At 44.7% G+C, this 72089-nt stretch overlaps 2 protein-coding genes across 3 annotated transcripts in view; one reads left to right on the top strand and one right to left on the bottom strand.

Moving 5' to 3' along the window:
* Positions 1 to 7593, bottom strand: part of LOC121556597 (5-aminolevulinate synthase, nonspecific, mitochondrial) — an 11810-nt gene extending 4217 nt beyond the window's left edge. Inside the window, exons 1-6 of the mRNA XM_041870478.2 lie at positions 7414 to 7593; positions 3583 to 3782; positions 3047 to 3238; positions 1353 to 1475; positions 516 to 735; positions 1 to 98 (exon numbers count right to left, since the gene is read on the bottom strand). The exon at positions 1 to 98 is cut by the window's left edge and continues 87 nt beyond it. Coding sequence (XP_041726412.1) covers positions 1 to 98; positions 516 to 735; positions 1353 to 1475; positions 3047 to 3238; positions 3583 to 3781 — 832 coding nt within the window. The 5' untranslated portion in view covers position 3782; positions 7414 to 7593. The remainder of the gene's footprint in view (positions 99 to 515; positions 736 to 1352; positions 1476 to 3046; positions 3239 to 3582; positions 3783 to 7413) is intronic.
* Positions 7594 to 26499: 18906 nt separating this feature from the next.
* LOC121556598 (protein shisa-4) lies at positions 26500 to 61126 on the top strand. Of its 2 annotated transcripts, none has more exons than XM_041870480.2 (5): positions 26500 to 26582; positions 36778 to 36937; positions 44679 to 44803; positions 56879 to 57130; positions 60787 to 61126. In XM_041870480.2, exons 1-5 carry the CDS (start codon positions 26564 to 26566, stop codon positions 61008 to 61010), a joined length of 780 nt encoding a protein of 259 aa, XP_041726414.1. In that variant the 5' UTR covers positions 26500 to 26563; the 3' UTR covers positions 61011 to 61126. The 2 variants fall into 2 exon arrangements, with proteins under 2 accessions (XP_041726414.1, XP_041726413.1); XM_041870479.2 differs by lacking the exon at positions 26500 to 26582 and adding an exon at positions 30295 to 30634.
* Positions 61127 to 72089: the final 10963 nt, after the last annotated feature.

Raw genomic sequence — 72089 nt, 5'->3', positions numbered from 1 at the left:
GGTCTGCCAGTTCCTGCTCCAGTTCCACGTGGAACTTACTGGTCCCAGAGATGTTCCTGGTTCCTCCAGCCCCGCTGCCGTGCTTACGCAGCGTCTCCCTGGAAACAACACCAGGTAAACAGGCCAATTAACACGCCCACACCTTCACTGGGTCATCACCGGACAGGCCTTTGTGGGGGATCTACATATAGCTCAAGGGATAGATAAATTGGTCCTTCGGGGGAGCAGTGAAACCAACATGGTTTGTTTGGTCACCTCTCCACAGGGATCAATTAAGCCTATTGATCTTTCCTTGGTTGTGTTCAGTAGGCAACAAGAAAATATTTTATGTTTTGAAATGGAATGAAATTTGGAGGTAGCCTACTACTATCTGGGGGGGGAAAAAATGCAAATTTTGGGTTTCAAATGGGTTTTTCTACAGTGTGCCCTACTAAACACAACCCACCTGTCTGTTCAGCTCTTCATTTACCCATCCATCCATCAATCCAACTATCCACTCGTCACTGGTTACTTACGTGATGGAGTTGACGACCCGTGGGTGTCTGCTCATGCCCAGGTAGTCATTGGAGCACCACACAGACACGTCTCTCCTGTCGCTAAGGGAATCGGTGTAGTCGTCACCCATGGGGAAGTCGGTGGCCCGTCGGTTTACCGTCTTAAAGACACGGTACGTGTGGTCGCTCTTCTTCTCCTCAATCTTCCTCTCAAAGAACTCATCGTAGTGGAAGTTAGAGACTGCAGTGAGACCGAGAGAGGAAGGAAACATGATTACAAGACAAGGAGGTAAAGATGACATTTAGTTGTCCTGTTTCAATAAAATACAAAAAGACAAGACAAGGGAACATCCCCTTAAGTAACGACTTCAGCCAACTTTTTGCAGACTTTTCTTTATATCTGCAAGGATTGCCGACGACAAAGCCTGTACTTTAATTTCCGCCAACCGACCTAGCCGTGATTGCGGTAACGTATTTAAAAGTCCTGCCAACCCCCCAGTATAAACATCACCTTTCACCTTACCGGCTTTGGCACTAATTAAAATAATTAACATTCCATTGTTGTTGTCCGACATTAAACTTGTCATCATGAAAAAGTATAACCACAAAAACTGCAGTCTGCATGACATCTCATCAGCCTGGTCTAAATACCAACATTACATGCTCTATTTTTTTCTAGAGACAAAGATGTGGTTTGTTAGCTAACATTAGCTTGTTAGCTAACGTTCGCTAACTAGCCGGCTCATAATTACCATAATTTCCCTACAGCGACAATCAAGTTTGGTTTGAATGGAACACTAATTAAAAAAAATCAGGGACAATAAAGTTTGGTTTGAACAGTCTGGTCATGTGACTCACAGCTGGGCATGTTCTCCTGCAGTAGGTGGGACACCCTGATTGGACGTTGCTTCAGCAGCCTCTTCATCAGATTGGTCCGGTCAACACCTCCAGACTTAGAGGAGGAGGAGGCCAGGACCTGGGCTGAGGGGTCACATCTGGTGATTAGTGACAGCTGGATAATAGACATATGCTGTATTATTTCTATCTGGACACACAGACAGGTCATGGCTGGACCAGAGATGTAACCTACATGACCAAAAGTATGTGGACATCTGCTCGTCAAACATCTCATTCCTAAATCATGGGCATTAATATGAAGTTGGTCCCCCTTTGCTGCTATAACAGCCTCCACTCTTCTGGGAAGGCTTTCCACTAGATGTTGGAACATTGCTGCGGGGACTTGCTTCCATTCAGCCGCAAGAGCATTAGTGAGGTCGAGCACTGATGTTGGGCGATTAGGCCTGGCTCGCAGTCGGCATTCCAATTAATCCCAAAGGTGTTCGATGGGGTTGAGGTCAGGGCTCTGTGCAGGCCAGTCAAGTTCTTCCACACCGATCGACAAACCATTTCTGTATGGACCTCGCTTTGTGCACGGGGGCATTGTCATGCTGAAACAGGAAAGGGCCTTCCCCAAACTTTTGACAAAGTTGGAAGCACAGAATCGTCTAGAATGTCAATATATGCTGTAGCGTTAAGATTTCCCTTCACTGGAACTAAGGGGCCTAGCCCGAACCATGAAAAACAGCCCCAGACCATTATTCCTCCTCCGCTGAACTTTACATTTGGCACTATGCAGTCGGGTGCAGTCGGGCAGGAAGCGTTCTCCTGGCACCCGCCAAACCCAGACGCATCCATCGGACTGCCAGATGGCGAAACGTGATTCAACACGCCAGAGACGCTTGGCATTGCGCATGGTGATCTTAGGCTTGTGTGTGGCTGCTCGGCCATGGAAACCCATTTAATGAAGCTCCCGATGAACAGTTATTGTGCTGACGTGGCTTCCAGAGGCAGTTTGGAACTCGGTAGTGAGTGTTGCAACCGAGGACAGACGATTCTTACTCACTACGTGCTTCAGCGGTCCCGTTCTGTGAGCTTGTGTGTCCTACCACTTTGTGGCAGAGCCGTTGTTGCTCCTAGACGTTTCCACTTCACAATAACAGCACTTAGACCGAGGCAGCTCTAGCAGGGCAGAAATTTGACAAACTGCCTTGTTGGAAAGGTGGCATCCTATGACGGTGCCACGTTGAAAGTCACTGAGCTCTTCAGTACGGGCCATTCTACTGCCAATGATTGTCTATGGAGATTGCATGGCTGTGTGCTCGATTTTATACACCTGTCAGAAACGTGTGACAGAAATAGCCGAATCCACTAATTTGAAGGGGTGTCCACATACTTTTGTGTATATATATATATAAATTAACTCCATATTTTAACTATTGCTATGGGCTGAACAGTAATGTCAGTCTCTAACAGGCAGATGATCCCCGATGAGGAAGAACATTCTGGAAAACATGTACAGTATTTATATAGTATGGCTTACATCTGTATTAGTCAAATCATAACAGCCTTCAGGTTATTAATACTATTGTTATGTACCTCTGAATAATAAAGCAGATGTTTAACTGAACCTTAACCTGTAATTAAGCCCACGATACCTCTGTATTAGTAGCAAAAAAGGAATACAACTCCAGGTGGTTTAACCCCTTGTGTACCTTTCTGGACGGTGCGAACCTCCTGCACGTCCTCCTGCAGCTGGATGCTGGCCTGGCGCACCACACCGCTGTTCTTCTGGCCCATCTCAGCCGCCAGGAAGGGGCACTTGGAGGCCCCCGAGGCCTGGCCAGAGGGGGGCATGGGGTGGGGGTGGACCTGAGGCAGCTTGGTGGTGGTGCCCCCATTGGCGCCTTAAAAAGGACAGAAGATACTCGGGTTAGTAGACTAAGAGCAACACACACACATAGCTTTAAAACTACACCATACACTAGCACAGGGTTTAACGTACTCTGTCCTGGGCCCCCCCCCCCCGCCTGGGAGCACGTTGTGGTTTCCACCCTAGCACTACACAGCTGATTCAAATAATCAACGCTTGATGGAGTTGGTAATTTGAGTCGAGAGTTTTCCTTGCCCCTGAGACGTGGCTGTACGCCACAGACTGTTGCAATGCCATAGAAGTAAAAAACAGCCATGTCTCAGGGCAAGAGTTTTTCCTGATCATGTGATCAGTATAAAATGATATCCCTCCACTCACCAGGTGTCTGGGCTGAAGTCCCGGTGTCCTTCTGGAAGCTAGCAGAGGAGGAGCAGAGGGAACGGGCCAGCGGCTTGGAGGCCAGGTCCATCATCACAGGACATTTCTGGGCGTAGACCACCAGAGATTTCCGGGCCTGCTGGAGGAAGGACTGTGGCACGCGGGACAGGAACGGGCAGCGGCGAATTAAAGTCTCCATCCTTACGGTGATCGTCAAAGCAAAAAGGTGAAGATTAGGATAGACAGCATTTCTCCTTTAGAGCCCAACCGTTATATCCATCCACCCATGTTGTCGGAGGATATTGGCCTTTTAAAAACGCTATACATCGTATCGGCCAATAACTCCACCGATACTCAAATAGGATGAAAATAAGCTCATCTCATGCTGAACACTTGCAGCTATTCTCAAAAATCAACATTTGAAGCATAGTTATCAGACAGTTACTCTTTTGGATGGCAATTTATGAGAATTCAGTGTGGAAACTCATTTCCCCGCTGTAAAACAGTCCATCAGCAGATATCGGTGTCAGACCCAAATAAAGACATCGGTGGGGCTTTACATTTCCTTTGAATCAGACCTTTTATGAGTGCCACAGTGCTTTATCATGTCTTTGACACACGTATTGTACTTGTAATTTATTGATGGGAAATCATTTTATACATCTCATCATGTTGGGATCAATAAAAGTCATACCATACTCTGTGAGAAGTAGAACATTGTAATGCGTTGCATTCCTTTACTTATCTAAAGCACATGGGGCCTAGTTATGCCAGTGCAGTACCGTCAGTGGAATAGGACTGATCCTTTAGTAAAACTAATCACACAAAAGTATAACATCAGGATGCCATTTTGCTCTTGCATGATAAATGCATTGCTTCTCACAGCCTTTACTACAACAACGAACACAACCACAATGACTAAATCAGTGCATATTCTACCAGCAGTGTGAAGTCGGTAAATGAACCAAAGCTAACAGACTGGAGTCCATATTAGTTGGTTCATACTGGTCCACAGCACCAAATGTAGCCAAGACTACTCCCCTTCTGAAAGGTCGTATTCAGCAGGTACAAGGTGTTGAGAAGGGGGGGAAGAATGGGTTCAGGAAGCACCCGTTTCAAAACGTTTTGCCCTGCTACGTGCCTGGCTACTGAATGGAGAACAAGTTTTTTTTTCTAGACAGCCTCCCTCATTCCAGGAACAAGCCCCACTTTCTTGGAAACACTGTTGCCAGTGACATGGTTGGAAGAAAGCAGAAAGAAACCTCCAAAAAGCATGACTCGTCTAGGACCTTATTCTTCCGGTAGGGACGGTACGCGTTCAGGCAGCTCACAGACACTAACGAAGCTCCAGTCTGCATCCTCCAGTTAAATTGTGTTTGAGATCATTTTTAAACTAACTGGTTAAATTAGTAAGAAAGATATAATTGTTGCTATAGTTTGGGAATGACCAACATATGCCATCATCCAAAATTGACATGCTGAATTATTTTTTGCCATATTACATTTTAGAATGCGCTAATTTCGCAGTACTAGCAGGGCCAATTGTGCGCCGCCCCATGGGTCTCCCGGGTCACGGCCGGCTACGCCGCCCCACGGGTCTCCCGGGTCACGGCCGGCTACGACAGAGTCTGGATTCGAACCAGGATCTCTAGTGGCACAGCTAGTACTGCGATGCAGTGCCTTAGACCACTGCGCACACATTTCCCTAAATGTAATGTGGACAGTTTGCGTTACTACCTTAGACAAGCTCCCATTTTTCACCCCACACAATGAAGTGAAATTACACAATTTGTACCTCAGATTGTCAATATCAAAAGTTAGTCATCAAAATTACACTAAATTGATTGCTTTAAAAAAAACTGATTAATATCTTTGGTTTGGTACTGTTGATTTTATTTACACACGCCTGTCCGTCACAGGACTTAGAACAAAGCTGTCCTTTTCAGACTCAAATGGAAAGATCGACAAATCATTTATGTATGGACCTCGCTCGGTGCACGGGGGCATTGTCATGCTGAAACAGGAAAGGGCCTTCCCCAAATTGCTGCCAAAGTAGGAAGCACAAAATCATCTAGAAAGTCATTGTATGCTGTAGCGTTAAGATTTCCCTTCATGGGAACTAAGTTTCATGAAGCTCCCGACGAACAGTTCTTGTACTGACGTTGCTTCCAGAGGCATTTTGGAACTTGGGTAGCGAGTGTTGCAACCGAGGACAGACGATTTTTACGTGCCACGGCGGTCCTGTTCTGTGAGCTTGTGTGGCCGACCACGTCGCGGCTGAGCCGTTGTTGCTCCTAGACGTTTCCACTTCACAATAACAGCATTTACAGTTGACCAGGGCAGCTCTAGCAGGGCAGAAATTTGACGAACTGACTTGTTGGAAAGGTGGCATCCTATGATGGTGACATGTTGAAAGTCACTGAGCTCTTCAGTACGGGCCATTCTACTGCCAATGTTGGTCTATGGAGATTGCATGGCTGTGTGCTCGATTTTATACACCTGTCAGCAACGGGTGTGGCTGAAATAGCCGAATCCACTAATTTGAAGGGGTGTCCACATATATACACACACAAAAAAAAGTGATATATATATATATATATATATACACACACCTAGTTGATGATCCCTATTTTAAGGTACTAATTTTGCAAAATACAAGTAATCTGAACACAAGTATGACATTGTGTATAGGGAGTAATTAACATATTGATTATGAATTGACATTTAAAACCGACGTTTTGATACCCTGCTATAATTATTATTATTTTTAAACACAGGACAACAGGAAGCACCAACAGTATAATTTTCAACTTATGTTTTAGGAATATAAAATGGTACTAAGAAAAATGTTCAACATGATTCTACTTAAAGGCGCAATATGCACCTGGTTGCTAAAGTTGTAATAGTTCACCTAATTTCAGTTTGTGACAAAACAAGCACTGCATCAGAATGTAAACGGCTGTGAAATATATTTTCCATAAACAAAAATATTGTCTTTTCAGCTGGTGTAGAAAACGTAAGAGGCAAAAACGAAATTTAACGAAAAGCATAGAATTAGCGCTCATAGAACATACTTACCGACTTTAAATGAGAATGTTATATCTATAACTCACATCTCTATGTGAATTTGGTCTGGCCGCCTAAAAAGTTACATATTGCAGCTTTAAAATCATGTAAAAACTACCGAATGAGCCCCAAAACGTGCTGATTGATTTATTAACTTTAATGATAGTGAAATCGTGAAAATGAGTTTGTCCTGGCTACTTTCAGTCCATACAGGATTTTTAGTCAAGGCAAAAAAAACTTTTTACATTTAAAAGGTCTTTTACAAACTAGTTACATTACTGTTTAATCTGACAGGCCAAATTAAGTCACAAGAGCTGAAAATACCGTTAGTCATAAATCAATTCAAGACAACGTTCAATATATCGACGTTTTAGTAACTACGCTTACATGACCAATGTCATATCTTCCCTAATGACACATGTTAGCTAAGTTAACTAGCGAGCTAAGTATGGTCCGTGCTAATCGGGATCCTTGGGACCCCACCCCCCCGAAGGATCCCAGATAGCACTGACCAGCTAGTCATTAGCCCCGGTTAGCCCTCGCCTGACGACTGAACTGAATTCTTCCGCTGCTCTATACAGTAGTTCACTAAATACTTCATTGCGGTTAAGAAACGAACGTCCGTGGGCGTAGCGTAACGTTAACATTTGGCCGGAGCAAAGATTCTGGGTAGCCATACAAGGTTAGTCCCAGTACTGGCATACTGGGCTCGCTAGATAACCAAACCTGATAAATTAAGGACGAATGGCGATCTCGTTTGCTTACCTCGCTCCGTGTGCTTCGGGTCACCCTCTCACGAATAGATAAGTTAAAAGATAGCTTGGCTTGGAAAGAGCTCAGCGCTGTTAGAGTGTAAATATAACGCTAATAGCTCTACTTTTGCAAGACGATGTTTCGTTATCCTGCACTGAGGACGAACGAAAGGACGAGGATATGCAACCGGCTTATAAAATCGAATGAGAATCTCAAGTCTCGCGAGAGGGTGAGTGTGTACGTCATAGCACCCAACCCAGACGGGTCCACCCCAGTCCTGACTACCTACCTACTAGTTACCATAGCCACAAAGTCATAAACCCTGCCCATTTGATCAATTTCGCTTCTTAAAATGTGATTTTAAACCCAACCTCAACCACATTGCTAACCTTAAATTATGACCAAAAAGCTAATTTTAGTTTATGATTTTTTTTACGATATAGCCAATTTAGATTTTGTGGCTGTGGTGACTAGTGGAAACCGCAGTCCCCTCTTTGCCCCCAGAGAATGTTCCATTATTTCAAAGTCAACATGTATTACTCACTCATATCCTCTTATTTACATTTAAGTCATTTAGCAGACGCTCTTATACAGAGCGACTTACAGTTAACGAGTGCATACATTTTCATACTGGCCCCCCGTGGGAATCAAACCCACAGCTCTGGCGTTGCAAGCGCCACGCTCTACCAACTGAGCTACAGGGGGCCCAATCCTTAGAGGGTAATTGTGCTTGCTAATTCTCCGCTATGAGAACGAGACTATAAACCATTAGCCTACGGTGTAGCTAAACATGTACAATAATTTATGAAGTCTGCATTTAGAGTTAGTGGTCGATTATATGTGTTTTTGTAATTGTTGTCTTGGGAAATATGTTGTATTGGTAATACAGTTCAAATTGAATTGACTACACACCATTTTGACCTTCCATTATGGGTCAAATTCAGAGACCGGTCAAATGTGTTACTGAAGATGTTGAAGTGCTGAAGGCTGACGCAAAGGCTGGACTATGATTTGTTGTCTGAGTGCTCCCTTTAGTGTCAGTGCTGCAATATAGCAACACTGCATCGTGTCCTTATTTTTACTTTACCAAATAAATTAGGTGAATGATATTCTGGATATGTGAGGCATCTTTCCATTCAACAATTTTCTGTAAATGATATCTGTAAATTGAAGCTTGCAGAGAATTTGTGTGTTGACCGTTAAGAATGTTTAAGTGCCCATTAAACAAGGGACAACACCGCAGTCAGCAGAACTGTCTTTGTTTTCAACCATTACATTTTTGTGAAATATTCAACAGCTATGCGCTCAGATCTACTACTGACAGATCGAATTAATGACAAGACCGCCGCTTACAGCTGCCACTTCTTCTGTGGATTTTGTTTATGGCGGCTGGCAACCAACTTTAAGGTGCATTACCGCCACCTACTGGACTGGAGTGTGAACCAGCGACAGGGAAGGTCTAAATCCTACCCAATATTCTTGTCTACTTAAGGAAACTAAATACATAATGAAATACTACATCCCCTGAAGATTTCCCCATCAGTTCACTTAATCTTGGCTCTTCAACCCCATCACTCCTCAAATCTAATAACAATCTCTCCCTTTCCCTCCCATATTTCTGGCACTGAAATAGAACATGTTCCACTGTCTCCATCTCCTCCTGACAGTGATCACACCTCCCAGTCGGATGTTTCCCACCACTATCAATCTACTATTGAGCCTTGTGTGTCCCAGTCTCAGCCATGACTACACTTTCCTCCCTTCTCTCTCGGCCTGATGACCTCCCCGTCTCCACCTTTTCCTTGGTTTTATACAGGCGTCTTCCCTTTCCCTGCCTGTTCCACAACTCTTGCTATTTGTTTTTAACCACTGTTCTTATCAACCCCTTGGCTTCTGCTTTACTGATTGACAGTTCCATCTCAACATTAGGATTAGGGTTGAATGGCGGGAACCCATTTACTGAGATTTACCGGGATTTACCGCCCAAAACCACTCCCTTTTCCCGGGATAAATAACTGCAAGAAACCGGTATTTTATAATACATTATTTATAAGAACAGCATGGCGTGAAATGGAACTGTTAAATTATATGTGATGTCTAAATCTGCCTTCTGTACGGCCTCTGCATGATGAATCAACGCTCAGGGTGGGGACAGACCCATCTCAGTATGGAGCGCAGTTCACAATGCATGTAGACCTATCATCTCACCATGGTAACAATGCATGTAGACCTATCATCTCACCATGGTAACAATGCATGTAGACCTATCATCTCACCATGGTAACAATGCATGTAGACCTATCATCTCACCATGGTAACAATGCATGTAGACCTATCATCTCACCATGGTAACGTTGTTTCTTGTGACAGGTAGGTCTACATTGTCTGCAGTGTAGTCTATGCTGCAGTATTATAAAGACCGAATGTGTGTCTAATTTACCCCTCTCCATCTGGCTTTCCATCTAATTTACCCCTCTCCATCTGGCTTTCCATCTAATTTACCCCTCTCCATCTGGCTTTCCATCTAATTTACCCCTCTCCATCTGGCTTTCCATCTAATTTACCCCTCTCCATCTGGCTTTCCATCTAATTTACCCCTCTCCATCTGGCTTTCCATCTAATTTACCCCTCTCCATCTGGCTTTCCATCTAATTTACCCCTCTCCATCTGGCTTTCGGGGTTCACCTTGTTTTATAATTGTAAAGATTTGTTTTTTGTTTTATTGCAGCTGCAGAGTTTTAAAACAGCCTGTCACTCGAATATCGTTGCTTTAAATCAGTGCACGCGCGAGCACTCTCTCTCTGTCTTTCTCTCTCCATCAACTCCATTCAAATTGCATCCAAAATAGATAGTCCTGTTCTAGATTGATATATAGTCCTATATATAGATCTCCTAGCCGTCCTCTTCCAGGTAATACATTCAATGCATTATTAGCCTTATATTGAGCTAATTCATGATGGGTTATGCACAGTGGCGACCCGTCATTCAGGGCAGGTGGGGCAGAGCCTGTTTTGAGCCCCACCTGTTTAGCTAAAAAAATCTCTCTCTATATATATATATGATATAATGACAATGTGGCAGGACCTGAAGCGGGCGGTTCATGAGCCAGACACCCCCTCACTCAATTGGCCAAGTTCTGTAAGGAGGAGTGGTCTCTTTTCCAAGCTTAAAAGGATAAACATTAACACGCAACACACCATGGGCCAGAAAAGGTTGAATACATTGGCCATGCTGTCAATCCAGCATGACTTCTGCCGCGTTCAAAACAACTGGAAACTCGGAACTGGGAAATCTCAGACTTCAGTGAGTTCAAGGCAACTGGGAACTCGGAAGAAAACGGTCATCCAACTCGGAATTCCAAGTCTGGAACTCAGGCCTGTTTCTAGAGCTCCAACCTAAAGATCACTGACGTCATGTTTCAACCTTGTTTTTTTCTGAGTTCCCAGTTGTCTTGAAAGCACCATAAATCCAGAGAATGCCAGACTTTGATGACAAAGTTTGATGACAAACGTTTCCCACAAGAAGGACTGCTGCGCCACCTTCCTGTTCAAGTGAGAACAGCACAACAAGGTGAGTCCAAAAATGTATTGTATGCTGCGGCATAAATGATATAATATGCCAGGGAGATATGTATACTGAAGCTAAGAAAGTAAAACTAAGTGTATGTTGTGTAGTAAGCTGTTAGTAGCCCATGTGTCTCACCCTAATAATTTGGTCCTTTTCCCCCTCATAACGTTGCCAATTGTTCTGACTTGGTGGTGCACATGTAGCCTATAGCCTGTTTTAGAGAAATGCAATCATCGAATATTGTAAGAGATTTCATTGTCTGCTTATATGCCCCCTTAATTTATCCTACGGTTCTGACTTGGTGTTCAGGGAGAACACTGTAAGAACGGCCCATGTTCTGAATTCTGTCGCTGTACATTTCAAAAGTTCTGAACAAATAGTTATATTGACTACGTCCGTCCTAGCTCGCTCATTAATGTCTTAATGGAAATTACGGATTGCCTCTTATCCGCTCGTCGTCCCCTTATGCCATAGTTTGTACATCTCAATTGTCAGTAGAAACCACATTTGTTTAAGCAAGTCAGCCATATCAGCTATGTTTTTTTTAAAGGCAGTAAATGAGGCTGAATTAACTGTTTCGCTGCCAGACAAGGCTCCGCTGATAGCCAGGTGGAGCAGTGGTAAGGTGTTGGGACTCTGCTGTTGGGACAGCTTTATGGAGGCCCTAACAGTTTGTGGGCACCGTTTGTCACCGTTATAGAGCAATTCATGTATTGTTTAGTGTTGTGTTGTGGCTTTGCTGACATGCATCTAAAAAAATAAAAAATATGTGTTTGCCCCACCAAGATTTACATGCTATTATCGCCACTGGTTATGCATAATATATATGCTTCTAACTTATAGCCTCTGTCTCTTGCGCAATACGCAAGCACCTGTGCTCCCCTGTCCTCTCCTTAAAAAACGCTCCTTAGCTCTTGGAGTCCCATGCTAGCTGGAATGTATTTTTATTTTTATTTCTTATAGCAACAGACCAATGGACTATTCGAATAGGGACGCAAGCTCCTTTTTGCTGAATGTTAAACACAGCAGCCAATAGAACTCGCAGGTAGTTTGAAAGAAGAGTGAACGCCCAATGGCAGTATGCTATAGCAGTTATTTATTCAGACCCATAACCAACCAGTCAACCTTTGTGAATAGAAGTGAAAGCCTTCTGCATCTAATTCTAGTCCTGTATTATTCAAGGATGTCATTAGAATGATGAAGATCGGGACAACAAAACTTATTTCATGTAACTGTTGAAAGTGAGAATGAAGCAACAATAGAGAGATAAAGAGGAGAGAGGCTAATAACATTAGGGGAAATATTCAGACCGCTTGACTTTTTCCACTTTGTTACGTTACAGCCTTATTCTAAAATTGATTGATAAAAAAAATGTCCTCATCAATCTACACAAATACCCCATAATGACAAAGCGAAAACAGGATTTTAGATTTTTTTGCAAATGTATAAAACAACTGAAATACCTTATTTACATAAGTATTCAGACCTTTTGCTATGAGACTCGAAATTGAGCTCAGGTGCATCCTGTTTTCATTGATCATCCTTGAGATGTTTCTACAACTTGATTGGAGTCCACCTGTGGTAGATTCAATTGATTGGACATGATTTGGAAAGGCACACACCTGTCTATATAAGGTCCCACAGTTGACAGTGCATGTCAGAGCAAAAACCAAGACATGAGGTTGAAGGAATTGTCCGTAGAGCTCTGAGACAGGATTTTGTCGAGGCACAGATCTGGGGAAGGGTACCAAAATATTTCTGCAGCATTGAAGGTCCCCAAGAGCACAGTGGCCTCCATCATTCTTAAATGGAAGAAGTTTGGAACCACCAAGACTCTTCCTAGAGCTGGCCGCCCAGCCAAACTGAGCAATCGGGGGAGAAGGGCCTTGGTCAGGGAGGTGACCAAGAACCTGATGGTCACTCTGACAGAGCTCCAGAGTTCCTCTGTGGAGATAGGATAACCTTCCAGAAGGACAACCATCTCTGCAGCACTCCACCAATCAGGCCTTTATGGTAGAGTGGCCAGACGGAAGCCACTCCTCAGACGGAAGTGGACAGACGGAAGCCACTCCACAGTAAAAGGTTCATTACAGCCAGCTTGGAGTTTGCCAAAAGGCACCTAAAGGACTCTCAGACCATAAGAAACATTCTCTGGTCTGATGAAACCAAGATTGAACTCTTTGGCCTGAATGCCAAGCGTCACGTCTGGAGGAAACCTGGCACCATCCCTATGGTGAAGCATGGTGGTGGCAGCATCATGCTGTGAGGATGTTTTTCAGCGGCAGGGACTGGGAGACTAGTCAGGATCGAGGGAAAGATGAACGGAGCAAAGTACAGCGAGATCCTTGATGAAAACCTGCTCCAGAGCGCTCAGGACCTCAGACTGGGGCGAAGGTTCACCTTCCAACAGGACAACGCAGGAGTGGCTGCAGGACAAGTTTCTGAATGTCCTTGAGTGGCCCAGCCAGAGCCCGGACTTGAACCTGATGGAACATCTCTGGAGAGACCTGAAAATAGCTTTGCAGTGACACTCCCCATCCAACCTGACAGAGCTTGAGAGGATCTGCAGAGAAGAATGGGAGAAACTCTCCAAAAACAGGTGTGCCAAGCTTGTAGCATCATACCCAAGAAGAGGCTGTAATCGCTGCCAAAGGTGCTTCAACAAAGTACTGAGTAAAGGGTCTGAATACTTATGTAAGTGTAATATTTCTGTTTTTTTATTTGTATAAACTTGGAATATTTTCTAAAAACATGTTTTTGCTTTGTCATTATGGGGTATTGTGTGTAGATTGATGAGGTGGGGGGGAATAATTTAATCAATTTTAGAATAAGGCTGTAATGTAACAAAATGTGGAAAAGGTCTGAATACTTTCCGAATGCAGTAGTAGTGCACTACTACTAATTATACAAATAGGCCCTATGATTTTTCTAAATTAAAATCTAATTCGCCTAGCCTATACTTGTAACTTTGTAGGCCACATGTGCTGCACCAGAATCACATGTTCTCTTCTGCTTTATCATGGTTTGAACGAGGTGCGTAATTCCAGTCCATATAATACAGTATAATACAGTACAGTACAGTAATACAGTTCACACTCAAAAAGATTAGCCTACTGGGGCTAGTTTCATTTATTTACCCAAGAGAGCCCATAGCTAGCTACATCTATGGGCTTTATATAGCTAGCTACATCTATGGGCTTTATATAGCTAGCTACATCTATGGGCTTTATATAGCTAGCTACATCTATGGGCTTTATATAGCTAGCTACCTCTATGAGCTTTTATATAGCTAGCTACATCTATGGGCTTTTATATAGCTAGCTACATCTATGGGCTTTATATAGCTAGCTACATCTTTGGGCTTTATGTAGCTAGCTACATCTATGGGCTTTATATAGCTAGCTACATCTATGGGCTTTATATAGCTAGCTACATCTATGGGTTTTTATATAGCTAGCTACATCTATGGGCTTTATATAGCTAGCTACATCTATGGGCTTTATATAGCTAGCTACATCTATGGGTTTTTATATAGCTAGCTACATCTATGGACTTTATATAGCTAGCTACATCTATGGGCTTTTATATAGCTAGCTACATCTATGGGCTTTATATAGCTAGCTACATCTATGGGCTTTATATAGCTAGCTACATCTATGGGTTTTTATATAGCTAGCTACATCTATGGGCTTTATATAGCTAGCTACATCTATGGGCTTTATATAGCTAGCTACATCTATGGGCTTTATATAGCTAGCTACATCTTTGGGCTTTATATAGCTAGCTACATCTATGGGCTTTATATAGCTAGCTACATCTATGGGCTTTTATATAGCTAGCTACGTCTATGGGCTTTATATAGCTAGCTACCTCTATGGGCTTTTATATAGCTAGCTACATCTATGGGCTTTATATAGCTAGCTACATCTATGGGCTTTTATATAGCTAGCTACATCTATGGGCTTTATATAGCTAGCTACATCTATGGGCTTTTATATAGCTAGCTACATTTATGGGCTTTATATAGCTAGCTACATCTATGGGCTTTTATATAGCTAGCTACATCTATGGGCTTTATATAGCTAGCTACATCTATGGGCTTTTATATAGCTAGCTACATCTATGGGCTTTTATATAGCTAGCTACATATATGGGCTTTATATAGCTAGCTACCTCTATGGGCTTTTATATAGCTAGCTACATCTATGGGCTTTATATAGCTAGCTACATCTTTGGGCTTTATATAGCTAGCTACATCTATGGGCTTTATATAGCTAGCTACATCTGTGGGTTTTTATATAGCTAGCTACATCTATGGGCTTTATATAGCTAGCTACATATATGGGCTTTATATAGCTAGCTACATCTATGGGCTTTATATAGCTAGCTACATCTATGGGTTTTTATATAGCTAGCTACATCTATGGGCTTTATATAGCTAGCTACATATATGGGCTTTATATAGCTAGCTACATCTATGGGCTTTATATAGCTAGCTACATCTATGGCCTTTATATAGCTAGCTACATCTATGGGTTTTTATATAGCTAGCTACATCTATGGGCTTTATATAGCTAGCTACATCTATGGGCTTTATATAGCTAGCTACATCTATGGGTTTTTATATAGCTAGCTACATCTATGGACTTTATATAGCTAGCTACATCTATGGGCTTTTATATAGCTAGCTACATCTATGGGCTTTATATAGCTAGCTACATCTTTGGGCTTTATATAGCTAGCTACATCTATGGGCTTTATATAGCTAGCTACATCTATGGGCTTTTATATAGCTAGCTACATCTATGGGCTTTATATAGCTAGCTACCTCTATGGGCTTTTATATAGCTAGCTACATCTATGGGCTTTATATAGCTAGCTACATATATGGGCTTTTATATAGCTAGCTACATCTATGGGCTTTATATAGCTAGCTACATCTATGGGCTTTTATATAGCTAGCTACATCTATGGGCTTTATATAGCTAGCTACATCTATGGGCTTTTATATAGCTAGCTACATCTATGGGCTTTATATAGCTAGCTACATCTATGGGCTTTTATATAGCTAGCTACATCTATGGGCTTTTATATAGCTAGCTACATATATGGGCTTTATATAGCCAGCTACCTCTATGGGCTTTTATATAGCTAGCTACATCTATGGGCTTTATATAGCTAGCTACATCTTTGGGCTTTATATAGCTAGCTACATCTATGGGCTTTATATAGCTAGCTACATCTGTGGGTTTTTATATAGCTAGCAACATCTATGGGCTTTATATAGCTAGCTACATCTATGGGTTTTTATATAGCTAGCTACATCTATGGGCTTTTATATAGCTAGCTACATCTATGGGCTTTATATAGCTAGCTACATCTATGGGCTTTATATAGCTAGCTACATCTATGGGCTTTTATATAGCTACCTACATCTATGGGCTTTATATATCTAGCTACATCTATGGGCTTTTATATAGCTACCTACATCTATGGGCTTTATATAGCTAGCTACATCTATGGGCTTTATATAGCTAGCTACATCTATGGGCTTTATATAGCTAGCTAAATCTATGGGCTTTATATAGCTAGCTACATCTATGGGTTTTTATATAGCTAGCTACATCTATGGGCTTTATATAGCTAGCTACATCTATGGGCTTTATATAGCTAGCTACATCTATGGGTTTTTATATAGCTAGCTACATCTATGGGCTTTATATAGCTAGCTACATCTATGGGATTTTATATAGCTAGCTACATCTATGGGCTTTATATAGCTAGCTACATCTATGGGCTTTATATATCTAGCTACATCTATGGGCTTTATATAGCTAGCTACATCTATGGGCTTTATATAGCTAGCTACATCTATGGGCTTTATATAGCTAGCTACATCTATGGGCTTTATATAGCTAGCTACATCTATGGGCTTTTATATAGCTAGCTACATCTATGGGCTTTATATAGCTAGCTACATCTATGGGCTTTTATATAGCTAGCTACATCTATGGGCTTTATATAGCTAGCTACATCTATGGGCTTTTATATAGCTAGCTACATCTATGGGCTTTTATATAGCTAGCTACATCTATGGGCTTTATATAGCTAGCTACATCTATGGGCTTTTATATAGCTAGCTACATCTATGGGCTTTATATAGCTAGCTACATCTATGGGCTTTTATATAGCTAGCTACATCTATGGGCTTTATATAGCTAGCTACATCTATGGGCTTTATATAGCTAGCTACATCTATGGGCTTTTATATAGCTAGCTACATCTATGGGCTTTATATAGCTAGCTACATCTATGGGCTTTATATAGCTAGCTACATCTATGGGCTTTATATAGCTAGCTACATCTATGGGCTTTATATAGCTAGCTACATCTATGGGCTTTTATATAGCTAGCTACATCTATGGGCTTTATATAGCTAGCTACATCTATGGGCTTTATATAGCTAGCTACATCTATGGGCTTTATATAGCTAGCTACATCTATGGGTTTTTATATAGCTAGCTACATCTATGGGCTTTATATAGCTAGCTACATCTATGGGCTTTATATAGCTAGCTACATCTATGGGCTTTATATAGCTAGCTACATCTATGGACTTTTATTATTTTCTGTCGTGCATAATGTGCCTATATCATATATACTCAGCAAACCAAGAAACGTCCCTTTTCAGGACCCTGTCTTTCAAAGATAATTTGTAAAAATCCAAATAACTTCACAGATTTTCATTGTAAAGGGTTTAAACACTGTTTCCAATGCTTGTTCAATGAACCATAAACAATTAATGAACATGCACCTGTGGAACGGTCGTTAAGACACAAACAGCTTACAGACGGTAGACAATTAATGTCACAGTTATGAAAACTTAGGACACTAAAGAGGCCTTTCTACTGACTCTGAAAAACACCAAAAGAAAGATGCCCAGGGTCCCTGCTCATCTGCGTGAACATGCCTTAGGCATGCTGCAAGGAGGCATGAGGATTGCAGATGTGGCCAGGGCAATAAATTGCAATGTCCGTACTGTGAGACGCCTAAGACAGCCTTACAGGGAGACAGGACGGACAGCTGATCGTCCTCGCAGTGGCAGACCATGTGTAACAACACCTGCACAGGATCGGTACATCCGAACATCACACCTGCGGGACAGGTACAGGATGGCAACAACAACTGCCCGAGTTACACCAGGAATGCACAATCCCTCCATCAGTGCTCTGACTGTCCGCAATAGGCTGAGAGAGGCTGGACTGAGGGCTTGTAGGCCTGTTGTAAGGCAGGTCCTCACCAGACATCACCGGCAACAACATCGCCTATGGGCACAAACCCACCGTCGCTGGACCAGACAGGACTGGCAAAAAGTGCTCTTCACTGACGAGTCGCGGTTTTGTCCCACCAGGGGTGATAGTCGGATTCGCGTTTATTGTCGAAGGAATGAGCGTTACACCGAGGCCTGTACTCTGGAGCGGGATCGATTTGGAGGTGGAGGGTCCGTCATGGTCTGGGGCGGTGTGTCACAGCATCATCGGACTGAGCTTGTTGTCATTGCAGGCAATCTCAACGCTGTGTGTTACAGGGAAGACATCCTCCTCCCTCATGTGGTACCCTTCCTGCAGGCTCATCCTGACATGACCCTCCAGCATGACAATGCCACCAGCCATACTGCTCGTTCTGTGCGTGATTTCCTGCAAGACAGGAACGTCAGTGTTCTGCCATGGCCAGCGAAGAGGGCGGATCTCAATCCCATTGAGCACGTCTGGGACCTGTTGGATCGGAGGGTGAGGGCTAGGGCCATTCCCCCCAGAAATGTCAGGGAACTTGCAGGTGCCTTGGTGGAAGAGTGGGGTAACATTTCACAGCAAGAACTGGCAAAGCTGGTGCAGTCCATGAGGAGGAGATGCACTGCAGTACTTAATGCAGCTGGTGGCCACACCAGATACCGACTGTTACTTTTGATTTTTACCCCCCCTTTGTTCAGGGACACATTATTCCATTTCTGTTAGTCACATGTCTGTGGAACTTGTTCAGTTTATATGTCTCAGTTGTTGAATCTTATGTTCATACAAATATTTACACACGTTAAGTTTGCTGAAAATAAACACAGTTGACAGTGAGAGGACATTTCTTTTTTTGCTGAGTTTATGTATTGGATAATGGCAGAATCATTTGGGCTTTTTTGGGCTCATTAAATATCGTTAATGTAGGGCTCATAAAATACATTTAATATATGGCTCATCAGGCTCAGGTAGCATCAGGTTAGAATTTTCATGCTGATCAAAGCTCTAATCAAATCCAGACATATATATGCTTTTTAATAACGCTTCCGATTTTGGCGGGAAATACCGGGTTACCCGGGAGAAAATGATTTATTCTCGGGATGGAACATTTGTAAAATACCGGGAAAATATTAAACCCTAATTAGGATGTTCCAGAGCTTGCTTGGCGATAACATCCACCTCCTCATTCCCCTCTACTCCAACATGAGCTGGCACCCAGAGAAACTTCACAAATACCGAGGAACTTCACCCAGCGCTTAATTAGAGCCGGGATCCTGCCGTAACAGGATCTGGCACCTCTCCGTTTGGACTGTTTCCTTCCGGAACATATTTGACCAGATCCGGTACCTATCATGGCATAAAAAATATATATAAACATTCCAATAAAATATGTTACAAACAAAGAGACAAAGTTCATTTGAGTTAATTATCGAGTTAATTATTGAGTTAATTATCGAGTTACCTCTTAATTACCCCCCCAAAAAAAAACGTTATGTGTAAAAGTCGATTTTAAGCCCGGACCTGATATTCTAAGGGTTGATTCGTGTTGGGCCAACCCGGGTTTATGGTTTGTGCAATATTGTAAGCTATCTTTGAGACCAACGCGTGGCCGTCGCTGTGTGAGAAGCGCGTCTGTATCTCTCACACAACTAGATTCACGTTCTATGATCTCTCTGCTCTGATAGACATGAGCCTGCAACTCTCCTCTCTCTGCTCTGACAGACATGAGCCTGCAACTCTCCTCTCTCTGCTCTGACAGACATGAGCCTGCAACTCTCCTCTCTCTGCTCTGACAGACATGAGCCTGCAACTCTCCTCTCTCTGCTCTGATAGACATGAGCCTGCAACTCTCCTCTCTCTGCTCTGACAGACATGAGCCTGCAACTCTCCTCTCCAGCGTTGCGCTTCATCATCTATGTCCTTATAGAATCATAGCCGCGCGAAGGCTTCCGGAGAAGCTGCAGCACCCCTGGTAAATTAAAATACATTTGCCAAAGTTATACAATTACTGCTGTTTTTTCAGAAATAATTTAAATAATTAACAATAGCCTACTAGACCATGACAAGGCCTATAATTTAGCCACAGAGGATCAATAGCTTTTATTTTATTTGAATAGCCTAGATGTGGATGTAGCTTAATAACCAGTCATAGTCTACCGTCGGTAACGCGCGGCAAATCTGTCAGAAAACAAACAGCATGCAGACAACAGGCCTTTCACAATATGTCTAATATAATAGGGGGAAACACACGTTGGAAAGCAAATGGCTCCAGTTAAAAAGAGAAGACTCTAATCTGTCTGCTGTAGACTTCCAAAATATTTGATAAACTTCCAAATATTGTTTTACAAAGTAAAACAAGAGAGAGAGGGTTTTGGCACGAGCGCCACCTGCCATCACCAAGGAGTGAGTCAATGAAACTGGAAAGCATTTTTAGGACTATAATTTCCGCCTCATATTGTAGCCTACAATATGTGTCTCCACACACCTGGGCCTAGGCTATTGATGGATTCAAGACGAGGTCGTTTTTATTGATCTCAGTTTGTCAGTGTCCAAGTAGCCTGTCATTACGATCATTTTTGCCGTTTAAAAAAAAATTCTGCCAAAGTCTCCAGTTGTGTAAAATGACGTAGAATGGCATGAAATGCGTTTATAAAAGGCCACATTTTTCCCGGACCCTAGACTACTAAAATATGTTACCAATGTGTGCAACTTCTGTAAGTGCCTCTACTCAACTGCTCTAGGCCGCTACGCAAATGTGATGATATGAATGCAATTATTATTTTTTCTCATTCGTTCCGGTACCTCAGAGCTCCCCAGGCACCACATGATTTACAAATGAAGCACTGCAAATACCCCCATCTGTCTCACCCTATACAAGCACTGCAAAACCTCATACAATACATCCTGTCTGCTTCGATACACACATTAATTTAAGCTCATCAGTGCTGCCCAGGAGTCAGAGCAGATGACTACCCTGTCTGGCCACACCTTCTCCACCCACTCTGCAGCCAATAGTACGGCCAAACAACTCCGTAAACAGATACATTATCCCTTGCTTATTTTGTCACTGACACCTTAAACTCAGGAACACTAAAAGCTGCACCTGTCCTCCCTGTTTTAGGGTCCTTAGATCCATCTGTGAATATATATTAAAGAAAGCACAGTATTGTGTTCTTAAATGTTCACTTACAACTGAATCTACTCCTTCCTCAACATCTCTTACCTTCTCAAGCAACCCTATATCTATCACTGGCTGAGGGAGAAACCAAGGTGGGATGGCAGGAAGAACCACAGAGAGGCTGAACTCCCTCCCAAACAACCCCATCTCTCTCACCATGCCATGGCCTATCCACCCAAAACTTGTATTCAGATTCCATTCATGTTCCCAGCACTCTAGGAGCACCTTTGTTGTAGGATGTGTAACCTGATGTCCTTGTAGATTTACCCAATATGTCACGGCTAGCTGTTGTCTTCTTAACTCTAACGGCATCTCTCCCAACCTGCATCGCTGCCACCGGGGAGGTCCTGAGTGCTCCACAACGTATTCCTAGGGCTTGGGCCTGGATAACGTCTAGCTTTTATAAAGATGTCTGAGCTGCTGATCCATATGCTACATTTCTATAGTCCAGTGATGACCTTAACAGCGCTATACAGTGGGGGGAAAAAGTATTTAGTCAGCCACCAATTGTGCAAGTTCTCCCACTTAAAAAGATGAGAGAGGCCTGTAATTTTCATCATAGGTACACGTCAACTATGACAGACAAATTGAGGGAAAAAAATCCAGAAAATCACATTGTAGGATTTTTTATGAATTTATTTGCAAATTATGGTGGAAAATAAGTATTTGGTCACCTACAAACAAGCAAGATTTCTGGCTCTCACAGACCTGTAACTTCTTCTTTAAGAGGCTCCTCTGTCCTCCACTCGTTACCTGTATGAATGGCACCTGTTTGAACTTGTTATCAGTATAAAAGACACCTGTCCACAACCTCAAACAGTCACACTCCAAACTCCACTATGGCCAAGACCAAAGAGCTGTCAAAGGACACCAGAAACAAAATTGTAGACCTGCACCAGGCTGGGAAGACTGAATCTGCAATAGGTAAGCAGCTTGGTTTGAAAAAATCAACTGTGGGAGCAATTATTAGGAAATGGAAGACATACAAGACCACTGATAATCTCCCTCGATCTGGGGCTCCATGCAAGATCTCACCCCGTGGGGTCAAAATGATCACAAGAACGGTGAGCAAAAATCCCAGAACCACACGGGGGGACCTAGTGAATGACCTGCAGAGAGCTGGGACCAAAGTAACAAAGCCTACCATCAATAACACACTACGCCGCCAGGGACTCAAATCCTGCAGTGCCCCCCTGCTTAAGCCAGTACATGTCCAGGTCCGTCTGAAGTTTGCTAGAGTGCATTTGGATGATCCAGAAGAGGATTGGGAGAATGTCATATGGTCAGATGAAACCAAAATATAACTTTTTGGTAAAAACTCAACTCGTCGTGTTTGGAGGACAAAGAATGCTGAGTTGCATCCAAAGAACACCATACCTACTGTGAAGCATGGGGGTGGAAACATCATGCTTTGGGGCTGTTTTTCTGCAAAGGGACCAGGACGACTGATCCATGTAAAGGAAAGAATGAATGGGGCCATGTATCGTGAGATTTTGAGTAAAAACCTCCTTCCATCAGCAAGGGCATTGAAGATGAAACGTGGCTGGGTCTTTCAGCATGACAATGATCCCAAACACACCGCCCGGGCAACGAAGGAGTGGCTTCGTAAGAAGCATTTCAAGGTCCTGGAGTGGCCTAGCCAGTCTCCAGATCTCAACCCCATAGAAAATCTTTGGAGGGAGTTGAAAGTCCGTGTTGCCCAGCGACAGCCCCAAAACATCACTGCTCTAGAGGAGATCTGCATGGAGGAATGGGCCAAAATACCAGCAACAGTGTGTGAAAACCTTGTGAAGACTTACAGAAAACGTTTGACCTGTGTCATTGCCAACAAAGGGTATTTAATAAAGTATTGAGAAACTTTTGTTATTGACCAAATACTTATTTTCCATCATAATTTGCAAATAAATTCATAAAAAATCCTACAATGTGATTTTCTGGATATTTTTTTCTCAATTTGTCTGTCATAGTTGACGTGTACCTATGATGAAAATTACAAGCCTCTCTCATCTTTTTAAGTGGGAGAACTTGCACAATTGGTGGCTGACTAAATACTTTTTCCCCCCACTGTATATCATGTTCAACGCCATTCTATCTGCCCCCCCCACTCCATTCTTGACAGGCAACGCATCACATTCAATATTCTCTTTCCTTTGACAACTACTCTGTTAATATGCTCCGCCCCCATGTCATTCGACTGTCAAACCAGACCCCCAGCAACCTAAACCCTCCCGCCCTCTCCAGATTCCTTCCAAACCCTCCCACCCTCTCCAGATTCCTTCCAAACCCTCCCGCCCTCTCCAGATTCCTTCCAAACCCTCCCACCCTCTCCAGATTCCTTCCAAACCCTCCCACCCTCTCCAGATTCCTTCCAAACCCTCCCACCCTCTCCAGATTCCTTCCAAACCCTCCCACCCTCTCCAGATTCCTTCCAAACCCTCCCGCCCTCTCCAGATTCCTTCCAAACCCTCCCACCCTCTCCAGATTCCTTCCATACAACTTCAAGTATATTTCCTCCCCAACCTTCCTTCTAGAACAAAACACAGTCTGTGTTTTCTCAACTGAAAACTTGAAGCCCCACCTGAGGAAACACTGCTCAACTTCTCTGATTGGTTATTGAACTCTCCTGGCTGTATGGGTAATATTTCTCCCTCTCTTCCTCCCAGTGCCCCATCATCCGCAAACAGTGACCTCCCAATATCAGATCTCACCTTGGAGAATACATCGCCAATCATAATGGAGAACAACAAAGGACTAATGACACTTCCCTGGGGGGGGTACCATTATCTACCACATAGCTTTCTGACATAGAGCTCCCAACCTTCACTTGTATCGATCGACCCAAAAATTAAATCCTTTATTCAGTTAAAAACCCTTCCTCCAACCCCCATGATATCCAGCTTGATAAGTAGGCCTTCCTTCCATATAAAATCATAATCCTTCTCTACATCGAAGGAAACGGCTACCACCAGCTCCTTATATGCCTGTGCCTTCCGTAGGACTGACTCTAGGCACAGTACAGGATCCATCGTTCCCCTGCCTTTCCTGAACTCACTTTGATCTGGTACAGCTGCCACTGACAAGAGGGGACACTGAAATACTCTATTTAATTGCTGATTACCTAGCAGAGGTAAAGACATTCCCCCTCCAACACAAATTGCCCTGCCCCTAATCCTAGATTGGCAGTGCTATCTGGGATACTTGGGAGGTCCCTACCCCCCATTGAAGTTGAAATGTAAAATGGTTAGGTAAGGGTAGGGTAGGGGTAAGGTTAGGGCTAGGGTTTAGGGTTAGGGCTAGGGTTTAGGGTTAGGGCTAGGGTAAGGACGTCCCAAGGATCCCAGATAGCACGGACCAATCCTAGATGGCCCTATTATGCGTTCAAGACAAATCGGAACTCGGAAACTCAAACATTCTGGATGACCCACTTGGAAAGTATCAGAATCAACCAATAGTACGCAAAAAACGTACACACATTTTTACTCTGAGGTTCTGAGTTTCCGAGTTGTCTTGAAAGCGCCACTAGCTAGCAAAAGACAGTACTTATGCTGCATTCATAACCAAGTGGGAAGATGGTAATTACCCGTTGTGAAGTTGTAAATACCAGTTGGGTGCATTCACGAGTTGGGTGCATTCACGTTTTGAACTGGGAAATACCATTAAACATGGAGGTCATTAAAGGCTTGTGATTGTTTTGCACTTTTTTTGCCATAAAAAGTATATCAAGAGCTGCTTTCACTTTCTAAATCAAAAGGAAGATGACCAGAATCAATTTTGTATCAACAAAGTTTCGACTTGCTATCTCGTTGTAGAAAGACGATCCCGAGTTTCCCACTTTGAAAGTATTAGAATTAACCAATAGGATGCTACGCAAATAACTTGCGTTCATTTTAACTCTTGACGTTTAGAGTTTCCGATAGCACATAATAACAGCGTTGCTGTCATTTTTGCTGACAAATGACATCAGAGAGGTGCAAGTGGGAAACAGTTGTGACTAGACGGAGTACAGCTACAGACAAGTGATTTTTCATAGCGGGTTAGGAGAGCATTTTAGCTAACCCTTTTCCTAACCTTAACCTAATTCTCCTAACTTGCTACGTTAATGCTCCTAACCTGCTGCAGAGTTCTCCTAACCTGCTACGTTAATGCTCCTAACCTGCTACGAAAAAGTAACTTCCATTTGTAGCTGTATACCATTTTAGTCAAAACCTGAAACTCTGAGCACAAGGATGACAGATGAAGGTCCCACTAGTAATTACCAGTTGGAGGGGCATTCAAGTGGATTTTTCCAGTCATATGCTGGTATTTTATGAAATTACGAGATGTTGTGAATGCAGCATTAGACAATGCCTGACAAATGGATACTTATCTATTCCTGGAGAGAGCAGAAGTCCTCTAGCTATATGTGAAGGACACATTTTTTATTTCAATATTATGATACACAGTGTGTTACCTATTTATAGCGTTTTCGGTCCATAAAATATATATATATATATTGATCTTCAATTGATTGATTAATTTGTTGACCAGTCACCTTTCCCTTTATGCAAATTCTTAACAGAACCATGTGGGCAGCGTGCAGCTGAGGAGACTCAGGCCCGTGATCATACCAATCTGTCAATCTGAGATAGACGAACGTGGAAATAATCTGTTGGGTTTAGTGATGGGAAACCGATGCTTTCTGAAGCATTTGGGGCTTTCACCAAATTGAGCTGAAAAACGGTTAATTACCTGGAGCTTTTAATACAATGCACATTGGTGACATCTGCTGGTCAGCATTGAAAAGCAGCATTTGATGTTCATATATTAGTTTATTCCGCAACATATCAAACCTCCGTTGGGCAGTGGTTAGTCGCGAGTCTTAGCCTATTAATAGTTAGTTACCGGTTGCCACCTTCCATTGTGCTTCCCTTTCTTGCTGTGAAACCTTTTTTGTTTGTTTTTTGCTGTCAAAAACGGTGAATATTTGGCATCGAAGGATAGAAGCTTATACTGTACAAAAAAAAACCGAATTGTTTGAATAACAATGTGCAGAAAGTGTGGCGCCACAAATATTTTCTAAATAACATGCCTCCGCCTGGATTCAACCCCATTCCCTGCCGCCTGTGAGTGTTCTGGTCCCCGACTCTAGATGCTGAACTACCATTCAGGTGAGGCGACGCTACATGAAAACATACTTATCTACATTGTTAAGTACGGCGCCAAGTTAGGGAGAGGTCGGTGTTTGAAAGCAATTTGGAATCGAAGAAAGCACCGGAACCACGGCAAGATTAGTGGGATCTCCCACGTGATCAAAGGAAGCGTCTGACGTCTTTGATCACGTGATCACGTTGAAACCGAGAGGAAGAGGTGAAGAGAGATGCTCAACTCACGTAGCAACTCTGCGGAAAATCTTTCTCCCAGCAGGTGGCGTTTTTTTTAGTTTTTTCGCCCACCAAGCAAGGAGTTTTTGTAAGGCGGTCGAATTTGGTCAACAACAAAAAATGTATTGCTTATTGTGGTTTATTTAATTGAATATAAGTTACGTAATGCTTAGGTTGTTATGACTGTACTGATATAAATAGGACACGTGACATCACCGTTATATCGGAGTTGTCTCCAGATGGCAATTCGTGGTATGAGGCTTGAATACAGGTGGTTGATGTCAACAACCCTCATCGAATATTTTAAAAAAATATTAAAGAAAGGAAAAGGCGGGGTCTCAATCTCAAACTGAGATTGGCTGTAGGAAGAGTTTGAGATACTACTGGTCTGAAGAAGAAGTGAGCAGGGGGATGTGACAAAAGTCTGACATAAAGAGACAATAGTGTTGCGTTGCAGGAAAAGGGAAAAAGGAAGAAACTGGAATATATTGTAATGACCGGGCTGTGTCGTAAAGGAAAAAGAGACGGACACCAGGTGTGCAGGGCAGAACACAGGTTTATTCCTAAACTGGGCTATTGTTCAGGCCACAGCCCACGCCGCTAAATTCCGAACGTACACAAATACACAGTGTAAAGTTATGGGGCAGATCAGGGTCCCGAATAGAAGAGAGGAGACAGTAACCCCTATTTATGCATTTCAAAACCCCGCGGGATTACCCATCATACCCCTGCAACCTTTCCATCTGTCCTGGCATATTTAACCCCTGCTAGCACCCATGAGAACGATAACACGCCCACGAACACAGAACACAGTACTGGGTTGTTACAATATAATGATTTAATATGGAGTGGGGGATTGTACAGACCGTCTGGTGAAGGAGAAGATGGCGGACAGGGGCAAGGGAGACAGGGGAAACAGAAACATTAGAGGCTGCTGCTGCCTGTTGACATCACTGGAACACTAGTCACTCTAATAATGTTTACATATCTTGCACTACTCATCTCATATGTATATACTGCATTCTATAATATTCTACTGTATCTTAGTCCATGCCGCTCTGTCATTGCTTGTCCATATATGTATATTTTCTTAAATTCCATTCCTTACTAGTTTTGTGTGTATTGGGTATATGTTGTGAAATTGTTAGATATTACATGTTAGATATTACTGCACTGTCGGAGCTAGAAGCACAAGCATTTCACTACACCCGCTATAACATCTGCTAAACACGTGTATGTGACAAATAACATTTGATTTGATTTGAAGTAAAGTTAAATATGCCCTGAGTGAATATGGAATGGAGGATTGCGCAGGACTTCTGGAAGAGCTAGAGAAGGAAATTGAACATGACAAGAGTGAGGGTGAATCAATTGCGGTGGCAGGTGTAGTGACGACAGCCGAGAATGAGTTGAGTGTAGAGGGAAGCGGGGTGGTGAGGAAGGTTGGCGACAACCTGACCCGGGCGGGATGCGTGCTCTAGTAGCTCGTAGATGGAACCTGACGGGAGCGTGGATGAAGTACCCTCAGTGAGGACTGCAGGGAGAGGGGATGAAGTACCCTCAGTGAGGACTGCAGGGAGCGGGGATGAAGTACCCTCAGTGAGGACTGCAGGGAGCGGGGATGAAGTACCCTCAGTGAGGACTGCAGGGAGCGGGGATGAAGTACCCTCAGTGAGGACTGCAGGGAGCGTGGATGAAGTACCCTCAGTGAGGACTGCAGGGAGCGTGGATGAAGTACCCTCAGTGAGGACTGCAGGGAGCGTGGATGAAGTACCCTCAGTGAGGACTGCAGGGAGCGTGGATGAAGTACCCTCAGTGAGGACTGCAGGGAGCGTGGATGAAGTACCCTCAGTGAGGACTGCAGGGAGCGTGGATGAAGTACCCTCAGTGAGGACTGCAGGGAGCGTGGATGAAGTACCCTCAGTGAGGACTGCAGGGAGCGTGGATGAAGTACCCTCAGTGAGGACTGCAGGGAGCGTGGATGAAGTACCCTCAGTGAGGACTGCAGGGAGCGTGGATGAAGTACCCTCAGTGAGGACTGCAGGGAGCGTGGATGAAGTACCCTCAGTGAGGACTGCAGAGTTCAGGCCTCGCTCTGAGGATGTAAAGGATGATTCTGGCCCAGTGTTGGAGATTGTGGATCCTTGCAGTTTGGCTGAAGAGTGGAGGACAGTGATAAAGGAAAAGGGCTAAAGGTGTTATAGTATAGGTTTCTGGTTGGAGTAAGGTTCACTAACAATGATGCTTTTATGGGAGATCTGTTTGAAGTATCAAAGGATGGTAAGGGATGCATTGGGAAAGGTGGAGTCGGTCAGAGTGACCAATAGTGGTTTTGTTTTGATTGGGAAAGGTGGAGTCGGTCAGAGTGACCAATAGTGGTTTTGTTTTGATTTCTTGTGTGTGGAAAGAGCACAAGGAAAAGGCATTAAGGATCGACAAACTATTGACTTATGAAGTGGAGAGTTTTGATTTTTGCAGCAGAGCACCGTTAAAAGGTGTTGCATTGGATGTGGAGGCCTCGTGGTTTACGGGGAGTGTACCAGGAGTAGTTTGAGCGCGCCGGCTGAACTGTGTGGGGGGGGGGATAAGAAAGCCTGTCAGTATTATTGATGTTTGACGAAGACTATCTCCCTTCACATGTGAAGATGGGATACGTTAGATATGCGGTGAGAGCTTTTATGTCCAAGCCGTTGTTTTGCCGGAATTGCAAAAGGTATGGACAAGTGTCCATACCTTTTTCCCATGGGGGGCCAGTATGAAAAAATGTATGCACTCACTAACTGTAAGTCGCTCTGGATAAGAGCGTCTGCTAAATGACTAAAATGTAAAATGTAAGTGTGCGCAGAAGGAATGTTGTTGAAGGATCTGAGGGTGTACGATGTTGTAATTGTGATGGCAACCACGATCCCAATTCACCGGAGTTCCCGGTTAGGGTAAAGGAGTATGAAGTGGCAAGGGTCAGGGCTGTACAGCAGGTCTCCTACACGGAGGCACGTGAAATAGCTGAAGGAGCGAGGGGAGCTGAAGATATGGCTGTGAATGCTCTGCAGACTGTGGAGATTCAGTGTTGTTCAGTGTTGTTCAACAGTTGAGGGAAACTGATATGCTGATTGTGAAGAAGGTGGATTTTATGGTGGTTGTTGCGCGTGTAATTAATTGTACTGCACAAACAAACAAAAAGTCAAAGAAACGTGACATTATAGTATCTGCGGCTGAAAGGTTTTTGGGTTTTACAGGAATTCACTGCCGAAACATTGCAAAGAATACTGTCCGAAGATGCTCTTCCTTCTCAGGCCCCACCAGAGCCTGTAGGGATGGGCGTTGGCAGTTGAATCGGAAAAATGAGTACATTGAGTTTTGTTTTTTTTAGTTCAATATTTGGACTGAAATACAGCCAAAACAGTAGGTGGCGGCATGCACCGATATAATTTGTTTGCGGACCACCATAATATCAAGGAAGAAGACCCCGTACTGTAGGTTGCGGAAATACACCAATAGGTGTAGTCTTACATAGAACTTTAAAGAAGAGGAATCGGCGAGAGCTGGACAGTTTGCGGTGCCGCTTTGTGGACAACGACTCCCATTGTTAGGGCGGAGAGACAAGTATCTTGTCAGTATATCCATAATCTTCGTTTGAAACGCGCATCATTATGCTTTGAATACTGACTGCATCGGAGCTCCGGTATCAATATCCCATCACCAGTTGGGTTAGCATTTTGGTAGGGAAATAGAAAGTAACTATCGCACTGGTGGTCGTGCTAGAATCTGAATTCACGGAGCCATGGCGTCAAGTCTTGTTGCTGTCATTTTGTGTTGGACTCTGATCCCGTTTGTGACAGGTGAGTTTGGCAATTTGGAAATCTACAACGAACAAACATTTTTGTTTAGCTTTATATCAGTCTGTGATATTGTTCGATTTTTTTTCAGAGCTAGACAAGCTAGCTAAGTGAAAGGACATTATTATATTCCGTTTGCATTGCTCAATGTCTGAGGTGGGGCGAGTCTGTCTGTCTAACATGCTAACGTCTGTTAGCTAATGTCTGTTGCTAGCTACATTTTTTATGACTAGTTAAGCCATAATTTATGGCATGACTTTGCCTTTGAACTCTAGCATGTTTGAACTAAAGCGCTTTTCAGACGTCCAGTGGAATATCGCCGAAGTACCCGGCCAAACGCAGCCGTTGTCTTAAAGCGGATAGTGGCTTCACACACGACTCAAAAGACGCTCGATGGTCAATCTGACGTCTACATTGGGCCGTGCAACATTACGGTGATATGGCCTCTGCTGAAGTCAGGGCGGTCATACTTCACCGAACAGCGCTGAGCTGTTGTGAAGGAAGTTGTCTTCTTCTTCTTCTTCAGTGGGGTTTATCGGCAGGTTGGCATCCAACGTTAGGGTGCATTACAGGAAGTTGTCAAGGAAGTGAGTTTGTGTTTATACAGGACCTCCCGCTTTCACCTACCGTGAACCAATCATGTCAATACGGAGCTATACATAGTCCTGATGGCGCAGAGATGGCAGGAGCAACTGGAATAGAGATAATAAGGGAAGGCATTTATTTCAAGTACAGAGGAAAGTCGGGGAGGACGGCAGGAAGGGACAGAAGAGAGGAGGCTATTTTTAAAAGATGAAGGGTGGGACACAGCCAGTTGAATAAGACATTAAATGTGGTAGGAAAGCATCCAACAGGAAAGCGTGATTACTGTCAGGAAACAGAGACCGTGGAGCATGTATTGCTAGTGTGGGCAGTACATTTTTACATTTTAGTCATTTAGCAGACGCTCTTATCCAGAGCAACTTACAGTTAGTGAGTGCATACATTTTTCATACTGGCCCCCCGTGGGAATCGAACCCACAACCCTGGCGTTGCAAGCGCCATGCTCTACCAACTGAGCTACGGGAGGCCCAGTATCAGAGGGAAAGCGAGAGGATGAGATCTAATATGAGGGAGAAGGGGATACAGGAAGTTAGTTTAAAGAGTATATTGAGTAGAACGTCATTAGATATAGTCTCAAATATTTTGTTATATTTTTTAAGAGAAACTGGGTTGGCGGGTAGGATTTAGTTTCTCCCTGTCTCTGGCCCACACTCCAGTACAGTAGGTGGCGGTAATGCACCATAACGTTGGATGCCAACCGCCGATAAACCCCACTGAAGAAGAAGAAGAAGAAGGCGCCTCAACCACATTTTCAGATCAAGCATAAATAGGCTCTCACAAGGGGACAGCCCAGTCTATGCGACGGCCGCCGGTGACTATAGCAACGAAATAAACAAACATTATCGAAGTGCAAAAAAATCTACGCTGTAACACATGCAACAGAAATAATTAATCAAAAAATGGATTAGAAAACAATTATTTTTTATGTAAAACGTGACTCTGTAAACTGCTAGTGTTAGCCAGCTAGCTAGCTACATAGAGCGGTGATGTCAGCTGGTCCTGCTGTTGGTACGTGTTGATGTATCACCACATGGGCTACATTTTTTTATACTGTGATTGGTCAACAAAGACAGCACTGCTTCCTTCCATGGGCAGAGCACATTGGCCGAGCACCGCTCCGCCTGGATAGAAACATTTCACCACGCAGTGCCCCCCCCAGCCCCAGACCATTATTCCTCATCCACCAAACTTTACAGTTGGCACTATGCATTGGGGCAGGTAGCGTTCTCATGGCATCCGCCAAAACCAGATTTGTCCGTCAGACTGCCAGATGGTGAAGAGTGATTCATCACTCCAGAGAACGCGTTTCCACTGCTCCAGAGTCCAATGGCGGCGAGCTTTACACATTTAAATGTTTTACATTTACACCACTTTACACCACTACAGCCGACGCTTGGCAATGCACATGGTGATCTTAGGCTTGTGTGCGTCTGCTCGGACATGGAAACCCATTTCATGAAGCTCTCGATGAATAGTTCTTGTGCTGACGTTGCTTCCACAGGCAGTTTGGAACTCGGTGGTGAGTGTTGCAACCGAGGACAGGTGATTTGTAAGTGCTTTGCGCTTCAGCACTCGGCGGTCCCGTTCTGTGAGCTTGTGTGGCCTACCACTTCGCGGCTGAGCCGTTGTTGCTCCTAGATGTTTCCACTTCACAATAACAGCACTTACAGTTGACCGGGGCAGCTCTAGCAGGGCAGAAATGTGACGAACTGACTTGTTGGAAAGGTGGCATCCTATGATGTTGCCATGTTGAAAGTCACTGAGCTTGTCAGTAAGGCCATTCTACTGCCAATGTTTGTCTATGGAGATTGCATGGCGGTGTGCTCGATTGTATACACGTGTTGGCAACGGGTGTGCTAAAATAGCTGAATCCACTAATTTGAAGGGAAACATCTTGCAAATTGAGAAATCATGTGATTAAACTGAATAAAAAGAAGAAGAAACAACACTATGAAACAAAGATAAATGACATAAAGAATGATAGTAAAAAGCTTTGGAGCGCCTTAAATGAGATTTTGGGAAAAAAGGCAAACTCAGCTCCATCATTCATTGAATCGGATGGCTCATTCATCACAAAACCAACTGATATTGCCAACTACTTTAATAATGTTTTAATTGGCAAGATTAGCAAACTTAGGCATGACATGCCAGCAACAATTGCTGACACTACACATCCAAGTATATCTGACCAAATTATGAAAGACAAGCATTGTAATTTTGAATTCCGTAAAGTAAGTGTGGAAAAGGTGAAAAAATTATTGTTGTCTATCAACAATGACAAGCCACCGGGGTGTGACAACTTGGATGGAAAATTACTGAGGATAATAGCGGATGATATTGCCACTCCTATTTGTCATATTTTCAATTTAAGCCTACTAGAAAGTGTGTGCCCCCAGGCTTGGAGGGAAGCAAAAGTCATTCCGCTACCTAAGAATAGTAAAGCCTCCTTTACTGGCTCAAATAGCCGACCATTTAGCCTGTTACCAACCCTTAGTAAACTATTGGAAAAAATTGTGTTTGACCAGATACAATGCTATTTTACTGTAAACAAATTGACAACAAACTTTCAGCATGCTTATAGGAAGGACATTCAACAAGCACAGCACTTACACAAATGACTGATGATTGGCTGAGAGAAATTGATAATAAAAAGATTGTTGGTGCTGTTTTGTTAGACTTCAGTGCGGCTTTTGACATTATCGATCATAGTCTGCTGCTGGAAAAACGTATGTGTTATGGCTTTACACCCCCTGCTATAATGTGGATATAGAGTTACTTGTCTAAGAGAACACAGAGGGTGTTCTTTAATGGAAGCCTCTCCAACATATTCCAGGTAGAATCAGGAATTCCCCAGGGCAGCTGTCTAGGCCCCTTACTTTTTCAGTCTTTACTGACAACATGCCACTGGCTTTGAGCAAAGCCAGTGTATCTATGTATGCGGATGACTCAACACTATATACACGTCAGCTACTACAGTGACTGAAATGACAGCAACATGAAACAAATAGCTACAGTTAGTTTCTGAATGGGTGGCAAGGAATAAGTTAGTCCTAAATATTTCAAAAACTAAAAGCATTGTATTTGGGACAAATCATTCACTAAACCCTAAACCTCAACTAAATCTTGTAATGAATAATGTGGAAATTGAGCAAGTTGAGGTGACTAAACTGCTTGGAGTAACCCTGGATTGTAAACTGTCATGGTCAAAACATATTGATACAACAGTAGCTAAGCTGGGGAGAAGTCTGTCCATAATAAAGCACTGCTCTGCCTTCTTAACAGCACTATCAACAAGGCAGGTCCTACAGGCCCTAGTTTTGTCGCACCTGGACTACTGTTCAGTCGTGTGGTCAGGTGCCACAAAGAGCGACTTAAGAAAATTGCAATTGGCTCAGAACAGGGCAGTACGGCTGGCCCTTGGATGTACACAGAGAGCTAACATTTAATAATATGTATCTCAATCTCTCCTGGCTCAAAGTGGAGGAGAGATTGACTTCATTACTACTTTTATTTGTGAGAGGTATTGACATGTTGAATGCATCGAGCCGTCTGTTTAAACTACTAGCACACAGCTCGGACACACATGCATACCACACAAGACATGCCACCAGAGGTCTCTTCAAAGTCCCCAAGTCCAGAACAGACTATGGGAGGCGCACAGTACTACATAGAGCCATGATTACATGGAACTCTATTCCACATCAAGTAACTCATGCAAGCAGTAGAATCAGATTTTAAAAAACAGATAAAAAATACACCTTATGGAACAGCGGGGACTGTGAAGAGACACAAACACAGGCACAGACACACACACACACACATAGATACACACTGCTGCCTTTTAGCTAATGGGGATCCATAATAAACCCCAGGAAGAGTAGCTGCTGCCTTTTAGCTAATGGGGATACATAATAAACCCCAGGAAGAGTAGCTGCTGCCTTTTAGCTAATGGGGATCCTTAATAAACACCAGGAAGAGTAGCTGCTGCCTTTTAGCTAATGGGGATCCTTAATAAACACCAGGAAGAGTAGCTGCTGCCTTTTAGCTAATGGGGATCCTTAATAAACCCCAGGAAGAGTAGCTGCTGCCTTTTAGCTAATGGGGATCCTTAATAAACACCAGGAAGAGTAGCTGCTACCTTTTAGCTAATGGGGATCCTTAATAAACCCCAGGAAGAGTAGCTGCTGCCTTTTAGCTAATGGGGTGGCCTTTTCTATTGGGTTCAGGTCTGGAGACTGGCAAGGCCACTCCAGGACCTTGAGATGCTTCTTAAGGAGCCACTCCTTAGTTGCCCTGGCTGTGTGTTTTGGGTCGTTGTCATGCTGGAAGACCCAGCCACGACCCATCTTCAATGCTCTTACTGGGGGAAGGAGGTTGTTGGCCAAGATCTCGCGATACATGGCCCCATCCATCCTCCCCTCAATACGGTGCAGTCGTCCTGTCCCCTTTGCAGAAAAGCATCCCCAAAGAATGATGTTTCCACCTCCATGCTTCACGGTTGGGATGGTGTTCTTGGGGTTGTACTCATCCTTCTTCTTCCTCCAAACACGGCGAGTGGAGTTTAGACCAAAAAGCTCTATTTTTGTCTCATCAGACCACATGACCTTCTCCCATTCCTCCTCTGGATCATCCAGATGGTCATTGGCAAACTTCAGACGGGCCTGGACATGCGCTGGCTTGAGCAGGGGGACCTTGCGTGCGCTGCATGATTTTAATCCATGACGGCGTAGTGTGTTACTAATGGTTTTCTTTGAGACTGTGGTCCCAGCTCTCTTCAGGTCATTGACCAGTCCTGCCGTGTAGTTCTGGGCTGATCCCTCACCTTCCTCATGATCATTGATGCCACACGAGGTGAGATCTTGCATGGAGCCCCAGACCGAGGGTGATTGACCGTCATCTTGAACTTCTTCCATTTTCTAATAATTGCGCCAACAGTTGTTGCCTTCTCACCAAGCTGCTTGCCTATTGTCCTGTAGCCCATCCCAGCCTTGTGCAGGTCTACAATTTTATCCCTGATGTCCTTACACAGCTCTCTGGTCTTGGCCATTGTGGAGAGGTTGGAGTCGGTTTGATTGAGTGTGTGGACAGGTGTCTTTTATACAGGTAACGAGTTCAAACAGGTGCAGTTAATACAGGTAATGAGTGGAGAACAGGAGGGCTTCTTAAACAAAAACTAACAGGTCTGTGAGAGCTGGAATTCTTACTGGTTGGTAGGTGATCAAATACTTATTTAATGCAATAAAATGCAAATTAATTACTTAAAAATCATACAATGTGATTTTCTGGATTTTCTGGTCTCTCACAGTTGAAGTGTACCTATGATAAAAATGACAGACCTCTACATGCTTTGTAAGTAGGAAAACCTGCAAAATCGGCAGTGTATCAAATACTTGTTCTCCCCACTGTATGTGTTTCTATACCTGTAGATATTGTTGTTGCTGTTGTCTTTGCTGTCTGTCTTTCGAACACAAGTCAGTACCATGAGTTTTCTACCCAGCTGTGTCCAACTCCAACCTATAATGTCTTTTTTCTTTTCTACCCAGCTGGAGAGGACTGTGAAGCCTACATAGATGCCTACGGCCGTTACAAATCCAAACTGGACTGCAGTTTGCTGTGGTGCTGTGGAACGTGTGAGAATAGATACTGCTGCGGCATCCAGTCTCTCCGGCTGAGTGAGTCTAAACAGGACAGCTGCATGTTCAGGTAGGAGGAAAAAAACTATGTCCCAAATCAAATGGCACCCTACAGAGGCTTGCGAAAGTATTCACCCCCCCTTGGCATTTTTCCTATTTTGTGGCCTTACAACCTGGAATTAAAATTGCTTTTTTGGGAGTTTGTATAATTTGATTTACACAACATGCCTGCCACTTTGAAGATGCAAAATATTTGTAATTGTGAAACAAACAAGAAATATGACAAAAAAAAGTCAAGACTTTGTAGAGCCACCTTTTGCAGCAATTACAGCTGCAAGTCTCTTGGCACATCTAGCCACTGGGATTTTTGCCCATTCTTCAAGGCAAAACTGCTCCAGCTCCTTCAAGTTAATAATAATAATAATATGCCATTTAGCAGACGCTTTTATCCAAAGCAACTTACAGTCATGCGTGCATACATTTTTTTTGTGTATGGGTGGTCCCGGGGTTCGAACCCACTACCTTGGCGTTACAAGCGCCGTGCTCTACCAGCTGAGCTACAGAGGACCAGTTGAATGGGTTCCGCTGGTGTACAGCAATCTTTAAGTCATACCACAGATTCTCAATAGGATTGAGGTCTGGGCTTTGACTAGGCCATTCCAAGACATTTAAATGTTTCCCCTTAAACCACTAGAGTGTTGCTTTAGCAGTATGCTTAGGGTCATTTGTCCTGCTGGAAGGTGAACCTCCGTCCCAGTCTCAAATCTCTGGAAGACTGAAACAGGTTTCCCTCAAGAATTTCCCTGGATTTAGCGCCATCCAACATTCCTTCAATTCTGACCAGTTTCCCAGTCTCTGCCGATGGAAAAACATCCCCACAGCATGATGCCGCCACCATGCTTCATGGTGTTCTCGGGGTGATGAGAGGTGTTGGGTTTGCGCCAGACATAGCATTTTCCTTGATGGCCAAAAAACAATAAATTTTAGTCTCATCTGACCAGAGTACCTTCTTCCATATGTTTGGGGAGTCTCCCACATGCCTTTTGGCGTACACCAAACGTGTTTGCTTATTTTTTTCTTTAAGCAATGGCTTTTTTCTGGCCTCTCTTCCGAAAAAGCCCAGCTCTGTGGAGTGTACGTCTTAAAGTGGTCCTATGGACAGATACTCCAATCTCCACTGTGGAGCTTTGCAGCTCCTTCAGGGTTATCTTTGGTCTCTTTGTTGCCTCTCTGATTAATGCCCTCCTTGCCTGGTCCGTGAGTTTTGGTGGGCGGCCCTCTCTTGGCAGGTATGTTGTGGTGCCATATTCTTTCCATTTTTTAAATAATGGATTTAATGGTGCTCTGTGGGATGTTCAAAGTTTCTGATATTTTTTTTATAACCCAACCCTGATCTGTACTTCTCCACAACTTTGTCCCTGACCTGTTTGGAGAACTCCTTGGTTTTCATGGTTCCGCTTGCTTGGTGGTGCCCTTTGCTTAGTGGTGTTGCAGACTCTGGGGCCTTTCAGAACAGGTGTATGTATATATACTGAGATCATGTGACACTTAGATTGCACACAGGTGGACTTTATTTAACTAATTATGTGACTTCTGAAGGTAATTGGTTGCACCAGATCTTATTTAGGGGCATCATAGCAAAAGGGGGTGAATACATATGCACGCACCACTTTTTCCGTGATTTATTTTTTTAGAATTGTTTTTCATTTCACTTCACCAATTTGGACTATTTTGTGTATGTCCATTACATGAAATCCAAATTAAAATCCATTTAAATTACAGGTTGTAATGCAAAAAAATAGGAAAAACGCCAAGGGGGGGGGGTGAATACTTTCGCCAGACACTGTATGCCCCACAGGGTTCTGGTTGAAAGTAGTGCCCTACAGAGGGAATAGGGTGCCATTGGGGACTCAAAGATAAGTTCAGTGGACTGTGATTGTGTGATTACTAACCTTGTCTGAGACCTGAAGAACATTGACAATCTATGTATTGCACTAAAGCTGAAACCCCCGAGCCACCAACACAACAGCCTGGTTGTGTTAGACCAGGGGTGTCAAACTCATTTTAGCTCAGGGGCCACATGGAGGAAAATCTATTCCCAAGTGGGCCGGACCGGAAAAATCATGGTATATATAACTTAAAAACAACTACTTCAGATTGTTTTCTTTGTTTTAATACGATCAACATACAACATAAAGCTGGAGCCTGAGGACAGTGTGTCCAAAATAGTACAAGCACAACATCACTATTAATCATAAAACACCTCAAGTTATTTGAAAGTTCTGAGGACAAAGAACACACAAACACACAATGCCTCAGTGATTCACAGAAGTATATCACAGAACTATATCAGGGTGTCATTTCTCAGGCAGAAATGTAGATAAAAATAATGAAATCCTGTTCCCCAAACAAGTGCAAGAACCACAGAGTCAAGAATAGGTTAAATATACAAATAAAAAAAATCAATTAAAAACAATAGCATATCAACATAAAAACATATAAACATAAATCTGAAAGCGTTGCTCAAACTCCCGTAACAGTCCCGTTATTTTATCTTTGAACCGCTTCATGTCTGCCACATGTTGGGTCGCGCACACATTTTTCAGACAGGGGAAGTGAGCTGCATCACCACCGGCAAGTTGCGTCTCCCACAATGACAGCTTCAACTTGAAAGAACGTATGCTGTCATAATACTGCGTGACAACTTTGTTGCGCCCTTGCAGCTGTTTGTTCAAGTTATTCAGGTGCTCTGTAACATCCACCATAAATGCAAGGTCCTGCATCCATTCTGCGGAATGAAATTCTAACACTGGTTTGCCCTTTTCTTCCATGAACTGTTCAATTTCTTCTCGTAAATCAAAGAAAACGCCTCAGCACAGCACCTCGGCTTAACCATCTTACCTCAGTGTGGTATGGCAGGCCATAGATGTGGTCTTTCTCTCTGAGAAGGCTGTCAAATTGACGGTGATTCAGGCTTCTGGATCGGATGAAATTAACAGTTTGGATGACCACCTTCATGACGTTATCCATCTTTAATGACTTGCAACACAAAGCCTCCTGGTGCAAAATACAGTGAAAAGTCAAAAAATCACGTCCTCCATTTGCAGATTGCACTTTCTCTCTGAACTTAGTCACAACGCCTGCTTTTTTCCCGATCATTGAGGGCGCACCATCTGTAGCCAGGCTGACAGCGCGGGACCAGTCCACTCCGACCCTGTCCAGCGAGCCGACGAGTGCGGTAAAAATATCAGCTGCTGTCGTTGTATCTGTCATCGGCACCAACTCCACGAACTCCTCGGTGACGGTCAATGTGTCATCAACTCCGCGGATGAAAATGGCCAGTTGTGCAACATCTGTAATGTCCGTGCTTTCATCAATTGCAACCGAAAACGCAATAAATGACTTTACTTTTTGCTTCAACTGGCTGTCCAAATCCACTGAAAGATCGGAAATCCTGTCTGCAACTGTGTTTCTTGTCAGGCTGATATTTGCAAAAAGCCTGCCGCTTTTCAGGGCACACAATCTCCGCTGCCTTCATCATGCATGTTTTTACAAATTCACCCTCACTAAATGGTTTTGAAGCCACTGCGATTTCATTAGCAATGAGGTAGCTAGCTTTCACTGCAGCGTCACTGATGTCTCGGCTGTGAGTAAACACAGACTGCTGTTTCTTCAGACCCGCCAACAGTTAATTCACCTTCTCTCATCTCCGCTGTCCTTGAAAGTTGTCATATTTGTCGGCATGAAGACTCACATAGTGGCGACGAAGGTTATATTCTTTCAGCACTGCAACATGCTCTGAACACACCAAACATACAGCTTTCCCATTCAATTCCGTGAAAAAATAGGATGACCATTTTTCTTGGAACACTCTGCACTCTGCGTCCACTTTTCTCTTTTTTGACAGACATATTGGGGCAATGAGGGTGCCAAAGCACATAATGTTAAAAGTAGAAGCCGTAATAAATATCGCGGGCAAAACAAAGTAGCTCATTGGCTGCACGTGCTTGACCTACTTGCTCTGCCCCGGTATAAACAGTTTGCTTTCTTAACACAATTGCTATTGCGCCATCCAGTGGACGCAATTGGAACAGCAGTTTATTTTATTGAAAAATTGCAGCGCATTTTTATACTTTACAAAATTATTATTATTATTATCATTATTTTGATTTTTTTATCATCTCGCGGGCCGGATTAAACCCGTTTGTGGGCCTGATCCGGCCCGCTGGCCGGACGTTTGACACCCCTGTGTTAGACATTCTGTTGTGGTGTCAACCTCAACAATAGCCTGGTTGTGTTAGACATTCTGTTGTGGTGTCAACCTCAACAACAGCCCCTCATTAGACATTCTGTTGTGGTGTCAACCTCAACAACAGCCCCTCATTAGACATTCTGTTGTGGTGTCAACCTCAACAACAGCCCCTCATTAGACATTCTGTTGTGGTGTCAACCTCAACAACAGCCCCTCATTAGACATTCTGTTGTGGTGTCAACCTCAACAATAGCCCCTCATTAGACATTCTGTTATGGTGTCAACCTCAACAACAGCCCAGCACAATTATACAAGCTCAGTTCAGATCAGTGCAGCAATGAAACGTCCTTGCAGAACATGTAGGCTCTGTCAAAACCTCAGTAGAAAATACACCACACGTAGACCACCCTCATCAACCCCACAGATGACCCTGGGACTGAACAGCTCCCTCTGCAACTGGATCCTGGACTTCCTGACGGGCCGCCCCCAGGTGGTGAGGGTAGGCAACAACACCTCTGCCACGCTGACTGTTAACACAGGGGCCCCACAGGTGTGTGCTTAGTCCCCTCCTGTACTCCCTGTTCACCCACGACTTCATCCACATTGATGGGGCTGCAGTGGAGCAGGTATAGAGCTTCAAGTTCGACATACAAGACCCCATAATGACTAAGCAAAAAAAACGTTTTTTAGAAATGTTAGCAAAAAACGGAAATATCACATTTACAGTGGGGAAAAAAGTATTTAGTCAGCCACCAATTGTGCAAGTTCTCCCACTTCAAAAGATGAGAGAGGCCTGTAATTTTCATCATAGGTACACGTCAACTATGACAGACAAAATGAGATTATTTTTTCCAGAAAATCACATTGTACGATTTTTTATGAATTTATTTGCAAATTATGGTGGAAAATAAGTATTTGGTCAATAACAAAAGTTTCTCAATACTTTGTTATATACCCTTTGTTGGCAATGACACAGGTCAAACGTTTTCTGTAAGTCTTCACAAGGTTTTCACAAGGTATTTTGGCCCATTCCTCCATGCAGATCTCCTCTAGAGCAGTGATGTTTTGGGGCTGTCGCTGGGCAACACGGACTTTCAACTCCCTCCAAAGATTTTCTATGGGGTTGAGATCTGGAGACTGGCTAGGCCACTCCAGGACCTTGAAATGCTTCTTACGAAGCCACTCCTTCGTTGCCCGGGCGGTGTGTTTGGGATCATTGTCATGCTGAAAGACCCAGCCACGTTTCATCTTCAATGCCCTTGCTGATGGAAGGAGGTTTTCACTCAAAATCTCACGATACATGGCCCCATTCATTCTTTTCCTTTACACGGATCAGTCATCCTGGTCCCTTTGCAGAAAAACAGCCCCAAAGCATGATGTTTCCACCCCCATGCTTCACAGTAGGTATGGTGTTCTTTGGATGCAACTCAGCATTCTTTGTCCTCCAAACACGACGAGTTGACTTTTTACCAAAAAGTTCTATTTTGGTTTCATCTGACCATATGACATTCTCCCAATCCTCTTCTGGATCATCCAAATGCACTCTAGCAAACTTCAGACGGGCCTGGACATGTACTGGCTTAAGCAGGGGGGACACGTCTGGCACTGCAGGATTTGAGTCCCTGGCGGCGTAGTGTGTTACTGATGGTAGGCTTTGTTACTTTGGTCCCAGCTCTCTGCAGGTCATTCACTAGGTCCCCCTGTGTGGTTCTGGGATTTTTGCTCACCGTTCTTGTGATCATTTTGACCCCACGGGGTGAGATCTTGCGTGGAGCCCCAGATCGAGGGAGATTATCAGTGGTCTTGTATGTCTTCCATTTCCTAATAATTGCTCCCACAGTTGATTTCTTCAAACCAAGCTGCTTACCTATTGCAGATTCAGTCTTCCCAGCCTGGTGCAGGTCTACAATTTTGTTTCTGGTGTCCTTTGACAGCTCTTTGGTCTTGGCCATAGTGGAGTTTGGAGTGTGACTGTTTGAGGTTGTGGACAGGTGTCTTTTATACTGATAACAAGTTCAAACAGGTGCCATTAATACAGGAACGAGTGGAGGACAGAGGAGCCTCTTAAAAAAAGAAGTTACAGGTTTGTGAGAGCCAGAAATCTTGCTTGTTTGTAGGTGACCAAATACTTATTTTCCACCATAATTTGCAAATAAATTCATTAAAAATCCTACAATGTGATTTTCTGGATTTTTCTTTCTCAATTTGTCTGTCATAGTTGACGTGTACCTATGATGAAAATTACAGGCCTCTCTCATCTTTTTAAGTGGGAGAACTTGCACAATTGGTGGCTGACTAAATACTTTTTTTCCCCACTGTATGTTCTGCGTTTTTGATACAAAGATCTACTGTACTAGTTGTTCAGACTCTGTACATAAGTATTAGTGAATACTCTGAAGCACCTTTGGCAGTGATTACAGCCTTGAGTCTTCTTGGGTGTGACGCTACAAACTTGGCACACCTGTATTTGGGAAGTTTCTCCCATTTCTTCTCTGCAGATCCTCTCAAGCTCTGTCAGGTTGGATGGGGAGCGTCGCTGCACAGCTATTTTCAGGTCTCTCCAGAGATGTTAGATCGGGTTCAAGTCCGGGCTCTGGCTGGGCCGCTCAAGGACGTTCAGAGACTTGTCCCGAAGCAACTCCTGCATTGTCTTGGCTGTGTGCTTAGGGTCGTTGTCCTGTTGGAAGGTGAACTTTTGCCCCAGTCTGAGGTCCTGAGCGTTCTGGAGCAGGTTTTCATCAAGGATCTCTCTGTACTTTGCTCCATTAATCTTTTCCACAATCCTGACTAGTCCCCCAGTCCCTGCTGCTGAAAAACATCCCCACAGCATGATGCTGCCACCACCATCCTTCACCGTAGGGATGATGCCAGGTTTCCTCCAGACGTGACGCTTGGCATTCAGGCCAAAGACTTCAATCTTGGTTTCATCAGACCAGAGTATCTTGTTTCTCATGGTCTGAGAGTCTTTAGGTACCTTTTGGCAAACTCCAAGTGGGCTGTCATGTGCCTTTTACTGAGGAGTGGCTTCCTTCTGGCCACTCTTCCATAAAGGCCTGATTGGTGGAGTGCTGCAGAGATTGTTGTCCTTCTGGAAGGTTCTTCCATCTCCACAGATGAACTCTGGACAATTCCTTCGACCTCATTGCTTGGTTTTTGCTCTGACATGCAGTGTCAACTGTGGGACCTTATATAGACAGGTGTGTGCCTTTTTCTAAATCATGTCCAATCAATTGAATTGACCACAGGTGGACTCCAAGTTGTAGAAACATCTCAAGGATGATCAATGGAAACAGGATGCACCTGAGCTAAATTTTGAGTCTCATAGCAAAGGGTCTGAATTCTTATGTAAATAAGGTATTTCTGTTTTTTGTTTTTTTGTGTTAAAATTTCAAACATTTTCGCTTTGACATTATGGGGTAATGTGTGTAGATTGATGAAGAACATTTTGTTTTTAATCCATTTTTTAATAAGGCTGTAACGTAACAAAATCTGGAAAAAAGTAAGGGGTTTGAATACTTTCCGAATGCACTGACTGATGTTATGTCTCACTCTATTCCAGTGGCGGTATGAACACGTTGACCATCTCGTCATTGGTCGCAGCAGCTGTCATCATCATGATCAGTTTCATCTGTTGCTGCGTGTGTCCCTGCTGCTGCTTGTACAAAATGTGCCGGAAGCCCAGACGTAAGTCTCCTTGACAACATGAATCCTAGCATGTTTACTCCAAGACTGATTTTTAGATTTTAAAAAGTGTAATTGCTACTGCAATTTATTTTAAAATTTTAAACTTATGCTTGCCGTTACTCTGGACCCTGATCTCTCTTTTGACGAATATATCAAGAATATTTTAAGGGCAGCTTTTTTCCATCTTCGTAACATTGCAAAAATCGGAACTTTTTGTCCAAAAAATATGCAGAAAAACTAATCCATGCTTTTGTCACTTCTAGATTAGTCTACTGCAATGCTCTACTCTCCGGCTACCCGGATAAAGCACTAAATAAAGTTCAGTTAGTGCTAAACACGGCTGCTAGAATCTTGACTAGAAGCAAAAAAAATGTGATCATATTACTCCAGTGCTAGCCTCTCTACACTGGCTTCCTGTTAAGGCCAGGGCTGATTTCAAGGTTTTACTGCTAACCTACAAAGCATTACATGGGCTTGCTCCTACCTGTCTCTCTGATTTGGTCCTGCCGTACATACCTACACGTACGCTACGGTCACAAGACGCAGGCCTCCTTATTGTCCCCTCGGGCTCGTGTGGTGGAGGAGATCTTCCTGGGCTATACTCAGCCTTGTCTCAGGGTAGTAGGTTGGTGGTCTGTTGATATCCCTCTGGTGGTGTGGGGGCTGTGCTTTGGCAAAGTGGGTGGGGTTATATCCTGCCTGGTTGGCCCTGTCCAGGGGGTATCGTCGGACGGGGCCAGTGTCCCCCCCGTCTCAGCCTCCAGTATCTATAATGCAAAAGTCTATGTGCCGGGGGCTAGGGTCAGTCTGTATCGTCGGACAGGGTTTGTTTGTGTCCGTCCCCCGTCTCAGCCTCCACATAATTCTCCTTTCTTATCTGGTGTCCTGTGTGAACTTAAGTATGCTCCCTCTAATTCTCCCATCTCTCTCTCTGTCTTGCTCTCTCTCTCTCTCCCTCTCTCTCTGTCTTGCTCTCACTCTCTCTCTCTCTCTCTCTCTGTCTCTATCTATGAACGTTAGAACATCTTGAAGAACGATCTGGCCTTAATTGCCCTGTACTCTTATAATCTCCACCCGGCACAGCCAGAAGAGGACTGGCCACCCCTCAGAGCCTGGTTCCTCTCTAGGTGTCTTCCTAGGTTCCTGCCTTTCTAGGGAGTTGTTCCTAGCCACCGTGCTTCTACATCTGCATTGGTTGCTGTTTGGGGTTTTAGGCTGGGCTTCTGTTTAAGCACTTTGTGACTGTATAAGCACATCCGCTGATGTGAAAAGGGCTTTATGAATAAATTAGATTTGATGATACAGGAAGTGGGTCGACCGCTCCCACGTTGATCCCGGCCGGCAGGCGGTGATGGGGCGTGTCCCAAATGGCACCCTATTTCGTTTGTAGTCCACTACCTTGGTCAAAACAAGTGCACTACATAGGGAGTAGTGCCATTGGGGAAGCAGTCAAACAGTGACAGGCCCAGCTCTCCCTGGACTGGGGCACGAGGGTTGATTCTGTAAGCCACTTCCTCCTTACAATGGAACAGAAACCTACTGGATGGAACCTAACCTTTTTAGAGGAACAGAACATATCTTCCTCTTTTTGAGTTCTGGAAAAGAGAACTCAAAATCATTTCTGTATTGCTAAACATGCAAAAAACACGGATTTATAGTTAAATTTTCTGAACATTTCTGATTCATTCAACTGAATGATTAAACATGACATCACCATTTGTATAGTCTAAGAGTGTATTTATTTAACCTTTTTTTTATTTTGGAACGCAAACACAAAGATTGGCGTAGGTACATTGGTAGTTAGAATGGTGTATGTACATTTGGGAACTGGCAGCATTGAGTAAGAGTGGAATGTTACCAGTTGTTTGGCAACATTTGTATAAATAAACCCGCCCTATAAATGTGTGTAAGCCAGTGGTGTTATGGCACAGATATCCTTCTGAAAACTACCCAGTGGTGTTATGGCACAGATATCCTTCTGAAAACTAGCCAGTGGTGTTATGGCACAGATATCCTTCTGAAAACTAGCCAGTGGTGTTATGGCACAGATATCCTTCTGAAAACTATCCTGCGCTGACTGGGGTTTCTCACCGCTCTTTCTGATCATCATGCTGTGTTGCTGCTGCCCACACACACACACACACACACACACACACACACCCACCCACACACACCCACACCCACACCCACACCCACACCCACACCCACACCCACACACACACACACACACACACACACACCCTCTCTGCTAGCTAGCTCCTGTCTCTGAGTATGACTTGTATCTGTCAGACGACCCCTCAGCTTCCGCCTACACATTTTAGGATTTTACTCTCTGGTTAACACTGAGGTATTCAAAACACACTGGGACTCTTCTCATCGAACTAGCGAACCAAACAAAGGAGATGTGAACTGTCTGAGTGTAAAGGTCTGTGTAGTGGCTTCAAACAAATGGCTCTAATAGCCTGCTTTTCTGAAATGTATTCCTAAATGTTTTTTTTCTAATATTTTTACTTTGCTCTCAACTACCCTGAGAGCAACCCAGGTATACCTTTACAGGGTACCCGATGCCAATATACCAGGGTACCCTATACCAATATACCAGGGTACCTGATGCCAATATACCAGGGTACCCTATGCCAATATACCAGGGTACCCTATGCCAATATACCAGGGTACCCGATGCCAATATACCAGGGTACCCTATACCAATATACCAGGGTACCCGATACCAATATACCAGGGTACCCTATACCAATATACCAGGGTACCCGATACCAATATACCAGGGTACCCGATGCCAATATACCAGGGTACCCTATACCAATATACCAGGGTACCCGATGCCAATATACCAGGGTACCCGATGCCAATATACCAGGGTACCCGATGCCAATATACCAGGGTACCCGATGCCAATATACCAGGGTACCCTAGACCAATATACCAGGGTACCCTAGACCAATATACCAGGGTACCCGATGCCAATATACCAGGGTACCCTATACCAATATACCCGATACCAGGGTACCCGATGCCAATATACCAGGGTACCCGATGCCAATATACCAGGGTACCCGATGCCAATATACCAGGGTACCCAATGCCAATATACCAGGGTACCCGATGCCAATATACCAGGGTACCCGATGCCAATATACCAGGGTACCCGATACCAATATACCAGGGTACCCGATACCAATATACCAGGGTACCCGATGCCAATATACCAGGGTACCCTATACCAAAATACCAGGGTACTCGATACCAGGGTACCCGATGCCAATATACCAGGGTACCCTATACCAATATACCAGGGTACCCGATGCCAATATACCAGGGTACCCGATGCCAATATACCAGGGTACCCGATACCAATATACCAGGGTACCCTATACCAATATACCAGGGTACTCGATACCAGGGTACCCGATACCAATATACCAGGGTACCCGATGCCAATATACCAGGGTACCCGATGCCAATATACCAGGGTACCCGATACCAATATACCAGGGTACCCTATACCAATATACCAGGGTACCCTATACCAATATACCAGGGTACTCGATACCAGGGTACCCGATACCAATATACCAGGGTACCTGATACCAATATACCGGGGTACCCGATGCCAATATACCAGGGTACCCTATACCAATATACCAGGGTACCCGATGCCAATATACCAGGGTACCCTATACCAATATACCAGGGTACTCGATGCCAATATACCAGGGTACCCTATACCAATATACCAGGGTACTCGATACCAGGGTACCCGATACCAATATACCAGGGTACCCGATGCCAATATACCAGGGTACCCTAGACCAATATACCAGGGTACCCTATACCAATATACCAGGGTACTCGATACCAGGGTACCCGATACCAATATACCAGGGTACCCGATGCCAATATACCAGGGTACCCGATGCCAATATACCAGGGTACCCTATACCAATATACCAGGGTACTCGATACCAGGGTACCCGATACCAATATACCAGGGTACCCGATACCAATATACCAGGGTACCCGATGCCAATATACCAGGGTACTCGATACCAGGGTACCCGATACCAATATACCAGGGTACCCGATACCAATATACCAGGGTACCCGATGCCAATATACCAGGGTACTCGATACCAGGGTACCCGATACCAATATACCAGGGTACCCTATACCAATATACCAGGGTACTCGATACCAGGGTACCCGATACCAATATACCAGGGTACCCGATACCAGGGTACCCGATACCAATATACCAGGGTACCCTATACCAATATACCAGGGTACCCGATGCCAATATACCAGGGTACCCTAGACCAATATACCAGGGTACCCTATACCAATATACCAGGGTACCCTATACCAATATACCAGGGTACCCTATACCAATATACCAGGGTACCCTAGACCAATATACCAGGGTACCCTATACCAATATACCAGGGTACCCGATGCCAATATACCAGGGTACCCGATGCCAATATACCAGGGTACCCTATACCAATATACCAGGGTACCCGATGCCAATATACCAGGGTACCCTAGACCAATATACCAGGGTACCCTATACCAATATACCAGGGTACCCTATACCAATATACCAGGGTACCCTATACCAATATACCAGGGTACCCGATGCCATATACCAGGGTACCCTAGACCAATATACCAGGGTACCCTATACCAATATACCAGGGTACCCGTTGCCAATATACCAGGGTACCCGATGCCAATATACCAGGGTACCCGATGCCAATATACCAGGGTACCCGTTGCCAATATACCAGGGTACCCGATGCCAATATACCAGGGTACCCGATGCCAATATACCAGGGTACCCAATGCCAATATACCAGGGTACCCGATGCCAATATACCAGGGTACCCGATGCCAATATACCAGGGTACCCGATGCCAATATACCAGGGTACCCGATACCAATATACCAGGGTACCCGATACCAGGGTACCCGATGCCAATATACCAGGGTACCCTATACCAATATACCAGGGTACCCGATGCCAATATACCAGGGTACCCGATGCCAATATACCAGGGTACCCGATACCAATATACCAGGGTACCCTATACCAATATACCAGGGTACTCGATACCAGGGTACCCGATACCAATATACCAGGGTACCCGATGCCAATATACCAGGGTACCCGATGCCAATATACCAGGGTACCCGATACCAATATACCAGGGTACCCTATACCAATATACCAGGGTACCCTATACCAATATACCAGGGTACTCGATACCAGGGTACCCGATACCAATATACCAGGGTACCCGATACCAATATACCAGGGTACCCGATGCCAATATACCAGGGTACCCTATACCAATATACCAGGGTACCCGATGCCAATATACCAGGGTACCCTATACCAATATACCAGGGTACTCGATGCCAATATACCAGGGTACCCTATACCAATATACCAGGGTACTCGATACCAGGGTACCCGATACCAATATACCAGGGTACCCGATGCCAATATACCAGGGTACCCTAGACCAATATACCAGGGTACCCTATACCAATATACCAGGGTACTCGATACCAGGGTACCCGATACCAATATACCAGGGTACCCGATGCCAATATACCAGGGTACCCGATGCCAATATACCAGGGTACCCTATACCAATATACCAGGGTACTCGATACCAGGGTACCCGATACCAATATACCAGGGTACCCTATACCAATATACCAGGGTACTCGATACCAGGGTACCCGATACCAATATACCAGGGTACCCGATACCAATATACCAGGGTACCCGATGCCAATATACCAGGGTACTCGATACCAGGGTACCCGATACCAATATACCAGGGTACCCGATACCAATATACCAGGGTACCCGATGCCAATATACCAGGGTACTCGATACCAGGGTACCCGATACCAATATACCAGGGTACCCTATACCAATATACCAGGGTACTCGATACCAGGGTACCCGATACCAATATACCAGGGTACCCGATACCAGGGTACCCGATACCAATATACCAGGGTACCCTATACCAATATACCAGGGTACCCTATACCAATATACCAGGGTACCCGATGCCAATATACCAGGGTACCCTAGACCAATATACCAGGGTACCCTATACCAATATACCAGGGTACCCTATACCAATATACCAGGGTACCCTATACCAATATACCAGGGTACCCTAGACCAATATACCAGGGTACCCTATACCAATATACCAGGGTACCCGATGCCAATATACCAGGGTACCCGATGCCAATATACCAGGGTACCCTATACCAATATACCAGGGTACCCGATGCCAATATACCAGGGTACCCTAGACCAATATACCAGGGTACCCTATACCAATATACCAGGGTACCCTATACCAATATACCAGGGTACCCTATACCAATATACCAGGGTACCCGATGCCAATATACCAGGGTACCCTAGACCAATATACCAGGGTACCCTATACCAATATACCAGGGTACCCGATGCCAATATACCAGGGTACCCGATGCCAATATACCAGGGTACCCTATGCCAATATACCAGGGTACCCGATGCCAATATACCAGGGTACCCTATACCAATATACCAGGGTACCCGATGCCAATATACCAGGGTACCCTAGACCAATATACCAGGGTACCCGATACCAATATACCAGGGTACCCTATACCAATATACCAGGGTACCCTATACCAATATACCAGGGTACTCGATACCAGGGTACCCGATGCCAATATACCAGGGTACCCGATGCCAATATACCAGGGTACCCTATACCAATATACCAGGGTACCCGATGCCAATATACCAGGGTACCCTATACCAATATACCAGGGTACCCGATGCCAATATACCAGGGTACCCGATGCCAATATACCAGGGTACCCGATGCCAATATACCAGGGTACCCTATACCAATATACCAGGGTACTCGATACCAGGGTACCCGATACCAATATACCAGGGTACCCGATGCCAATATACCAGGGTACTCGATACCAGGGTACCCGATACCAATATACCAGGGTACCCTATACCAATATACCAGGGTACCCTATAACAATATACCAGGGTACTCTATACCAATATACCAGGGTACCCTATACCAATATACCAGGGTACCCTATACCAATATACCAGGGTACCCTATACCAATATACCAGGGTACTCTATACCAATATACCAGGGTACCCTATACCAATATACCAGGGTACCCTATACCAATATACCAGGGTACCCTATACCAATATACCAGGGTACCCTATACCAATATACCAGGGTACCCTATACCAATATACCAGGGTACTCTATACCAATATACCAGGGTACCCTATACCAATATACCAGGGTACCCTATACCAATATACCAGGGTACCCGATACCAATATACCAGGGTACCCGATACCAGGGTACCCGATACCAATATACCAGGGTACCCGATACCAGGGTACCCGATACCAATATACCAGGGTACCCGATACCAATATACCAGGGTACCCGATGCCAATATACCAGGGTACCCTATACCAGGGTACCCTAGACCAATATACCAGGGTACTCGATACCAGGGTACCCTATACCAATATACCAGGGTACCCGATGCCAATATACCAGGGTACCCTAGACCAATATACCAGGGTACCCTATACCAATATACCAGGGTACCCAATGCCAATATACCAGGGTACCCGATACCAGGGTACCCTATACCAATATACCAGGGTACCCGATGCCAATATACCAGGGTACCCTAGACCAATATACCAGGGTACCCTATACCAATATACCAGGGTACCCGATGCCAATATACCAGGGTACCCGATGCCAATATACCAGGGTACCCTATACCAATATACCAGGGTACCCGATGCCAATATACCAGGGTACCCTAGACCAATATACCAGGGTACCCGATGCCAATATACCAGGGTACCCTATACCAATATACCAGGGTACCCGATGCCAATATACCAGGGTACCCTAGACCAATATACCAGGGTACCCTATACCAATATACCAGGGTACTCGATACCAGGGTACCCGATGCCAATATACCAGGGTACCCGATACAATATACCAGGGTACCCGATGCCAATATACCAGGGTACCCGATGCCAATATACCAGGGTACCCGATGCCAATATACCAGGGTACCCTAGACCAATATACCAGGGTACCCTAGACCAATATACCAGGGTACCCTAGACCAATATACCAGGGTACCCTAGACCAATATACCAGGGTACTCGATACCAGGGTACCCGATACCAATATACCAGGGTACCCGATGCCAATATACCAGGGTACCCGATGCCAATATACCAGGGTACCCGATGCCAATATACCAGGGTACCCGATGCCAATATACCAGGGTACCCGATACCAATATACCAGGGTACCCGATGCCAATATACCAGGGTACCCGATGCCAATATACCAGGGTACCCTATACCAATATACCAGGGTACCCGATGCCAGTATACCAGGGTACCCTAGACCAATATACCAGGGTACCCTATACCAATATACCAGGGTACCCGATGCCAATATACCAGGGTACCCGATGCCAATATACCAGGGTACCCGATGCCAATATACCAGGGTACCCGATGCCAATATACCAGGGTACCCGATGCCAATATACCAGGGTACCCGATACCAATATACCAGGGTACCCTATACAACCGTTATGGAAACATGCCCAGCCCTACATGCATTTCCTGTATGTGATGTACAGTCGTGGTCAAAAGTTTTGAGAATGACAAAAATACTAATTTTCACAAAGTCTGCTGCCTCAGTTTTGATGATGGCAATTTGCATATACAGTGAGGGAAAAAAGTATTTGATCCCCTGCTGATTTTGTATGTTTGCCCACTGACAAAGACATGATCAGTCTATAATTTTAATGGTAGGTTTATTTGAACAGTGAGAGACAGAATAACAACAAAAATATCCAGAAAAACGCATGTCAAAAATGTTATAAATTGATTTGCATTATAATGAGGGAAATAAGTATTTGACCCCTCTGCAAAACATGACTTAGTACTTGGTGGCAAAACCCTTGTTGGCAATCACAGAGGTCAGACGTTTCTTGTAGTTGGCCACCAGGTTTGCACACATCTCAGGAGGGATTTTGTCCCACTCCTCTTTGCAGATCTTCTCCAAGTCATTAAGGTTTCGAGGCTGACGTTTGGCAACTCGAACCTTCAGCTCCATCCACAGATTTTCTATGGGATTAAGGTCTGGAGACTGGCTAGGCTTCTCCAGGACCTTAATGTGCTTCTTCTTGAGCCACTCCTTTGTTGCCTTGGCCATGTGTTTTGGGTCATTGTCATGCTGGAATACCCATCCACGACCCATTTTCAATGCCCTGGCTGAGGGAAGAAGGTTCTCACCCAAGATTTGATGGTACATGGCCCCGTCCATCGTCCCTTTGATGCGGTGAAGTTGTCCTGTACCCTTAGCAGAAAAACACCCCCAAAGCATAATGTTTCCACCTCCATGTTTGACGGTGGGGATGGTGTTCTTGGGGTCATAGGCAGCATTCCTCCTCCTCCAAACACGGCGAGTTGAGTTGATGCCAAAGAGCTCCATTTTGGTCTCATCTGACCACAACACTTTTCACCCAGTTCTTCTCTGAATCATTCAGATGTTCATTGGCAAACTTCAGACGGCCCTGTATATGTGCTTTCTTGAGCAGGGGGACCTTGCGGGCGCTGCAGGATTTCAGTCCTTCACGACATAGTGTGTTACCAATTGTTTTCTTGGTGACTATGGTCCCAGCTGCCTTGAGATCATTGACAAGATCCTCCCATGTAGTTCTGGGCTGATTCCTCACCGTTCTCATGATCATTGCAACTCCACGAGGTGAGATCTTGCATGGAGCCCCAGGCCGAGGGAGATTGACAGTTATTTTGTGTTTCTTCCATTTGCGAATAATAGCACCAACTGTTGTCACCTTCTCACCAAGCTGCTTGGCGATGGTCTTGTAGCCCATTCCAGCCTTGTGTAGGTCTACAATCTTGTCCCTGACATCCTTGGAGAGCTCTTTGGTCTTGGCCATGGTGGAGAGTTTGGAATCTGATTGATTGATTGCTTCTGTGGACAGGTGTCTTTTATACAGGTAACAAACTGAGATTAGGAGCACTCCCTTTAAGAGTGTGCTCCTAATCTCAGCTCGTTACCTGTATAAAAGACACCTGGGAGCCAGAAATCTTTCTGATTGAGAGGGGGTCAAATACTTATTTCCCTCATTAAAATGCAAATCAATTTATAACATTTTTGACGTGTTTTTCTGGATTTTTTTGTTGTTATTCTATCTCTCACTGTTCAAATAAACCTACAATTAAAATTATAGACTGATCATTTCTTTGTCAGTGGGCAAACGTACAAAATCAGCAGGGGATCAAATACTTTTTTCCCTCACTGTACTCCAGAATGTCATGAAGAGTGATCAGATGAATTGCATTTAATTGCAAAGTCCCTCTTTGCCATGAAAACGAACTTAATCCCAAATAAACATTTCCACTGCATTTCAGCCCTGCCACAAAAGGACCAGCTGCCATCATGTCAGTGATTCTCTCGTTAACACAGGTGAGAGTGTTGACGAGGACAAGGCTGGAGATCACTGTCATGCTGATTGAGTTAGAATAACAGACTGGAAGCTTTAAAAGGAGGGTAGTGCTTGAAATCATTGTTCTTCCTCTGTTAACCATAGTTACCTGCAAGGAAACACATGCCGTCATCATTGCTTTGCACAAAAAGGGCTTCACAGGCAAGGATATTGCTGCTAGTAAGATTGCATCTAAATCAACCATTTATCGGATCATCAAGAACTTCAAGGAGAGAGGTTCAATTGTTGTGAAAAAGGCGTCAGGGCGCCCAAGAAAGTCCAGCAAGCGCCAGGATCGTCTCCTAAAGTTGATTCAGCTGCGGGATCAGGGCACCATCAGTGCAGAGCTTGCTCAGGAATGGCAGCAGGCAGGTGTGAGTGCATCTGCACGCACAGTGAGGCGAATACTTTTGGAGGATGGCCTGGTGTCAAGAAGGGCAGCAAAGAAGCCACTTCTCTCCAGGAAAAACATCAGGGATAGACTGATATTCTGCAAAAGGCACAGAGATTGGACTGCTGAGGACTGGGGTAAAGTCATTTTCTCTGATGAATCCCCTTTCCGATTGTTTGGGGCATCCGGAAAAAAGCTTGTCCGGAGAAGACAAGGTGAGCGCTACCATCAGTCCTGTGTCATACCAACAGTAAAGCATCCTGAGACCATTCATGTGTGGGGTTGCTTCTCAGCCAAGGGAGTGGGCTCACTCACATTTTTGCCTAAGAACACAGCCATGAATAAAGAATGGTACCAACACATCCTCCGAGAGCCACTTCTCCCAACCATCCAAGAACAGTTTGGTGACGACCAATGCCTTTTCCAGCATGATGGAGCTCCTTGCCATAAGGCAAAAGTGATAACTAAGTGGCTCGGGGAACAAAACATCGACATTTTGGGTCCATGGCCAGGAAACTCCCCAGACCTTAATGCCATTGAGAACTTGTTGTCGATCCTCAAGAGGCGGGTGGACAAACAAAACCCCACAAATTCTGACAAACTCCAAGCATTGATTATGCAAGAATGGGCTGCCGTCAGTCAGGATGTGGCCCAGAAGTTAATTGACAGCATGCCAGCGCGGATTGCAGAGGTCGTGAAAAAGAAGGGTCAACACTGCAAATATTGACTCTTTGCATAAACTTTATGTCATTGTCAATAAAAGCCTTTTGACACTTATGGAATGCTTGTAATTATACTTCAGTATACCATAGTAACATCTGACAAAAATATCTCATAACACTGAAGCAGCGAACTTTGTGAAGACCAACACTTGTCATTCTCTCAACTTTTTGACCACGACTGTATAGTGTGATGTGGTGATATCCCCAGCAACCTGATCAGATGTCTGTCTGTCAGAATAGGGAACTCTGTTTATTCATTGTATTTCTATCTGCATATTTCGTTTACCCCTGGTGTATATCTCTCCCCCCCCAGCGGTGATAGCCACGACCACCCACACCACGGTGGTGAATACCCAGTACCCCCAGCAGCCCGTCCAGCCCTACCAGGGGGCTCCCCAGTACCCCCAGCAGCCCGTCCAGCCCTACCAGGGGGCTCCCCAGTATCCAGCCTTCCAGCCCATGCCTGTCCAGCCCGGCTATGGAGGTGGCCAACCCGTACCCACAGCACCAGGCTACCAGGGACAGCCCTTCCAGCCAGGACCGCCCCCTCCTTACCAAGAGACTGGTAAGTGTCAGAGTACACAGGACATGAGGAGAATCTGTTGTCATCAGAATCGTGTTCAGTGGGGCACACCGAAGCAAAACGTTTTACAACAGAAAATGGCATGTTAGGATCATGATGGGTTAGATTAGATGTACTTCAGATAGTATTACTTAGTTATGGAGTAATGGATTACTTTAGATGTACTTCAGATAGTATTACTTAGTTATGGAGTAATGTATTACTTTAGATGTACTTCAGATAGTATTACTTAGTTATGGAGTAATGGATTACTTTAGATGTACTTCAGATAGTATTACTTAGTTATGGAGTAATGTATTACTTTAGATGTACTTCAGATAGTATTACTTAGTTATGGAGTAATGTATTACTTTAGATGTACTTCAGATAGTATTACTTAGTTATGGAGTAATGGATTACTTTAGATGTACTTCAGATAGTATTACTTAGTTATGGAGTAATGTATTACTTTAGATGTACTTCAGATAGTATTACTTAGTTATGGAGTAATGGATTACTTCAGATAGTATTACTTAGTTATGGAGTAATGGATTACTTTAGATGTACTTCAGATAGTATTACTTAGTTATGGAGTAATGTATTACTTTAGATGTACTTCAGATAGTATTACTTAGTTATGGAGTAATGTATTAGTTGTAGGTGGAAAGTGAAGAGATGAGAATCCTGACGGTTCCTGACGGTTCCTGACGGTTCCAGACAAAGCATTGCTCCTTATTTGACTACCTGAAAAAACACCTCTGGTTTGGTGTGGTGTCAGTGGGTCTGATGTGGTCTGGTGTGGTGTTAGTGGGTCTGGTCTGGTGTGGTGTCAGTGGGTCTGGTGTGGTGTGGTGTTAGTGGGTCTGGTGTGGTGTGGTGTTAGTGGGTCTGGTGTGGTGTGGTGTTAGTGGGTCTGGTCTGGTGTGGTGTCAGTGGGTCTGGTCTGGTGTGGTGTCAGTGGGTCTGGTCTGGTGTGGTGTTAGTGGGTCTGGTCTGGTGTCAGTGGGTCTGGTCTGGTCTGGTGTGGTGTCAGTGGGTCTGGTCTGGTGTGGTGTTAGTGGGTCTGGTCTGGTGTGGTGTCAGTGGGTCTGGTGTGGTCTGGTGTGGTGTTAGTGGGTCTGGTGTGGTGTGGTGTCAGTGGGTCTGGTGTGGTGTGGTGTTAGTGGGTCTGGTCTGGTGTGGTGTCAGTGGGTCTGGTCTGGTCTGGTGTGGTGTCAGTGGGTCTGGTCTGGTGTGGTGTCAGTGGGTCTGGTCTGGTGTGGTGTTAGTGGATCTGGTCTGGTGTGGTGTCAGTGGGTCTGGTGTGGTCTGGTGTGGTGTTAGTGGGTCTGGTCTGGTGTGGTGTGTTGTTAGTGGGTCTGGTGTGGTGTGGTGTCAGTGGGTCTGGTCTGGTGTGGTGTCAGTGGGTCTGGTGTGGTGTGGTGTTAGTGGGTCTGGTCTGGTGTGGTGTCAGTGGGTCTGGTCTGGTCTGGTGTGGTGTCAGTGGGTCTGGTCTGGTGTGGTGTGGTGTCAGTGGGTCTGGTCTGGTGTGGTGTTAGTGGGTCTGGTCTGGTGTGGTGTCAGTGGGTCTGGTCTGGTCTGGTGTGGTGTCAGTGGGTCTGGTCTGGTGTGGTGTGGTGTCAGTGGGTCTGGTCTGGTGTGGTGTTAGTGGGTCTGGTCTGGTCTGGTGTTAGTGGGTCTGGTCTGGTCTGGTGTCAGTGGGTCTGGTCTGGTGTCAGTGGGTCTGGTCTGGTGTGGTGTCAGTGGGTCTGATGTGGTCTGGTGTGGTGTTAGTGGGTCTGGTCTGGTGTGGTGTCAGTGGGTCTGGTGTGGTGTTAGTGGGTCTGGTCTGGTGTGGTGTCAGTGGGTCTGATGTGGTCTGGTGTGGTGTTAGTGGGTCTGGTCTGGTGTGGTGTCAGTGGGTCTGGTGTGGTGTGGTGTTAGTGGGTCTGGTCTGGTGTGGTGTCAGTGGGTCTGGTCTGGTGTGGTGTTAGTGGGTCTGGTCTGGTGTGGTGTCAGTGGGTCTGGTCTGGTGTGGTGTTAGTGGGTCTGGTCTGGTCTGGTGTTAGTGGGTCTGGTCTGGTGTGGTGTCAGTGGGTCTGGTCTGGTCTGGTGTTAGTGGGTCTGGTCTGGTCTGGTGTTAGTGGGTCTGGTCTGGTGTCAGTGGGTCTGGTCTGGTGTCAGTGGGTCTGGTGTGTTGTCAGTGGGTCTGGTCTGATGTGGTGTTAGTGGGTCTGGTCTGGTGTTAGTAGGTCTGGTCTGGTGTGGGGTCAGTGGGTCTGGTCTGATGTGGTGTTAGTGGGTCTGGTCTGGTGTGGGGTCAGTGGGTCTGGTCTGATGTGGTGTTAGTGGGTCTGGTCTGGTGTCAGTGGGTCTGGTCTGGTGTTAGTGGGTCTGGTCTGGTCTGGTGTGTTGTCAGTGGGTCTGGTCTGGTGTGGTGTTAGTGGGTCTGGTCTGGTGTGGTGTCAGTGGGTCTGGTCTGGTCTGGTGTGGTGTCAGTGGGTCTGGTCTGGTGTGTTGTCCTCTCTCTCTCTCTACCAGGTCCTTATTTGACTACCTGCCCAAAAAACACCTCTGGTCTGGTGTGTTGTCAGTGGGTCTGGTCTGGTGTGGTGTTAGTGGGTCTGGTCTGGTCTGGTGTGTTGTCAGTGGGTCTGGTCTGATGTGGTGTTAGTGGGTCTGGTGTGGTGTTAGTGGGTCTGGTCTGGTCTGGTGTGTTGTCAGTGGGTCTGGTCTGGTCTGGTGTTAGTGGGTCTGGTCTGGTCTGGTGTGTTGTCAGTGGGTCTGGTCTGGTGTGTTGTCAGTGGGTCTGGTCTGGTGTGTTGTCAGTGGGTCTGGTCTGGTGTGGTGTTAGTGGGTCTGGTGTGTTGTCAGTGGGTCTGGTCTGGTGTGTTGTCAGTGGGTCTGGTCTGGTGTGTTGTCAGTGGGTCTGGTCTGGTGTGGTGTTAGTGGGTCTGGTCTGGTCTGGTGTCAGTGGGTCTGGTCTGGTGTGGTGTCAGTGGGTCTGGTCTGGTGTGTTGTCAGTGGGTCTGGTCTGGTGTGTTGTCAGTGGGTCTGGTCTGGTGTGGTGTTAGTGGGTCTGGTCTGGTCTGGTGTCAGTGGGTCTGGTCTGGTCTGGTGTCAGTGGGTCTGGTCTGGTGTGGTGTTAGTGGGTCTGGTCTGGTGTTAGTGGGTCTGGTCTGGTGTGTTGTCAGTGGGTCTGGTCTGGTGTGGTGTTAGTGGGTCTGGTCTGGTCTGGTGTCAGTGGGTCTGGTCTGGTGTGGTGTGTTGTCAGTGGGTCTGGTCTGGTGTGGTGTTAGTGGGTCTGGTCTGGTCTGGTGTGGTGTTAGTGGGTCTGGTCTGGTGTGTTGTCAGTGGGTCTGGTCTGGTGTGGTGTCAGTGGGTCTGGTCTGGTCTGGTGTCAGTGGGTCTGGTCTGGTGTGGTGTCAGTGGGTCTGGTCTGGTGTGGTGTTAGTGGGTCTGGTCTGGTGTGGTGTCAGTGAGTCTGGTGTGGTGTCAGTGGGTCTGGTCTGGTCTGGTGTGGTGTCAGTGAGTCTGGTCTGGTGTGGGGTCAGTGGGTCTGGTCTGGTCTGGTGTGTTCTCAGTGGGTCGGGTCTGGTGTGTTGTCAGTGGGTCGGGTCTGGTCTGTGTTCTCAGTGGGTCTGGTGTGGTCTGTGTAATGTCCTCTCTCTCTCTACCAGGTCCAGCGTATCCTCCTGCTATTCCAGTGCCTTATAGTCAGGCTGGGTTCAGTCCAGGACAGCCATCCTACCCTCTCCAGCCTCCAGCCCAGTGTCAGCCAGCCTACCCTGGTGCACCACCCGCCCAGCCCGACTTCCTCTCTGCCCAGCCCAACTTCCTCTCTGCCCAGCCTGCCTACAACCCTGCCTTCGTGGAGCCCCAGCCTCCCAAGACTGGCTACTGAAGCAGCTCCACCTCTCCCATTCTCGCTCTCGTGGGCTAGAAACTGACTGACTGACTGGGGGGCTAGAAACAGACTGACTGACTGAATGGGGGGCTAGAAACAGACAGACTGACTGACTGGGGGGCTAGAAACAGACTGACTGACTGAATGGGGGGCTAGAAACAGACTGACTGACTGAATGGGGGGCTAGAAACAGACAGACTGACTGACTGGGGGGCTAGAAACAGACAGACTGACTGACTGGGGGGCTAGAAACAGACAGACCGACTGACTGAATGGGGGGCTAGAAACAGACTGACTGACTGACTGGGGGGCTAGAAACAGACTGACTGACTGAATGGGGGGCTAGAAACAGACTGACTGACTGAATGGGGGGCTAGAAACAGACTGACTGACTGAATGGGGGCTAGAAACAGACTGACTGACTGAATGGGGGCTAGAAACAGACTGACTGACTGAATGGGGGGCTAGAAACAGACTGACTGACTGAATGGGGGCTAGAAACAGACTGACTGACTGAATGGGGGCTAGAAACAGACTGACTGACTGAATGGGGGGCTAGAAACAGACTGACTGACTGACTGGGGGCTAGAAACAGACTGACTGACTGAATGGGGGCTAGAAACAGACTGACTGACTGACTGGGGGGCTAGAAACAGACTGACTGACTGACTGGGGGGCTAGAAACAGACTGACTGACTGGGGGCTAGAAACAGACTGACTGACTGAATGGGGGGCTAGAAACAGACTGACTGACTGGGGGGCTAGAAACAGACTGACTGACTGGGGGGCTAGAAACAGACTGACTGACTGAATGGGGGGCTAGAAACAGACTGACTGACTGGGGGGCTAGAAACAGACTGACTGACTGAATGGGGGCTAGAAACAGACTGACTGACTGGGGGGCTAGAAACAGACTGACTGACTGGGGGGCTAGAAACAGACTGACTGACTGAATGGGGGGCTAGAAACAGACTGACTGACTGAATGGGGGGCTAGAAACAGACTGACTGACTGAATGGGGGGCTAGAAACAGACTGACTGACTGAATGGGGGGCTAGAAACAGACTGACTGACTGACTGAATGGGGGGCTAGAAACAGACTGACTGACTGAATGGGGGGCTAGAAACAGACTGACTGACTGACTGGGGGGCTAGAAACAGACTGACTGACTGAATGGGGGCTAGAAACAGACTGACTGACTGAATGGGGGGCTAGAAACAGACTGACTGACTGAATGGGGGGCTAGAAACAGACTGACTGACTGACTGGGGGGCTAGAAACAGACTGACTGACTGAATGGGGGGCTAGAAACAGACTGACTGAATGGGGGGCTAGAAACAGACTGACTGACTGAATGGGGGGCTAGAAACAGACTGACTGAATGGGGGGCTAGAAACAGACTGACTGACTGGAGCCAAAGATACAGTCATGATCCGGTCAATTCACAAAGCTTATATAGAAATATGACTCCAACCTAATCTCAACTTATCAATATGATTCCACCCTGTTCTCACCTTATCAATATGATTCCACCCTGTTCTCACCTTATCAATATGACTCCAACATGTTCTCGCCTTATCAATATGACTCCAACATGTTCTCGCCTTATCAATATGACTCCAACATGTTCTCGCCTTATCAATATGATTCCAACCTGTTCTCGCCTTATCAGCATGACTCCAACCTGTTCTCGCCTTATCAGCATGACTCCAACCTGTTCTCACCTTATCAACATGACTCCAACCTTTATAGAGCTCACGTGGGATTTAACTGAACTATGACTGTATCCCAAATTGCACCCTATTCCCTATACAGTGCACTAACCCTGGTCAAAAGTAGTGCACTACATAGGGAATAGGGTGCCATTTGGGATATATCCTGTGTGTTTACTTTGTGTTAGGGCCAGGAGTTTTTCTGGTATCTTCGTAACCTGCCCAGGAAACCTTGGGGTCTAGTGTATATTTAGGGCCTGGTCAAGTCTTGGGTTTCGTCCCAAATGGTACCCTATTCCCTATATAGTGCACTACTTTAGACCAGAGAATGGCACCCTATTCCCTATGTAGTGCACTACTTTAGACCAGAGAATGGTACCCTATTCCCTATATAGTGCACTACTTTAGACCAGAGAATGGCACCCTATTCCCTATGTAGTGCACTACTTTAGACCAGAGAATGGCACCCTATTCCCTATATAGTGCACTACTTTAGACCAGAGAATGGCACCCTATTCCCTATATAGTGCACTGCTTTTGACCAGGACCCAATGGTCAGGGCTCTGGTCCAAAGTGGTGCACTATATAGGGAATAGGGTGCCATTCTTTTTTGTTTTTCATGTTTAGGAAAAGCTCTGGGCCACTATGTTAACGGTAATCATGTTATTGGTGTTCATGTTGGAGCATGTTCCTTACAAACCACATGGAAGAAAACAACCTTGGTTTCTGTTTGTGAAGCGTTTTCTGATGAACACAACCCAGGAAAAGATAAAACATCTGTCATTCCCAAGAAGTGACTTTTTGACCAGCACCTTATTTCCCAGAGACATCATGTTACAAACGCTCTGTTTTATACACTGTTATTGCTTCTTTTTCTAAACTAACGGTGAAAGCACAGCAATGCATGAAGATTCCTTATCTGCTACCAGTCTTCAGTGTGCAGTGCAAAACACAGTGTTGTCAGATAAACAAAAAGTAATATTCTGATTTTTTTTTTTAACAATGCATTTTGCACTATAGGTGAATGACTTAGATGACAGCCAAGAATGAAATGTCTGAATCATTCACACAGTTGTGAATTATGCGTAAATGTAGTTTCAGTGGTAAAACGTACGTCCTATTAAAAATGACACGTATCCTATCAAGTTCATAAAGCAGGTATAGAAAACTGAATGCAAGAAACCGTTGCCTTTTTTACCACAAATTCTTCACCCAACCAAATATGAGATTGTTGGTTTTTAATTAAAAAGACCAGTGTCCTTTTTCTATGTGTTTCCATGTAGGTTGTTTTTAGAGGTTAAATCAGTGTTGACCTTTTATGTCTGTGTCCCGAATGTCACCATATTCCCTACAAAGTGCACCATGTAGGGAATGTGGTATTCTTTATTTAACCAGGAAGGTCCCATTCAGACGGTCTCTTTTTCAAGAAGGCAGCAGGAGTCAGTATGAAGGCATCAAGAAACTTAGTTCAATTTTTACAACAACAACAAATATCTTCACTGAAATGTTTCAGTGTAGGAACAGGGGTAACCGTTTGACACAATCCCTGTTTTTAAGAATGTTAAACGTCCACAATAATATGCCTTGTGGCTAACACTTGACACCCAGCATCATAACACGTTATTACATGGTCATAACTTGTCTTAACCTTGTCATAAAATGGCCGTAACACTGTCAAGACATATGAAGACCTGTTGTGACATATGAAGACCTGTTGTGACATATGAAGACCTGTTGTGACATATGAAGACCTGTTGTGACATATGAAGACCTGTTGGGACATATGAAGACCTGTCGGGACATATGAAGACCTGTCGGGACATATGAAGACCTGTCGGGACATATGAAGACCTGTCGGGACATATGAAGACCTGTCGGGACATATGGAGACCTGTCGGGACATATGGAGACCTGTCGGGACATATGAAGACCTGTTTGGACATATGAAGACCTGTCGGGACATATGAAGACCTGTCGGGACATATGAAGACCTGTCGGGACATATGAAGACCTGTCAGGACATATGAAGACCTGTCGGGACATATGAAGACCTGTCGGGACATATGAAGACCTGTCGGGACATATGAAGACCTGTCGGGACATATGAAGACCTATTGGGACATATGGAGACCTGTCGGGACATATGGAGACCTGTCGGGACATATGGAGACCTGTTGGGACATATGAAGACCTGTTGGGACATATGAAGACCTGTCGGGACATATGCAGACCTGTCAGGACATATGAAGACCTGTTGTGACATATGAAGACCTGTTGTGACATATGAAGACCTGTTGGGACATAAGAAGACCTGTCAGGACATATGAAGACCTGTTGGGACATATGAAGACCTGTCAGGACATATGAAGACCTGTTGTGACATATGAAGACCTGTCGGGACAGATGTTGCATTATTTTATGGCTGGTTATGAAACCTACATAAGCGTCAAAACCCACAGAACCTACCACACAAGGCAAAGCATTCCATTACATCATGGCCTACTGGTCAACGTTATGTTTGTTATATTTAAAAAATATTGACCATATTTAAATGATCATTGTAATTGCATACACATTGATGTCAGACATACACCTAACCCGATGCTCTGTTGCTGGTGACTGGGATGAATGCAGGAGCAGATTTCAGGAGCCATTTGGGACACACATCATGTTTAGGAAAAATGGAGGGGTGGTGTCCAGAAAGGAACAGTCAGATAGAAATACGTTGTGTAGAACAGACATCTCGACGAATGAATCATCTCAGCTCCAATCGATTGCATTTCTATCTGCGTTCAGTATGTTGTTGCACTCCTTAACACGACCCTCTTGTTGCTGGAACTTGTTGCCCAGTGTTGTTTTTGGCTACATGCCCAATGGCACCCTATTCCTATAGAGCGGTAATAGTGCACTACTTTGCTCTGGTTAAAAGTAGTAGCATTATGTAGGGAAGGGTTTCCCTAACTCGGTCCTCGGGACCCCAAGGGGTGCATGTTTTGGTTTTTGCCCTGAGCTGATTCAAAGCTTGATTCGTAATTTATTATTTGAATCAGCTGTGTAGTGCTAGGGCAAAAACCAAAACGCGCATCCCTTGGGGTCCCCAGGACCGAGTTTGGGGAAACGCTGATGATGGGAATATGGTGACATTTGGAACATAGCTTTTGTCTGTTCACGTGACTTCAGGTTGTGAGCACCTTGTATCTTTGTAACCATCTGCTTGTTTTGACTATGAAATGAGTACATTCCATACTGTATGTAGTTTAAATGTTTTATCAGGAATAAATACCACTCTGCTACAAAGGCAATTAAAGACACTTTTTAAAACTCTGTCATGATGGTATTTATTTAGCCTGGTCCTAGATCTGTTTGTGTGTCACGAACGTTGAGAGACGGGTCGGACCAAGGTGCAGCGTGAAAAGCGTACATGTTTATTAACTAAATAAACATACAACAAAACAAGAAACAACGTAACGTGAAGTCCTCCGGCTATACACATACAAGCCTAAACGGAACAAGATCCCACAACTAAGGTAGGCAACCAGGCTACCTAAGTATGATCCCCAATCAGAGACAACGAGCGACAGCTGTCTCTGATTGGGAATCACACCCGGCCAAACATAGAAATATCAACCTAGATCTACCACATAGAAATACACTAACATAGATCTCAACAGAAAACTCACACCCTGACCCAACCAACGAGAGTTCTCTCGATCAGGGCGTGACATTGTGCTCTTGCCAACGGCATGATGGCACAAACGGACTGGTGCTCAGGCTAGTATGAGAATTATTGTTTGCTCCAAGAGTTTTCTAGTCAGAACATATTGATGTTAATGTAACAATGTAATTTAATGGATTGGACACATTCAAGTAAAAACTCACTGAGACCTCAGAACAGTAGTCACAGGAAAACAACTGTTGAAAAATCACCTCTTTTTTTTTACATAATATTCCAACATCAAGAAAGGTTTCCTTTGTCAACATTCACAGAAAGTATAAAAATATATGATTCCCAAATGGGACCCTATTCCTCATTTAGGGCACCTTTAACCAGGGATCTGTAGTGCCCTAAATGGGGAATAAGGTCAAATTTGGGACGTAAACATTCGCTGTACATACAGTGGCTTCGGAAAGCATTCAGACCCCTTGACTTTATCCACATTTTGTTACGTTACAGCCTTACTCTAAAATGGATTAAATAGTTTTTTCCCCTCATTAATCAACACACAATACCCCATAATGACAAAACAAAAACATAATTTTTTGTTTGTGCATAAGTATTCAGACCCTTTACTCAGTACTTTGGTGAAGCACCTTTGGCAGCGATTACAGCCTCCATTCTTCTTGGGTATGACGCTACAAGCTTGGCACATCTGTATTTGGGGAGTTTCTCCCATTCTTTGCAGAACCTCTCAAGCTCTGTCAGGTTGGATGGGGAGCGTCGCTGCACAGCTATTTTCAGGTCTCTCCAGAGATGTTCGATCGGGTTCAAGTCCATGCTCTGGCTGGGCCACTCAAGAACCGAAGGCACTCCTGCGTTGTCTTGGCTAGTCTCCCAGTCCCTGCTGCTGAAAAACATCCCCACAGTATGATGCTGCCACCACCATGCTTCACCGTAGGGATGGTGCCAGGTTTCCTCCAGACGTGACGCTTGGCATTCAGTTCAAAGAGTTCAATATTGGTTTCATCAGACCAGAGAATTTTGTTTCTCATGGTCTGAGAGTCCTTTCGGTGCCTTTTGGCAAACTCCAAGCGGGCTGTAATGTGCCTTTTACTGAGGAGTGGCTTCTGTCTGGCCACTCTACCATAAAGGCCTGATTGGTGGAGACTGCAGAGATGGTTGTCCTTCTGGAAGGTTCTCCCATCTCCACAGAGGAACTCTGGAGCTCTCTCAGAGTGACCATCAGGTTCTTGGTCACCTCCCTGACCAAGGCCCTTCTCCCCCGATTGCTCAGTTTGGCCGAGTCTTGTTGGTTCCAAACTTCTTCCATTTAAGAATGATGGAGGCCACTGTGCTCTTGGGGACCTTCAATGCTGCAGAAATGTTTTGGTACCCTTCCCCAGATCTGTGCCTCGACATAATCCTGTCTCGGGGCTCTATGGACAATTCCTTCAACCTCATGGCTTGGTTTTTGCTCTGACATGCACTGTCAACTGTGGGACCCTCAGGGTTCAATAATTGGCCCACTATTGTTCTCACTTTATATAAACAACATTGGTGATGATGTCAGATATTGTAAATTCCATTTATATGCAGATGACCCAGTGATGTACTCTATTGCTCCAACAGCGGACCAAGCTTTAATGCAGTTGGAGTCTACTACAGGGGTCTCTTTTACAGCTTAAACTTGTTTTAAACGCTAAGAAAACAAATGTCATGTTTTCTTCTAGGTCTAAACTCTCAATTAGAAACACTTTTGAAATCACTAGCTTGGATGGTACTCAAATCCAACAGGTCTCTGCATATAAATACTTAGGGGTATGGTTAGATGATAGGCTTTCTTTTAAAAAACATGTTACTGAATTGGGAAAAAAGCTCAAATTCAAGATAGGGTTCCTTTACAGAAACAGGGCTTGTCTGTCCTCCGTAAATAGAAAACAAATTGTGCAGGCTACTTTTATGTCCGTTTTAGATTATGGTGATATTATCTATATGCATGCATCGGCAAACACATTAAAACCACTGGATGCTATTTACCATTGTGCACTCAGGTTTATCACGGGTGATAGTTACAAAACTCATCACTGTATCCTATATATGTGGGTTGGGCCTCTCTATCTGTGAGGTGAGAGCAACATGCTCTCTTGTTTATTTATAAAGCACTTCTTTTAAAACTACCTCCATATATATCATCATTAATTTCCACTAGATATACTAATTTTAAAACCAGATCACAGATGTGGATGACATTAGAGACTCCTGTGGTCTCCCCAGAGTTGGGTAGGACTGCCTTCAGTTCCTTTGCACCTTATTTATGGAACAAACTGCAGATCCAACTGAAGTTAGACACTCTGGTGTCCCTTGCCCATTTAAAAAATGTTATGGAGGATCAATATGATGTTGTTTGTGATTGTTTCTGTTGAATTGTGTTTTTGTTTTGTGTGTTTGAAATGTTCTTGTCTGTATGTCTAAAACTGTACATGTCAACATGTTTACACAGGGCACAGCCGTAAAAGAGATCCAGGTCTCAGTCTGTTTTTTCCCCTGTTAAAATAAAGATTTAAAATATATATATATATATATATATATATATATATATATATAGACAGGTGTGTGCCTTTCCAAATCATGTCCAATCAATTGAATTTACCATAGATGGACTCCAATAAAGCACTGAGGCTAGGAAACACTGCCACCACCGATAAATCTACAATAATCGAGAATTTCAACAAGCATTTAGCTATGGCTGGCCATGCTTTCCACCTGGCTACCACTACCCCGGCCACCAGCTCTGCACCCTCCGCTGCAACTTGCCCATGCCCCCCCACCCACTTCTCCTTCACACAAATTCAGACAGCTGATGTTCTGAAAGAGCTGAAAAATCTGGACCCCTACAAATCATCTGGGCTAGACAATCTGGACCCTTTCTTTCTAAAAATAGCCACCGAAACTGTCGCAACCCCTATTACTAGCCTGTTCAACCTCTCTTTCGTAACGTCTGTGATCCCCAGAGATTAGAAAGCTGCCGCGGTCATCCCCCTCTTCAAAGGGGGTGACACTCTAGATCCAAACTGTTACAGACCTATGTCCATCCTGCCCTGCCTTTCGAAAGTTTTTGAAAGCCTAGTTAACAAACAGATCACCGACCATTTCGAATCACACCGTACATTCTCCGCTATGCAATCCGGTTTCCGAGCTGGTTATGGGTGCACCTCAGCCACGCTCAAGGTCCTAAACGATATTATAACCGCGATCGATAAAAGACAGTACTATGCAGCCGTCTTCATCGACCTGGCCAAAGCTTTCGACTCTGTCAACCACCGCATTCTTATTGGCAGACTAAATAGCCTTAGTTTCTCAAATGACTGCCTCGCCTGGTTCACCAACTACTTCTCAGATAGAGTTAAATGTGTCAAATCGGAGGGCCTGTTGTCTGGACCTATGGCAGTCTCTATGGGGGTGCCACAGGGTTCAATTCTTGGGCCGACTCTTTTCTCCGTGTATATCAATGATGTCGCTCTTGCTGCTGGTGACTCTCAGATCCACCTCTACGCAGGACACCATTTTGTATACATCTGGCCCTTCATTGGACACTGTGTTAACAAACCTCCAAACGAGCTTCAATGCCATACAACACTCCTTCAGTAGCCTCCAACTGCTCTTAAACACTAGTAAAACTAAATGCTTGCTCTTCAACCGAACGCTGCTTGCACCCGCCCACCCGACTAGAATCACTACTCTCGACGGGTCTGACCTAGAGTATGTGGACAACTACAAATACCTAGGTGTCTGGTTAGACTGTAAACTCTCCTTCCAGACTCACATTAAGAATCTCCAATCCAAAGTTAAATCTAGAATCGGTTTCCTATTTCGCAACAAAGCCTCCTTCACTCATGCTGCCAAACATGCCCTCGTAAAACTGACTATCCTACCGATCCTTGACTTTGGCGATGTCATTTACAAAATAGCCTCCAACACTCTACTCAGAAAATTGGATGTAGTCTATCACAGTGCCATCCGTTTTGTCTCCAAAGCCCCATATACTACCCACCACTGTGACCTGTACGCTCTTGTTGGCTGGTCCTCACTACATATTCCTCGCCAAACCCACTGGCTCCAGGTCATCTATAAATCACTGCTAGGCAAATCCCTGCCTTATCTTAGCTCATTGGTCACCATAGCAACACCCACCCGTAGTATGCGCTCCAGCAGGTATATCTCACTGGTCATCCCCAAAGCCAACACCTCCTTTGGCCGCCATTCCTTCCAGTTCTCTGCTGCCAATGACTGGAACAAATTGCAAAAATCTCTGAAGCTGGAGACACTTATCTCCCTCACTAACTTTAAGCATCAGTTGTCAGAGCACCTTACCGATCACTGCACCTGTACACAGCCCATCTGAAATTAGCCCGCCCAACTACCTCATCCCTATATTGTTATTTATTTTGCTCATTTGTACCCCAGTATCTCTATTTGCACATCATCTCTTGCACATCTATCATTCCAGTGTTAATACTAATTGTAATTATTTTGCACTATAGCCTATTTATTGCCTTACCTCCATAACTTGCTACATTTGCACACACTGTGTATATATTTTTCTGTTGTATATTTGACTTTATGTTTTGTTTTACCCCATATGTAACTCTGTGTTGTTGTTTTTATCGCACTGCTTTGCTTTATCTTGGCCAGGTCGCAGTTGTAAATGAGAACTTGTTCTCAACTGGCTTACCTGGTTAAATAAAGGTGAAATAAAAATTAAAAAAAATAAAAATAAAAATATTAAACTAATTGGGACACTAATTTTCATTACAGATAACATCAAACAAAAAACGTGGGTACACTTTCAGTTATTGTGAAAACTTTCATCACCTTTCAATGCCTTAGCTTTGAAATGTAAATGTTTATACATATTCAGATTGAGTTATCTTTCTAAAATGTGTATAGTATGCCAAGTTATTTAGCTACATGTATTTAGCAGCATGGAGAAAGTCAAGAGGAAGCAGTGGAGTGAGATGGACATGTTCCATGCCATGGAGGACTGCGGGGCAGGGACGGCTATCCGCCAGGCTGATCTCAGCATGTGTAGTTCCCGCCGTAAAGCATGGAGGAGGAGCTGTGATGGTGTGGGGGTGCTTTGCTGGTGACACTGTCTGTGATTTATTTAGAATGCAAGGCACACTTAACCAGCATGGCTACCTCAGCATTCTTCAGTGATACACCATCCCATCTGGTTTGGGCTTAGTGGGACTATCATTTGTTTTTCAACAGGACAATGACCCAACACACCTCCCGGCTGTGTAAGGGCTATTTGACCAAGAAGGAGAGTGATGGAGTGCTGCATCAGATGACCTGGCCTCCACAATCCCCCAACCTCAACCCAATTGAGATGGTTTGGGATGAGTTGGACCGCAGAGTGAAGGAAAAGCAGCCAACAAGTGCTCAGCATATGTGGGAACTCCTTCAAGACTGTTGGAAATGCATTCCAGGTGAAGCTGGTTGAGAGAATGCCAAGAGTGTGCAAAGCTGTCATCAAGGCAAAGGGTGGCTATTTGAAGAATCTCAAATATAAAATATATTTTGATTTGTTTAACACTTTTTTGGTTACTACATGATTCCATATGTGTTATTTCATTACATTTTACATTTGAGTCATTTAGCAGACGCTCTTATCCAGAGCGACTTACAGTTAGTGAGGGCATACA

This window comes from Coregonus clupeaformis, unplaced genomic scaffold (assembly GCF_020615455.1).
Source record: "Coregonus clupeaformis isolate EN_2021a unplaced genomic scaffold, ASM2061545v1 scaf0006, whole genome shotgun sequence".
In the NCBI taxonomy this organism is placed as follows: Eukaryota; Metazoa; Chordata; class Actinopteri; order Salmoniformes; family Salmonidae; genus Coregonus; species Coregonus clupeaformis.
Note: the sequence above shows the minus strand (reverse complement) of the source record. Positions and strands in the feature narration are given on the sequence as shown.

Excerpts from the sequence above, each read along its gene's own strand:
- LOC121556598 (XM_041870479.2), top strand. The coding sequence starts at position 30,577 with ATGGCGTCAAGTCTTGTTGCTGTCATTTTGTGTTGGACTCTGATCCCG. Across the intron at positions 30,635-36,777 it reads TCTGATCCCGTTTGTGACAG|CTGGAGAGGACTGTGAAGCC; the intron begins GTGAGTTTGGCA and ends TTTTCTACCCAG. Across the intron at positions 44,804-56,878 it reads AATGTGCCGGAAGCCCAGAC|CGGTGATAGCCACGACCACC; the intron begins GTAAGTCTCCTT and ends CTCCCCCCCCAG.